Raw genomic sequence first — 72089 nt, forward strand, 5'->3', positions numbered from 1 at the left:
AATAGCTCCTGACTACTGTCCAGGGTGCCTGTGTACGGCTTCATGAGCCACGGCATTAAGGGGTAGGCTGGGTCCCCAAGGATAACTATAGGCATTTCAACATCCCCAACAGTTATTTTCTGGTCTGGGAAGTAAATCCCTTCCTGCAGCCATTTAAACAGACCAGAGTTCCTGAAGACGCGAGCATCATGAACCTTTCCCAGCCATCCCACGTTGATGTTGGTGAAACGTCCCTTGTGATCCACCAGTGCTTGCAGCACCATTGAAAAGTACCCCTTGCGGTTTATGTACTGGCTGCCCCGGTGGTCCAGTCCCAAGATAGGGATATGGGTTTCGTCTATAGCCCCACCACAGTTAGGGAATCCCATTGCAGCAAAGCCATCTAGTATGACCTGCATATTTCCCAGAGTCACTACCTTTGATAGCAGCAGCTCAGTGATTGCGTTGGCTACTTGCATCACAGCAACCCCCACAGTAGATTTGCCCACTCCAAATTGATTACCGACTGACCGGTAGCTGTCTGGCGTTGCAAGCTTCCACAGGGCTATTGCCGCTAGCTTGTGAACTGTGAGGGCTACTCTCATCTTGGTATTCTTGTGCTTCAGGGCAGGGGAAAGCAAGTCACAAAGTTCCATGAAGGTGCCCTTACGCATGCAAAAGTTTCGGAGCCACTGGGAATCATCCCAAACCTGCAACACTATGTGGTCCCACCACTCTGTGCTTGTTTCCCCAGGCACAGAATCGGCGTTCCACGGCATAAGCCTGCCCCATTAACACCATGATCTCCAAATTGTGGGGGAATGTGGTTTTAGAGAAAAGTGTGTTCATGTCCTTATCACTGCGCTGCCGTTGCCTCCTCGCCTGGTTTTTCAGGTGCTGGTTCTGCATACACTGCATGATAATGCATGAGGTGTTTACAATGGTCATAACTGCTGCGGTGAGCTGAACGGGCTCCATGCTTGCTGTGCTATGGTGTCTTCTCCTGCTCGAGCAATCCAGGGAAAAGGGCGCGAAACGATTGTTTGCCGTTGCTCTGACGGAGGGAGGGGCGACTGACAACATGGCTTACAGGGCATTAAAATCAACAAAGGGGTTGGCTTCGCGAGAAACAGAATGGCCCCCTCAAGGATAGAGCTCAAAACCTCAAGGACAGAACTCAAAACTGGGTTTAGCAGGCCGTTGATTTCACGGAGGGAGGGAGGAGAAAATGAATACAAAACAAATCTGGTCTATTTCTTGTTTTGATCCACTTCATCTATCTTTGTACATCTTGCTGGCAGCAGACTGTGCAGTATGACCGCTAGCCATCGTCATCTCCTGGGTGCTCGGCAGAAGACAGTGCAGTATGACTGCTGGCCATCATCTTCTCCTGGCTGCTGATTAAAAGACAGTGCACTGCCAGTAGGACTGAATTGCCATGAGACAAAACTTAAAAGGGAAATGACCTGGCTGAGTCACTCCCATGTTTGCCCAGGCGCCCCTGACCTCATAGAGGTTGGTTAAAAGAGCACCCAGGACTAAGTCAATGACGGCTACCAGTCATACTGCACTATCTGCTGCCAAAAGGCAATAAACTGCTGCTGTGTAGCAATGCAGTACCATGTCTGCCAGCACCCAGGAGACATACGGTGACGGTTAGCTGAGCAGGCTCCATGCTTGCCGTGGTATGGTGTCTGCACATGTAACTCAGGAAAAAAGGTGCAAAACGATTGTCTGCCCTTGCTTTCACAGACGGAGGGAGGGAAGAGGGGCCTGACAATATGTACCCAGAACCACCCGCGACAATGTTTTAGCCCCATCAGGCATTGGGATTTCTACCCAGAATTCAAATGGGCGGCAGAGACTGCGGGAACTGTGGGATAGCTACCCACAGTGCAACGCTCCGGAAGTCGACGGTTGCCTCGGTACTGTGGACACACTCCACCGACTACATGCACTTAGAGCATTTGTGTGGGGACACACACAATCGACTGTATAAAAACGCTTTCTACAAAACCGACTTCTATAAATTTGACCTAATTTCGTAGTGTAGACAAGGCCTGAGGTAGTCTGAATAGTATAATTTCCATTATATCTTGACAGTAGGGCTCAGTGGCCTGTGGTAAATAATTATGTGCTACTCCCATGAACATTCTGTAGATGCTCAATCGCCTTCTCAATGGTTCCTTCCTTATTGGACGTCAGAGGCAAAAATAGTTGCATATCAGGGCCCATGTGATAAAACAAAGGCACATTAGTTTAAAACCTATTAAAGGGCCTTTAATACTGGGCCAGATCCTCAGAAGGTGTAAATTGCACAGCTCCATAAATGAAGCCAATTTACACCAGCTGGATCTGGCCCACTGCCTTGAAAGTACACCTCTGGTTATTAGTCTGCATGGACTTCCTAGAATATTTTTATTTCAAATTGTGCAAAAATAGGTGCTAGTGAAATAGCTACAAATCTATCATAGAGCAGGTGAAAAGTCAAATGCTTACAGGAGGGAATAAGGAGAGTCAGCATGGTCCAATGGCTAGACCACTGACATAGCAGACAGGAGACCTAGGTTGTTTTCCTGACTCTGCTGTGTGACCTGAGACAAGTCATTTCACCACTTTGCCTCTGTTTCCCACTTAGTCCTTGTCTGTCTTGTCTACTTAAACTGTGAGCCCTTCAGGGCAGGGACTGTCACAGACGCTGTGTTTGCACAGCACCCTGTACAATGAGGCCCTGATCTTGGCTGGGGCCTCTGGCTGCTCATGTAGAGTAATAAAAATAATAATAGAGATGAAAGAGGACAATTTTTCAAGTGATTTTTGTTGTTTTAGAATAATTTACAGGCCATGTCAAGACAGCTTTTCCTCTGTCTTTCTGAGTTGCTTTTGTTTTCAAGAATAGTATCCTTGGAAATGATCCATTGGTTAAAAACGTATCATAAATCTCTGTGGAAAACAACAGTTCAAATGGCCAGGGATATTGTTGCCTTCATTTGTCCATTTGAGTGGTGGGGGGCGGGGGGGAGGGAAAGTGGGGGAGGGAGAGCACCAGCAGTAATAAGATTACTGGGTTAAACAGCCCCTTTAAAAGCTATTGTCCTAGATTGTCAAGCCAAAAACCAATAAACCAATAATACTTCAATTTCTCTGTATCACGCACAAGTCTACAGTATGCAAAGAGCATTAGTGCATATGAAAGTTTCTGACTATACCACTCACAGCTATAAGGGTGAGCAAGACAGAGCCATGTCACACAGTGACATAAATACCACAGAAATCACCATTGGAAAAACAGGTCATATTCAAAGAACTAACCCAAAATCTCAATAGCAGTGAGTCCAGCCCTCCGCAGTCTATGTATTTAGTTGAATATTTTCTTTTCTATAAGTTACAACTATGATGTATGTATTTACTATTTGTGATACAGCTGCGTCTGGAGGCCCCAGCCAGGTAGGCTCTGTTGTGCCAGGTGCCATACAGCCATAGAGTAAAGGTCCCTGCCCCAAAGAGCTTACAGCCTAGTTTAAGCAGTATTGCAGACTGCTCCCAAGTCATTCCCAAAAGCCCGAATACATGCATTTTGAGATACTCATGAAACATGGGACTGGATGGCAGGAGATGATGACTCAATAATTGCCCAGTTCTGTTCATTCCCCCTAAAGCATCTGGCACCTCCCACTATTGGAAGACAGGCTACTGTGCTAGATGGATCATTGGTCTGACCCAGTATGGCCATTCTTATATTCATATGCTTTAGGGGCCTTGGCATGGCAGAGAGGGAGAAGCTCCCATGGAAACACACTGCTGCTTATAAAGAAAACGGCTGAGAGATTTAATGATGACTTTTCCCACGAACTGTCAGAGGAGCATGCCAGGTAGGTGTCCAGCCCTATTCACATGGCACAGGAGACACTGCTGCATCTGGGCAGGCAGGGGCTGGGAAGAACGATTTAGAGGCAGCGAAGGTATGTCTGGATAGCCTGCTTGAGATCCATGTGATCTGGCAGATCCCTCAGTTCTGTGCATACGTCAGGACACGCTGAGTGCCTCTTATCAGGGCTGCTCAGGTTGGGGGGCGGGGGAAGGGAAGTTTGCCCTGGACCCCCCATTTGAGAGAGCCCTCAAACTGAGTGGCGTTGCGACCTGGCGCATGGGGTCTCAGGGCCACTCAAATTTGGCCCAGCCACTCCCCCGTCATGATGGAGGGGCAGCTGGGCCACATTTGAGTGAGTAAAGGAGTACTTGTGGCACCTTAGAGACTAACCAGTTTATTTGAGCATGAGCTTTCGTGAGCTACAGCTCACTTCATCGGATGCATAGCATATCGTGGAAACTGCAGAAGACATTATATACACACAGAGACCATGAAACAAAACTTCCTCCCACCCCATTCCCCCGCTGGCAACAGCTTATCTAAAGTGGGCTATAAAGTGGGATGGGCTATTGCCAGCAGGAGAGTGAGTTTGTATGTGTGTGTGGGGGGGGCAAGGGTGAGAAAACCTGGATTTGTGCTGGAAATGGCCCTACTTGATGATCACTTTAGATAAGCTGTTGCCAGCGGGGGAGTGGGGTGGGAGGAAGTTTTGTTTCATGGTCTCTGTGTGTATATAATGTCTTCTGCAGTTTCCACGATATGCTATGCATCCGATGAAGTGAGCTGTAGCTCACGAAAGCTCATGCTCAAATAAACTGGTTAGTCTCTAAGGTGCCACGAGTACTCCTTTTCTTTTTACGAATACAGACTAACACGGCTGTTACTCTGAAATTTGAGTGAGTGGTGTAGCGATCCCGTCCTCCAGATCGCGCAATGCCTGGCGTGGGGAGCCAGGCTTCCGCTGTGGGACAGAAGACACCACTGCGGCAATGCCGGGGCGGGGGTCAAGAAGGGTCACCTGCCCCTCCCCAGACGCGGGGGGCACACTGGCGCAGGGAGCCGCAGTGGCGAAAGGGGCAGACCATGGGGCTGGCACGGTTGCGCTGCCCCCGGCCCTTCCACGCAGCTGCGTCTCCTGGGGTCTGTACAGTCCCACCGGAGGACGGGGCCGCTGGCATGGAGCCGCCCGGCAGCCCCAGGTTCTGCTCCTTTCGCTGAGCGGAACCGCGGGGCTCTCCCGGGAACCCCGGCGGCGAAAGAAGCAGAACGTGGGGCTGCCGCTCCCGGGAGCCAGAGCCCCACACCGGCCGCCCCTCCGGCCCGGCTGTACCGCCAGCGCCCCCAGCCCTGTCCTCCGGCGGGGCTGTACAGACCCCAGGAGGCGCGGCTTCGTGGAAGGGCTGGGGGCAGTACAGCTGCGCCGGAGGAAATGCCGGCATGGGGCCGCCCTCCTTTCACCTGAAAAGTATCGGGTACGGCGGGAGGACATAGGGCCCCCCCCCCACAGGTAATGTGGGATGGGACGGGGAGAGCACTGGGGGCAGGGTGGGGAGGAGACATGTGAGGGGGGGCGGTCACGCGGGGAGGTCACGTGCCTCCCTCTAGCTGGTGCCCCCTTGTGTCTCTCACATGAGTCGCCCATTTCAGATTTTGCCCCAAACCTCCAAAAATCTCTCTGTGGCCCTGCTTCTTGTGTTCCTCTGCCAATCCTCTAGTGCCCGGGGAACAATACAGTGCTACAGTAGCTCTTCAAAGACACTTTGCATTATTTGCTTCCTGCATATTTTTGCATATGGTCCCATCATTTTATTAAAACCCTATTGAAGTACCTCAGAAACCTGCTCTTGACCTAACTCACATAATTTTTTTATTGACATTAAATTTTGCCACTTCACTGTTCACCCTGTCTTCCATGTTATTAATAAAGTATTAAACAATATTGGTCCTAGTTCTGATCTCTAGGGCACCACACCATTAATCTCTTTCCAGGTTTAGAATTGGCCATTTATTCCATGGCCATTTATAACTAGATTTTAATCCATGACAGAACTTTACCTCTCACTCTGTGGTTACCAAGTTTCCTTAATAGCCTCTTGTAAGAGAATTTATCAAAAGGCTTTTGAATGTCTAAATAAATTATATCCTTTGGTTCTCCTTTACCCACTATTTTATTAACTCTTAGAATTGTAAAAGGTTAGACAGGCGAGATTTATTCTTATAGCAGCTACGTTGCTTTGTCCTGATCAGTTACTTTTCTGGGCGTTTTATATTTCTCTCTAGATTGTAAACACCTCACAGCACCAACTGTCTGTATTTTGTGTCTTGGACCCATACCAAGTATACTGTCAATGTTTAACAAATAACAACAGTTCATGTAATATATTAGTGACTTTATCAACTACCTTCTTGTAATGAAGTAAAGTTTATTAATCTATAATTCCCAGGAGGACCTAGGCATTCTTTCTCTGTCTAGGTACTTATATGACCTCTATCCCTGTAATACCTGAGTCCCTCACAAACACTAATGCATTTATCCTCACAACAGCTCTGTGAGATAGGGAAGCATTTACCCCATTTTACAAATGGGGAACCCAGATACAGAGAGTTTTCCCTTAGAACTGTATGGAAATATGGATATGCTGTAAGCCACCATTCACTTAACCCACTCCCCAGATAAGAACTGTGTGCACAGCAACAGAAGAATCATCACAATTCCTAAAGTTAACATGATAAGGGACTGTTCCCTAATCTCTTTCCTCCAAACCCTTCTGATGTAAAATTGAATTTTCTGTTGGAAAAGTCCTGATGGGTACCTCCAGTACAGGCAGAATCCAAGCCTTCCCTTTTTGCAACTTTCTATGCCGGAGGCATTCTGCTGGCTCGGCTAGTGACGAGCACATTTCCAGCCTTTCATGATGCATTTTTTGCTCTAGCCAGAACTAATAAAATTGGCTTCCTCTGAGCTTGTTTCAAATATACATGAGAGCAGGTTTACTGAGAAAGTGGCCAAATGAAATCATGTCTAAAGTGACTGTGTAAGGCACTGTATAATTTACTTCAGACTGTCCCATAGCTTAAAGCCCAGAAAATAGTGCAGAAAGACAGTATAAAATGTGTCTGAATATAACCACCTCAACCTTATGCTTGCTCCCTCCAAATAGCCTGAGAAAAGGAAGAGACGTTGCATGCCTGAAGGCTGTCAAATCTGGGCTCTGGCAAACAAAGGAATGGGAGAGCATTCCAACACTGAGGAACTCTCACAGAGAAGGTTGCAGGCTCTCGGAGCCAGATTTTCGAAAGTGTGCAGCCCCCAAAACTGAGGATGGATTTTCAACTCCCATTCAGACACCGGAATAAGTGTCTAGATATTCAAATGGTACACCTGGAAGTGTCACCTTGGGAGCTGTTGGGTGCTGAGGGCTTTTAAAATCCCGCTCTTACTCAAGTACCTCAGTGGGGGCTGAGCGCTTTTGAAAATCTGTCCCCATTTGTGGGTGCTGATGGGGCTCTTGAAAATCAGGCCCTGAACTTTTTTGAAAATCTGGAATTTGGTCTTCTGGAGCTTCATTTAAAGTCCAATGGCAAAGATTCCTTTGGAGGCTAAATGCCTTTTTGTGAGTGTGTTTGTATGTGCGTGTTAAACTTTGTTAAAAACAGCTAGCTACTGAGAAATGTTAGCTTCGCAAAGGAATTCTTAATTCACTATACAGTCCGTTATGAAGCTTATGTTGTGAACACAGCCCAAAAGTTAGCACAAGTGTAGGACAGAAAATGTTTATGCAGACATTTGGGTCCAGCAGATCAGAAGGCTTCTAAACCTTTATTTCCCATCCCCAGTCACTGGAACACAATTTTTTTTCTTAGGCTCAGCCCTCCAAGACTGTTAGGGTTCCTGGAGCAACGAAGTGATTTCCCCCAGGAGCAGTCAATACATTGCCACAATCTTAATCTTATTTAGCATGGTAGCATGGTTTTAATTTTTCTGTGTTTGATCCCACAGCCTTAGGAATATTGATAGAAATAGGAACTGGTAAGATCAAATAAAGAGCTGCCTTTTGTAAATAAAAAAATTAACTGCAGCTTTTAGCCTTTCTGCAATGTTCAATCTTTCCCAACTGTGCTGTTGAGATAAAAGGCTAGCATGTGAGCAGAACTGTTAGCAAATACCCAAGCCTGTGATGCCTTCTGCATTCACTATTGCAAAAGTTTTGGTTATAGAGAACAGATAAAATCTATTCAGAATTTTCTTGGTGGGGAAAAAAATCTGTCTCAGAACATAAAAAATGTTTTGTCTGCCTAGTTTTAATGCAGATTTATGAATTTCTGTTTCACCTAAATCAAACCCTTCCCCCTTGGCTTATATTGAGCTATGAAGTGTTAAGAAGTATGTTTGCTGTCCCCTGCAGCTCATTGTTGACTTTAGTCAGTAGCTTTGTTTATAAATCCTTGTTGATTTTTCTCCCTGCATAGTTTAATTAGGTAGACTACAGACAGCTGGGCTCACCATACTCTTGATTTCTAGATTGTGTTTTTAACAGCACTCCCAGTTTATGTAGCATAGGTACCAGTGCAATAATCAGTGACAGGCCCAGAATGGGTTGTAATTAGAAACATCGAATAAGTTTTCTGCCTTTTGAAATCTGTCTCTTAACATCAAAGTGTTCCACACAAGTCCTCTTCCAAAGTCTGCTTCCATATCTAAATGAGTGATGTATTTCATGGTGTCTGTCGGGAATGATATAATGAAGAAAACCAGCTTTGAGAGAGGCCTGATTTAAAAAACAGCTGGCCCACTTGAATGAGTTTGGAAGCATCTGTTTGCAGTTGTATTTTTTCCTGTAAACTTCATAAACAAGGCACAAGCTAATGTCAGATATTACACTTAGCATGCATGCTCCAACAACCCAGCGTCAGATCCAAACAAATTATGTGCTTGCAAAGTTGTCTGCAACGATGCACCCAGGAAAGCAAGGCAATAAACTCATTTTGCAGGGGCACTGTTATTAGTGTTTCACTATGCTTACTATTCAAAGGTATTAATGTTTCCTGCTTTAAACAAGTTCTCCCACCATAACTAAACCTTTGAGGCAGAATATGAGCGGTCATGTCCACTTAAATGATTGATCACAAGGTCTGAAACAAACTAGTAATTCACAACGAGGAAAGCAAAAGCACTGCGGGGTGAGAAAATGACTCAGCGGTGGGGTGCTGAGACAAAGTCTAAAATGTGTGTGTGTTTAGGGGGCCAAGAAGGAAGAGAATCTGGATACTCCCCATCCTCCTGTGAAATTGTTTAAATCAGCCTTAATAATGAAAAGCAGTTAAAAGTTCATTTTTGCTCCCAGCAGGAAGCCCTTGCAGAACACCAGGCAGGACCAACCTTTCTCCCATACAGGCAGATTTACATCCCTCCCCCCAAACCACCCACAGGTAAAATTGTAATGCAAAGTACCTGGCTAAACAAGCTTCCCTTCCCTCCCTTTCAATGAGGCAGTGTTTGGCCTATTATCTGATAGAAATCTTCCAGAGGGAGGGGGCTGGATTGTGAGCTCTCAGGGGCTTTCCGTTGCTTGTGTGTGAAGTTCGATAATCCCGCGCTAAATGGTTTGTGCGATTCAAAGGTGAGGATGGTAAATAGCTGTTAGGTGTCTGCAAAGAACGCGAGCGATCAGGGGGAAGCTCTAAATTAGAACCCTGGAGAAGATAGGGCTGATAAGACGCTCCGCGGGTGTCACCCTCGGGGCTGCTGGCTGGTGGAACGGGGAGGCGGAGAACCGTGAAGTAACCTGGCCCACTGATTCCATAGTGCACGTTGAAGAGATTGGCCGATGTGCTGTAATCAAAGCGAACTGCCTGGGAAAGGCATTGGACTGAACAGGCAGGGTCGGTGTTTCTCTCCCTCAGATCACAGCACTTCAATCCATTCCCAAGCATTTGGGGGTGAATTAAGACTGTAGCAGTGATTCTTGACAGGAGCTAAAATAAAAGATCAACTGAAAATCGGTCCCCCGAGTCTGAGAGCATTTCCACCCTAGGGGAAAGTACCACCTCAGTTGTAGCAAGCAATGGGGCTGGATCCTTTCTATACTGAAGTCTAAATAGCTATGCACTTCAGTGGGAGGAAGATCTGCTCCAACAAGTTTGCCTTAGTAGTTCAGTGTTTTCTTCTCTAAAAGAGATTAATCTGTAACGTTAAACCTCCGGGAAAACAAAATAAGAATTTAGCCCTGCCCTCCTAAACCTCACTGTTTTCACCAGACAGAATCTGTCTAGGCCCTTGAATGTTACTGAGCAAATTATAAACCCAAATAAAACTGAGATGGTACAATTACTATATACAGGGTTTCCTTCTGCTCTTCCTTTCTCCCGTTTCATAAACCCTCCAACTTAACTCGTGTACTTACATCTTTGGAATAAATGGGAAACATTGGTTAAAATCAAACAAATCATAAAACCGCGTAAAAATAGATATTTAAAATATTTCTGGAGGGATGGGAGTTATTCCCCCATATAGCTCTGGGAGAGTCTTTTATTTCTGCTGCGGAGTGGGGCAGAGACTTGACATTGTGTTGGAGATCTTTGATTGATGATCGCTTAATGGTTACCTGATCTGGAATGTACATGGGTCCAGGTATACGCACGATTCTCATTTATATTATTCATTGCAATACATTAGCCCCCAGCTCGAGCACTGGAGACAGGTGTGGCTGACAAATCAGAGTGGGAAGGCCCTGCATTAACCCAAGTACAATATACTTAGTTGTATGCGAGTTTCAAAGGCCTAGTATTGTAATGTAATAAAAAGGAGTGGATTCAAAGGTGCTGGTCCCCCGTACATCCCATTGAAATCAACGGGAGCGGCAGGCGTTCAGCGCCTTTGAAAGTAAGGCTAGTCGTTATGATCAGAGTTTATATTGGGAGACATATCACCGGCCAAATTCTGCCCTCACTTACATGACTGGGAGCAGGCTGTGGCCCAGGATAACTGCCGCGGGGTTGCCCTGGTATCAGCGAGGAGAGAATGTTGCCCGTGGTGACAATTAGATAAGAATGGAAAGAATAAAAACTATGAGATGCAGCAGCAGGCACCGTTGGGGTGTTTTACGCATTGTTACTTGCCATCCAACCACGCAAAGCTTCACCCGGTTACTGTGTCCCGCAATAAGCTTGCGGCGGACTGAGCGTGTGCGGCTGATTGAGCATTCAGTTGCAAGGAACAGTAGGTGGCGCTTAGCTGATACAGTATTTACCTGGCTTTTGAATGCGATCTCCTCCAGCCTCCTTACACAGCTCAGTTCTGCTCACATACAAAGGCTGCAATGGCCACAAAGCTAACGGGACAGTATGGCATGAGAACACCGCGAGGCTACTTAATGGCTTGTTAGCCCCACACCTATTTCAGACACGGTCTCTTTACTGGTAATTTATTGTCCTCATTCGGGGGCTCTCATCATGTTTGACCTTAACGCTTCCATTTGCTCTTGGTATTATGTTTCAAGCCTGACTGTACAGCCACTATTAAAATATGTCAAAATTAGGCCTCATTAAAAACCATTTGATCTGCTGGCCGCTTCTCATAAACTTGTAATTCGCCCTCCGGACAGTTTTATTACAAGTGACTGACGGTTCTTAGTTAAACCCGTGATTGAAGAGATTACGTTGTAAAAGTAAACTTAATCTTTTAAACTCTCCCGATTATCTTGACCATATAGGCCTCCTATTAATGTATCTTGTCTCTTGAAAACAGTATTCCTTATGAGTCAGCATGCAGTCATAGAGTATCACGTGTAACATATGCAGCAAAAATGGACAAACAGTAGGCTTTGGATTTTGATTAATTACAAGCCATACAAAGTAGATTGCTTTACTTTCTACTCTCACCGAAAATACATGCTTTCGAGCATCGGTCACACGCGCCTGGGAGGGTAAACGGAATTTTTGTAGCCGATGTGTATTACCTAAATGACTCGTGCTTTAAATGATCCCCTTCCTTTATTGGAAATGCTTCTCTTTTTGCGTCCCGGTGAACTTTAGCTCGCAGTCCCCCCTAGACTCTTTATGGCTTTTCTTTTGTTGATGTGCTTTTCTTTGTGACGTTTCTTGGGCCGATTGTATTTGTTAATTAGTTGCTAACAGCATCGTAATGTGGGCTTGATGGATAACCATGTCATTAGCACTCACCCCTGCAATTCACATCTCCCGCAGGGCAGGGGCTACCCCATGTTGAGACCATGATTTGTAGATCTAGTCTAGAGAGACACAGCCAACCTATCTCCTCCGTGGCTTTCATTTTTCATCTCGAAATCACAGCTCTCGGTTCTTATATTATCAGTAAATTTATGATAAATCACAGTTTAGCCCTGCCAGAGGACACAAGGCCATAACTACTTCCTGGGTAATGTACCAGCTTATTGCGTTGAGAGAGAAAATATATACACCACCTCACGCAGACATAATGAATTAGCTGTTATTTATCTTAGTCGGATTGTTTTATTTGTAAGTTAACCAACTGCAAGACAATATGTGGAAAATTCATCGGCAAAATCTTCCCTTGGCGTGCTTATCCTCACCTCCGTCGGCGTGTGCGTGCTGCTTTCTGAGCCTTGGCTTTTCAGTCGCAAAACGCTTTCCAGCGTGTGACTGGCGTGATGCCCGTGCAACCCGCGCTGTCAAACCGGGAGAATGGGAACGAGTGCGCGTGAACAAATAACTATGGGTGAGATTTTAAACGTCCCGCTCAAACATAAACACACACCGTGGGGGGAGGCGGGGGGCAGAGATAAGCCTTCATCACTAGAGGGGGAGGTTTTTACAAATGAATCCCAAAATGAAGGCGCCTCCAAGCAGCAGCCGGCAGCTCCGGGTCTAGCTCAGAGGCTCCTATGAGAAAAGTGGCTTCACTGATACCAGCCCGACCCCGGCCCCCCGGGGGTATGATCTCGTGTTTAGCGCGGCTGGCCAGCCGGAGCCCGCTCCCCACGCTGCAGAGCACACCGTTATCATTTCGGTCCCGCCTACGGCCCGGCCGCGCCCGGGAGCTGCGGCTGCGCCTGGGAGTTGTAGTCCTGACTTCCCGGCTATCAAACGGCGGCGGGGAGAGTCATTAAAGAGACTACGTTTCCCAGGGCCCCCTGCTGCTCCGCCGGTCCGCGGGCCGGGCCGGGCTGTCAATCAGGGGACGTCAGCGAGCGGAGGGGGCTCAGGGTGATTATCCGCCCCCCCCGCCCCCGCTAGCCTCCGGGTCTGGCTCATAATCCGCGCTCCAGAAGCTCATGAGCAGGGAGGCAAGTGTCACGCTGATGTGCCTGCGCGGGGCCAGGGCCGGCGGGGCCACGTGAAGGGGCTGCGGTCCCGGGGAGCCTTTTTCCGCCCAAACCTGCGTCCTGGGGGGAGAGGGGAGAGGCTGGGGCGCTGCGATGAGGCGCAGGAAGATCGCGGTGGCCGCCGGCTGCTGCCTCTCCTTCTTCCTGGGCACTTTGCTGAACGTGCTGTTCATCCCGGGCTTTGATCCGCACCAGCAGCCGCCGCCGCCGCGGCGCGGGGTCACCCCGGCTCTTGCGGGCTCGCCTTGGTACCGGCGAGGGGAGGACCGCGGGAGCCGGCGCTGGGAGCTAGCCCGGCAGATCAGGGAGCGCTACGAGGAGGTGCTCCGCTACCAGAAGCACCAGGCGCCCGCGGCTGCTGCCCGGCGGCTGGTGAGACCCCTGGAGCGGCGGCTGATGGACCTCGCCCAGCAGCGGACCTCCTCGGAGCAGACACTTCGGCTGGAGAAGGGGAAAGCGCCGCAGGCTGGCAGCCGAGGGGGCTCCTATCCCGAAGCCAAAGTAGACCTGGCTCTGAACCCCCCTCTGCTGGGGTGCCGAGACATCCACAATGTCACCAGCCTGCATTACTTGGGCTCCGGCTACACCAAAGCTGTCTACAAGGTCGTCCTGAACCGCACGCTGGCCGTGGCGCTGAAATCGGTCGATTTTGGGGGGCACGACATCGAGAACTGCGTGAAGCAATACGCGGCGTTAGAAGATTGCTACCGGCTAGCCTCCTACAAAATCGTCAAGGAGATGATCCTCCTGCAACGGCTGCAGCACTCCAACATCCTCCAGGTAAGGCCAGGGGGTGGGGCGCTCTGGCGCTGGTGCCGTGGGGGACGCTTGGGCTCTTTGAAAGGAATTACAGGTAAAGCTTTTGCAGATCGCGACACGGTAGGCAATGGTCATTTCTTTCGGGTTTCTTTAAAAATGCCAGGGCTTGTACCAGACAGCGAGTGAAAACCAGCCGGCGTGTACAAATAGGATGTGGAAAAATGTGTCAAGGGTTTATTTCTCACCACAGGCAACCTGTTGGCGCTCTTCATACCAAGGGAATAAAAGTATGTAGTAACCGCAGAAAGGGGTGTCTATACGGTGGAGTTGATTGCATTTGTGATCTGTATGAAAGAACTAGAAAGCTTTGATCTTGATATACCTATAACATTGCCCTTCCTAGCCTTCCATACCGAGTGATTATAGTACATCGAATAACTAGTATTTGACTATCACTAATGTCAACCCAATGGGTCGAAAAATGCCATCTTGTGATAACAACCCTCCCTCTAAATACAAATGTAACATTCTTTGGACAAGTATAGTTCTAACATCCTTTTAGACTAATGTTTATGGAGTCAAATAAGTTACTTCAGTTAATGTTTTCTAAAGATTTGTAGTTATTAGTTCATCACCATTTACATTTTATATACGCAAAATCTCTTCTGATCTATCATCTATACAGATCTATAGTTCCTGCTCTCTTCTAAGAGCTCTCTACTTATAATACGGAGAAGATAGGAAACCTTTATACACAAAAACGCTCAGTAGACATACATGCACAACTAAAGATATTGACATCCTCTCTGAAGTGATTAATTCTGCCAGATTTACCCTGGCCTGTATACGAAAGCAGTGGGGAAAGATTAGGAATATTATACATTTTCATTCTGCTAATTGGTGCAGAAGTAATGTCATTATGGGAGAAGGCATATAGCTATGCCTGGCCTAGCAGCCTTTTCTGGTTGTTCTTTTACCTAAGAAAAAAATAAAATTGTGATGTTGAAAAGCGAAGGAAGCGTAAGAAGATATAAACTCTCTCAGAATACGTACAATAAAATGTTAACCCTAATCAATACAAACGACAACTCCCCTTCCCTGGTATATTGTGGGAATGGAAATGTGATTGTTCCTCACCTGGCACTGTAGTCGTTATTTAGGTTTATTGTGTATTTTGTCGTGTGAATCTTAATTACACAGAATCCTGGCAAATGGAAGATTAGAAGGAGTACTAATTGTAACAGGGCGCAGTATTATTCTTACTATACACTGACATTACTCCACTTGACAGGAATGTTGCATTGTGCGACTATTACACCTTCACATTAATTTCAACGTGCCCATTTGGATTGAAATTCCTGTTGCATTTCGCACAGTGTGTGGAACGTTGATGAAAAAGAAAACAATATTAGAACGTGCATTCCCCGTAGCTATTTTTAAAAAGAAATCAAATAGGCAGCTTTTGATTTTTTTTCTGTAGCAAAAGCTACCAATTCCCCCATAAGAACTAAAGGTCGAAATGAACAAAACAGTCAATTTTCATACACTGGAAGTCTAGGAAGGGCCAGATGCAAGTTTAATATCTCCTCTTCCCCATGAGTACATTCAAAAATTGGGAATGGGAAGTCAGTTTGCTTGCTTTCTTGGGATAAAACTGGAGAAAACATTTTTTGTAGCTTTAGAATAAAAAATCGACAACTAAATACGGTGTTTGCTAATTATTGCCTATATGCTGCCAGGTATAACTATAAGACATAATGAAAACAACATCTCGCACGCTGCACTACAACCACTGTTAAGAGGTTTTCAGTTATTCTATATGATGTCATATATCCTCATAGGAAGAAATTCCTACTATCACTGTAATGCAAACAAGGATATCGATACTAGCTTGACAGCAGGAAACAAACTCAATTTTTAAATATTGGTTTTCAAGATTTTTCTCTTATTCCGTAGAAAGCAACCCAGTGTCTCTACAAGTTGGCAAAAATGATGATTTAAACATTTTAGAATTGCAGTTTCTCTGGCTTCCTCGGTGGGTTATAGTGATTGTGCTGTATTCCTTTCACTTTATTCAAATAGATACTTTCATCGTATGCAGAGAATAATTTGGAAATAGTCATCTTCACAAAATGGAAACCAACATTCTGTCCTGCATTATCTATGCAACGAGCAACAACAACAAACTTCAGTGTTTACACGTGTGTAGACACTAGGGTTCCTTTAAACTGGGGTGTGCATTATGGAACATCTTATTGAAAAATCTGCTCACGATGAGTGATTATTTTTTGTACCAAAGACTAGAGGAAGCGCTGTCAGTTAATTCCCCTGTTTGCTGAAGGCTGGTGGACCCTATAATAGGTAAATGAAGTCACTCTTCTTCATGTCACATTTGCCTTGTGAGCAGTCACGTCATGTGGAAACTGACTAGAACAAACACATGAATAGACGCCTCTAAAAACGCCAATTAGAAAATACACGCCCAGCCCGCTGCGCTGGGAGAACGTTCTAATGAGCAAAAATCCCTTGTGTTAATTATGTTTTCACCAATTACATGCCATCTACTTACAAAATAGATTAAACTTAAATCAGAAACATGTTTTCCATTTGGCTCAGATTCTTTCTTTATTATTATTTTGGCCGGCCCCGGTCTCCTCAGACACGAGCAGAATTTCCTTTCGACTTGGCTGCTCTGATCAGCTTGCAAATGCGCTGGTAAAGAGAGCTGCGAAGCCACCTACATCGCTGCCTTCTTGTTTACCATGTTCCGTTCGTTGCGTAGAGCGCGGGGCGAGGTGACCGCCGCGGGCGAACACCAATGTTTGATAAGACCTTACCTTGCCAGGCGACTATAAAAACCTGACGGGCCTTATCTGGTCACAGCTGGGCAGACTTATGGTCCAGGAGTAGACCTGTAATGTCATACTGGCCGGGGGGAGGGGGGGGGGGTCATCGGGGCGCGTGCAACGGGGAACAGGGAGCGTCTTCCAAATCAGGCTGCTCCTTTTTGTTGTGTCTATTCTAAAATCCCCCACAGGGCCATGGTCCTGCATCTGCTGACGTCAGTGACAACATTAACGCAGGCGTAGGCCTCTAAGGCGTATTTGGTTTTAGAAATGATACATTTCTGCCGGAGACAGAGGAAAGAAACTCAAAAGCCAACATACTTTCCCCAATCTATTCTGGGTTTTGACATGAGCATCCATTTTAAGTAGAGGGAAAGAGTGTAAAGGACCCAAACCGTTTAGCTGATGTCAAATTCACTACAGCACAACTGTGTATGTCCTCATAAGAAAAAGCTTTTTCTTAGCTCATTTTCATCGGGTTTCTTCATCCAGCGCTGTAGAAACACCATTGAGAGCACTCAGTTTGGCCTCAGACGCTTTTCGCTTTCTGCCTGCATGCAGCGTATCCATCAACCGCCGAGTTACTTCCCTAGCAGAATGGACAGTCCGTTTCTGCGTTAGAGAGGCAAGGTGGGTGCGGCGATATCTTTTAGTGGACCAGCTTTTGTTGGGGAGAGAGAGAGACGCTCTGACACCCACCTTGTCTCTCTCTAATATCCCGGGAGCTACAGGGCTAAAACAACATTGCTGCATACAGTTAATGACTGCGTGGCCAGTGCTACTTTATTGGATCTTAATTTAGCAAAATACAAGACTTCTGCCTACTGCTGGGCTTAGTTTTAAAAAGAATTTCCAGCTTCATCATCACTCTCCCTGAGTCGAAAGAGTTAAGGAGACCAGCTGAAATGACTATCCAGCCACCCCCGCCAGCAGCAGGAGTTTACCGTCCCTCTCAGGTAAGGACCTTCTTAGCGATCTCAGACATGGGAAAAATCAAATGTGCTGGAAAAAAAAATTCAAATACGCCAAGCCACGGCTTAGCCCGGCGATTCTGTTAGCTACCAGGGGTTAGCTGCTCCTGACAGCTCAGATAGTCTCACAGAGTGGGTTTTCAATAGCAATGTGTTTACTACGGAGTTTGACATCACTGTAAACCAGCCATAAAATATTGCACTTTTGTTTCTCAAACTTCCCCTTCCAATTATCTCCCCCCTCCCCAACACACAGTGAACACTTAACACCCCTCAGCCAGCTGCGACCAATTAGCATCACGACGCGGGGCTGGAGCTGCTCAGTGCTGACTCGCTCAGCAGCCCTCTAAAACCGCCTTCCCAAAGAGTTGTACTTGAGCATGAAAACGGGAGCCACCTTCCCGCTAACTGCAGCTGGTGATGGAGGGAAGTGGGGTTTTTAGAAGGAGAAGAGAGATCTCCCCCTCTCCCATAGAGTCAAACACGGACAGATAAATAGCCCCCGCCCCCTACACACACACACACACACAGATCGTACACACAGAGGGGCACAACGCGGTGTGCAGTGTTGTTGCTAAGTGGCTGTCCCCGCACTGTACTCCTAGCGTTCTGGCGCCGCAGCGCATGTCCCCACTCAGGCCTGTTATGAGGGGCTATCTAGGGTGAAATACGTTTGAGTCTTGCTCGGGGGAAATCCAGCCTTTCTTTCCTGGAGGTTCAGTCCCAGGAAAGGGGATTTTCCTGTAAATCTCTGGCAGCTGACAGCCTGAAGTATACTTTGTAAGATAACAAACTTGTTCTTGACTGTCTCTACAGTTCCCATTCTGGCCTGTCTCTTGTCAAAACCAGCTTTGCTGCGACCCCCCCCCCCCCGGCATCCTTTTAGAATACCTGATTAGGGCACAATATAAGTTGAAATTAAAAAAACAACCCTTCTCAGCTCGTAGCCCTGTCCTCGCATCCCATATTGGCACGTTCGTCATGCACGGAGCCTGTTCGGGCCAGGCGCCAGATGTGGTACATCAGGCTATCACACGAAACGCTGAGAACCTGGAAAAGGGAGTGTGGGTTAGTGTTAGATACAGGGGTTAGCTGGTGTTAATGCAAAGAAAACATGAGGTGCCTTTCGCTTTAAAGTGTATTTACCGTCTCTGAGTCAGGCTTGGTTTGTCTGATGGGGCATTGCATCGGGATCTGGGCAGAGGCGTTGATTCAAAGGGCAAGGCTGGGAACTTGTCAATCACACACTGCTCTAGATCGCTTCCTATAAACATTCCTGCCGCACACCAGCCATTGTGATAGGCAGGTGCAGATGAAAATGGAACCGTGTTTGGTTTGGAGGGAGAGAGAGGGGGCTAGTTCATTAAAGTTGATTTAATAATGAGGGGCATTGGGGAAGAGGGGGATTTGGGTCACTGATTTATTGTAACACAGGATTCAGCAGCCCACTAATTGCTTTGCACTTGCTCTCTATCAAGTGCTGTGGCGGGTCTCCTCTTCCTTCCCCTCGCCGCCGTGGTTTCTTTTCTTAGAAAGTTAAAATATTTATTTTTGAATCCAGCTTTTCCGTGCAGTGATTGAGTTTGCTCTAATTCCTCCCTCCAGTCTGTCTTGTATCCAGGGTAGAAAAGAAAATCAACCACCATTTGCTGTTAATTTCAGACAATGAATACGATTGGAAAGACACTGGCAATGTTTGATTTCCTGTAATAATATAATTACAGCCCTGTAGATCTGAATTAAGGGTGCTGCCATTCATGGGTATAAACAATCTTTTGACTGGTTCTCCCATTACACTGCTGAAGACGAATGGAAGGGAGTGCAGGTTTGAAACTGACATACGTTTTGTGAAACCGCAAGATTATCTTTGTAGGTTTTTAGGTATCTTTATAATCACTCATAGCGTAATTCAGTGTGTTTCTCTGAAAAAGAGTCTCCATGTCAACCAAAATAAATCTTTATTTTATTTAAAAAAATAAAAATAAGCGATGAGTTCATGTCAGAACAGTGGCAGTGGGGTGGGGAGGAGCAGCCTTGAACAGCAGCTGATGGCAGACCAGAGGCTTATTGACTAAGACCAACCCCCTTTTTTTGGTTTGTTAAAGCAAATACACTTTAAAAATCACAGTCCAGATTATGATTTTATCCCATTTTAAATCTGGAGTAATTCTGTTGTCTTTAGGGGAATTATTTTGGATTTACATTTGTGTAAGTGGCCTTGATTACACTCTGAAAATGTATCATGTTAAAAAACATGGTATTAAAAGATTTTTGCCTTTGGCGCGGACAAATCCAGTGGTATTTGAAAACGTTTTAGGTGGTCCTGGCATGGGCTGTTACAATCAGCTAACACATTTTGAACATCACTTGTTCCTCTTTTAAATAGGATGTAAAGTCGTGTTAGTTAACATGTTTTCTAACATGGTGCTTTTCCTCAGCATAGACAAATCCAGTTAGTGAGGTCAAAAGCAGGACCCTTATTTTTAGTTTGAGAATTAAAATGTTGAAGTCTTAATATTAAAATCTGGTAATTCTGTATAGAAGAAAATAATTTCTCCAAGGGGTAAATTAATTAAAATGCATTTCTAGCTTAAATGAGTTGACGTGAATCAGGTCATATTATATCATGTTGCTTCATTCAGAGTCCACACTAATCTTTAATCAACAAAACTTGCATACAACATGGGGATGGGGTGAGCTCTAGTTATGGGGGAAGGGTCAGATGGAAATCCTTTGTTGTTTCAAGAAAGTGGGGCCCAGTGGAATCAGGAGCTCAAATCATGAAACACTTTTGTGCTGGTAGTGGTGGAGAATACTTGGTGGTGAACCTGAAGAGCTTTTTGTTTTCATTGAAAATTTGAGCAACCTTCTGAGTAGACTGTGGTGTAGTGTCCTCAACGAAGAGCCCAGGCAAGACGGTAGCTGATCACTTGGGGAAACTGTCATTATGAAATTTGGATTGGGAGAGGAGTGTAGAAATTTCCCTTGGAATTGAACCTTCAAAACAGAGCCCCTAATTAGAGAGAATTAACCTGCTAGAATGAGAGCTTGGGATCTTATTATGTGCTTGATCTGCATCCATAGATAAAGGGCACAATATAGCTCCAAGGGCCTATCTACACTGTGAAATTTTCTAACTGTTGTTAACCTGTTTTTATTGGAGCATTTTTAAGACATTTTTAAACTGCCTGAAGCCAAGTGCACACCAGGACTTTGATGGTTTTAAAATGAGTTTAGCTGAACAAGTTTTTAAACTGCTCAGAAATTTTTCCCAGGGTAGGCAGGTCCTTGGGGTAACATTTTCAAAAGCATCTAAGTGACTTAGGAGCCTAAATCCCCAAAGTGATGCAGGAACATAGAAGCCTAAGTCCCAGTGACTTTCTGTGTAAGGTTGGCTCCTAAGGATTAGTATACAAAGGGACATAGGCATGGCAACACCTAACTTCTAGGCGCCCAGCTGCCTAGTGGAATTCATAGCCCGGAGTCAGGAACCCGGTTCCCCTATGCAAAGGGTGGGATGAGTTAGATGCATGGGAAACTTGGCTTCTGGTTTGCTGGCTTCTGTCTATGCTAGCCAGTAGGAAACACTGAGGAATGGGGTGGGGTCTGAGCCTGTTATCTATTTCTACTCAGGATTGAAAGCTGTGAACCCTCTCCTGGAGTGAGGTTCCTAAGATACCTCAGCTCTTTCTCAAAGAGAGAGACCGATTACATTATAGCCAGGTGGTTAGGGAGTGCTCACCTGGGCTCTGGGAGACCTGTTTCCAAACCCCTACTCTGCCTGATTTGGAGCAGGTCTCCCCTATCACTGCCTTGACCACCAGGCTATTGGGCATGCTGAGGTGGGGCTCTCTCAAGCTGTTCCCTTTTGTATAACAAATGAAATATTTATTGGAGCAGGGACCTACATCACAGGCAAGTGCCCTAACCACTGGGCCATGAAGTCAGTCTCTCTTGAGCCCAGTTAATATTTATTTATCTAATACACAGGGGAACAGCTTCAGCAGGACAGGTTGAGAGCACTCCCACCCTAGAATACCCAGTAGCCTCATGGTTAAGGCATGTATCTGGGAAAGCTGGGTTTAAGTCCCTGCTCCAAATCAGGCAGAGTGGGGATTTGAAAACAGGGTCTCCAATAAGCTGCATGAGAGCTCTACCCACTTGGTTGTCAGATATTCTGAGACAAATATACCCGCGTCAAAAAAGTCTAGATCTGGTTGTCTTTTGTGCAGGTAAGGCATGCTCTGACAATACCTACCAGATTTGTCCCTGCAGGCAAAATAGATGGAGGAATGCCAAGTTGGAGAATCCCACCAGGGGTAAAGCACTGAGCAGCTTGGTGGTGTTAGACTTAGGTGGTTTTACACCTGCTCACCAGCAGAAATTGAGGTGTCTAGGGAATTTAGGCACTGATAGGGTGAGGTGGCATCTGAGTGGGGGTTTTGAAGCTATCATTGGTGCCTATATTTTGTATTTAAGACCCTGAAGTGGGAGTTAGCACTAGATCCACAGGGAGATTTAGTGATGTAAGCACTTTTGAAAATGTTAACCATAGATGTAATGTGGGGTGGCAGCACTGGATTGCTTTGTAGGGTGAGGAGGAAAAAAGCAAACAGTGCCACCTGTTGATGGAGACAGCTTGCTGCAGCTCCAGTATGCCTCCACAGCCCTGAGGAGCTCGGGGTGGGAATGGAGAAGGCCAGGGAGAGCAGACAGATGTGGCTTGGCGAGGAAAGATGAATTACACAAAGTACTTCTTTATTGCAAGAGTGCTTCCCAACAGGCCCAGATGTTATCCTGCACTTTTAAGAGTGAAGAAAGGATCTGTTAACAGGAACTCCAGTGCTGTTGGAAGCACAGAGCTGATACAATTGCAAACCAGCCATAACTATTCATGTCATTATTAGACAAGCCATATGCCTCAACTCTGAAGTGGCCAAATAATATTTTCTCCCATTGAATTGCATGAGATTGTAGATGGGGATTTAACTTACAGAGCTGTTGGCAGGAAGGGATTTCCACGAGGCAAAAACCATAGAATTAGTTAAAGAGCTACACCCTCATTACTCACTTTCAAATAAATCGTTCATAAAACTAATCCCATTAATTTGTCGAATGATTTCTCTGATTGTTCCTCTGTGTTATGTGCCATGTAAATTACCCCAAAAGACTCTGTTTTGAATTTCTGGCTTCTTTATGGGAGCTGATGATTTGCAACCTCATCAGCTTTCCTTGCCTAGGATCCTGGCAGTCTCCTCTCTGTTCAGTGCTGCACAGAGACCAATGGCACCATTTCACCTTTTGCAAAAATCACCTTTGCTACTTGAATTTTTCAGAGACACACTGCACATATAAAGCTGTTCAAGTTGGTGGGTATCCTGCCCAGGACACTATGTTTCAATAAAATATAACATTTTGTATAATGAGGATTCCAAGGGCAAACCTGCTTTATTACTTACCAATTGGACCAATTTGTAAGGTAGGTAAGTACTATTGTCCTACTTCTTTTATTAGATAGCAAAGACTGAGCGAAGTTACATAACTAGTCCAAGGCCACCCATCAAGTCTGCCACAGCTGGGGTTAGACACAGGATTTCCTGGCTTCCAAGGTCCCATGTAGCCATGTTGTCTCTTTAGATCTGCATCCTGCCCTTGATCAATGAGTATGTCTACATTAAGCTGAGGAAAACTTGTCTCGTTCATACTTCCTGTTATGGTTCTGTAAAGGGTTTGGACCTCCTACACTAGCAATTATTAAAATCCTTCTGCACCAGTTCAGAAGGAACACTTCCCGACAGCTGTTGCAAACAATTCAGTTCCCTAGCTTCAATGGCACTTGACTGCACAAAACGGTTTCTAGCATCACCATCCTTGCAATGGTTTAACCCACCCACAAACGCTATTTTGACAGAATTGTTTTGGTGCGTCCACGCACACCATACACACTGTGGTTGTAACAGCTGTAGTTCTAAGATGCCTGTAGGACCTAGCCCATACTACCCACTGCTGCTGAGAGGAGGGGGTGGCTTTAGAATAACTTCTGCATTACTACATTGTGGGAGGGCATGGGGATTAGCCAAACCAGTATGCTGCCACCTATGTGGCAACCTTGTCCACAATGGGGAGCAACTATTGTAGGGTGCACTGATTCACTCAGACTTGAGTTAAAGACCACATTCTCCAGTCTTGTGACATATACATGTAAAGCATTTGAGGAGACAAGGTGGTGTTCATACATCGTATATACCAACCAGTGATATTTTTAATACTTTTTCACTTAGGTCCAGATTGTTAAAGGCATTTTTGTACCTAAAGATGCAAATAGGCCTCTAGCGAAGTGTCTCAGTGCCTAATTCTCATTGGAATTCTCCTCTTCCATGGTGCCTTCAAAAAACAAACAAACATAAAAAACTATACAGGGGTTAGGCTGCTGAGACCACAGCCTCCAGCTGTTCATCTGTATCCATCTGTTGTCTCTTACTTACTTAGATTGTAAGCTTTTGGGGCAAGGACTGTGTACAGTGCCTAGCACAATGGAGTCCTGCTCCATGACTGGCAGTCCCACACACTATGGCAATACAATTTATCAATAATAATAAAGGAGCAAACTGTTTGTTTATGTTTGTTTTTTTTCCCCAGTCTCAGCCTGGCCACTCAAGCTAGGCAAAAAGAACTGCCAGTGGAGTATTTGTGGACCTAGGCCTTGACGGCCGTATATTGTTTCTGGCTAAACTCAGAGTGATCTATGATAGGAAGAGCTACTTATTCTGGGACTTTGCAACTGCAGACCGACTCTGAGTTAAACAAAGCTCACTTGAGGGAAGTAAGCCCAGCAGTGAAGAAGACTGAGACACTTAACTTAATAGAACTATACTGAAGGGGTCAGTTTTAATATGGCCGGATCTCATGAACATTTCAACAGCACTGCTTGCTTGCTGCTTCAGAACAGAAAACAGACAGAGATTAATCATTTAAATAGTTGCATAATTTAGAGCAGGGCCAGATTAACCTTTTGTCGGCCCGGCACCAAACATACTTGTGGGCCCCGATTGGGACAATGGAGCATGGTGTGGTGCGGGGGCTGTTGGTCCCCAGAGTGAGGGGCCGGCCAGAGGCATGACATGGTCCGCCCAACCCAGTGTGAGGGCACTATTTACAAACTGGCAGTTGCCAGACACACAATGGTCCATGCTGCACCACACAGTGCCCTGCACAACACCACCCCTGCCCAGTGCCCCCCTGCCCACAGCCCCACAACTGCCAAGCCCTCCACACAGAACCCCCACTCCCTTGTGCCCCAACACGCTGAGATCTTCTTCACATCCCAGCAGCACCTCCCCACTGCACTCCATGGCCCTGCTGGGAGGCCACTTTGTCTGCCGGGCTGAGCCGCCAGGGCTGGTCCTGGGATGGCGAATCGCTCTGGCCCCTCGGGAGTGGCGAGAACAGCCAGGCCAGGGCCTGCCCCAGCTGTGCTCCCTCGGGACCCACTTGACTGGAGGGGTCCAGCCAAGCCACCCCACCATTTCCCCCTGCAACTGGCTGAAACTGGCCAGGCTTCTGTACCAGTCCCAGGTAGCTCAGCTCCGGGGAGACAGGTGGTGGGAAGCAGAGACTGTCTGGAGCCAGAGGTGCACTGGGGTCTGGCCAGGGGGCAGAGATAAGCCATCGGTTGGCTGAGAGGAGCAAGTGGTGGTGGCGGGATGGGGAGGAGCCAGTGGGCTGGCTGGGTCTCAGGGCACAGTGCAAGCAGAGCAGGCCGGGGCCCCTTCTGAGCATGAGCCCGGCTCCATGGTGCCACTGACTCTAAATCAGTGCTGGGTTTACAATGATGCCAATCTTCCACACAACCCTACCGAAGGGGATGCAGTCATCACTGGTGGAAGTCAGGGTAGATTTTGTTGCCGATTATTTAAGGTCTGGCTTCAAATTCTGCCCTCAGTTATACCTGTCCAGTCCCATTGAAATCATGGTTAAATTAGTAGTCCCATTGACTTTAATTGAGCTATTGGCAAGAGCTTGCAGGAATAAGTGTTTTCTTGGGCTGGACCCAGGGGTTGTGCAATACTGTGTAAATTTACAGTGCTATAAAGAATTTTTTATAATAAAATGAGGAGAGAAAAGGGGAGAGAACTCTTGTAAGCCTCAAGTTTACTGCCAAAATATGTGCCTTACAGGTTTTGTGTGAGTATAATGTATACATATACACGTGAATTTCATTTTTGTTCTGTTTTCTTTTGAAGCTATTAATATGGATGGCAGCTATGATGACATTTGTGTAACCTTTAGCTCTTCTAGCATGCAGCACTATTAATAATAGCAAAGTTATTAATAAAAACCTCCTAAAGATAGTTGTGAGCAGTTAGTTTAATATTTAAATTTTCCACTGCTTGCTTACAATTTCCATCTCTAGCCTCAGGCAACAGGAAGACATTTTGCCTCTTGGCTTTGACATCCAGCTTTGGTCCCAATCCTACAAGATGCTGAATGCATCCTGAATGGTGCTGAGGGACCTCTGCTCCCTGCGACTCCTCTGTATGTTACATTTACCTAGGAAGATTAAAATTAATGAAATAACCCAGTCATTTGCCATGTAAAAGCGCTCACCAGATGCTTTTACAGTTTACAGATGCTTTTGGATTGAGGAGGGATGGCAAAAATATTTATAATATACTCCGTAAAGTTAGAACATGTTTAAAATGCGAGGGGAAAAAACAGCTTTTAGGCCAACATGAAAATCCTAGAGTATTTATTGCTAAGTAACAGCTATACATCATGGCTGTTCTTGTATATTCCTCCTTGGAGGGACTGGCCCATTGCCATGGCAACAGAGGGCATGGCCAAGGTGTCAGATGCATGTAAAAGTTTATCCCCAATTTGTCTTCATTTGGTCTGATGCCATAGGAATGTCAAAGCGCTCTACAATCGATTCCTCTAATTTAGCCACTAGGCGCTTGATCCAGTGTTCAGCGATGTCAATGGGTGTCTTTCTACTGAGTTCAATGAGCGTTGATTCAGGCCCTAGCTTACTAGACTAGACTGGCCTTGCCATGTCCAATTCTGGACTAATTTTCAGTTTGGCTAGGTGTGCACATGTATCTTTGAAAATAAACACCATCCAGTGCGCCCTGTGCCCACGAGCTCCAGTGCGCCCTGTGCCCACGAGCTCCAGTGCACACATGAACAAGAAAATTTTTGTCAGTTCAGGGCCAAACTCTGCTCTTACACTGGACTAAACCTGCAGTAACTCCAGTGAAATCACTGAGGTGTGAGTGAGAAGAGAATCAGAACTAATGCTAGGTTTCAGAGTAACAGCCGTGTTAGTCTGTATTCGCAAAAAGAAAAGAAGTACTTGTGGCACCTTAGAGACTAACCAATTTATTTGAGCATAAGCTTTCGTGAGCTAAGCTGTAGCTCACGAAAGCTTAAGAACTAATGCTGTTACTTTAGCAGTGTTACCAACTCTCACAATTCTATCAAAGGCGATTATTCCTTTTTTCCCTGAAAGCTCGAGTTCTTGGAGTCATGTGATTATATGAACAATGTCAGTTTTCGTTACAAAAACAAGTAAATTTCTAGCCCTCCTGGTTACAGAGGAAAGCTAAAGGGGGGAATCCTCAGGGCTCAAAAACTAGAATGCAAATACATTTTATCATTTTTTTAAACATCTCATGATTTTTAGGCCAATATTCTGTTTTTGGGGGCCAGACTCCTGATCTTTGGATGTTTCAGGCTGGCAATCCTGCTTTAGACTTACACCAGTGTTAGAACATAATCTGGCTTTATTTTGTAAGATTTTCAATTGTACCACTCCTGTTTGAGCAAACTGTATAAATAAAAAGTAAAACTTTTGCTAAGGCTTTCTCTTGACCTTTTTTTTTTTTTTTTTTTTTTTTTAAATCCAGCTTTGGTGACTACACTAATGCATGAGGGCCTGTTGTTTGCATATACTTACCCTCTGATGACAGCTTAATAAGCTCCTTTATTTTGTGTTTTTATTCAGTAAGCTTGTCGGCTTTTGTGTGCGGTCTGACCTCTGCTCCCCACCACCCCCTTTCTTGTCTGAAAGGGGCACCTCTGTCCCTATAATTTGTAATAAAAGGCAGTTCTAAAGGGATGTGGACTGACTGGCAGCACAGACATGAAATCTTACAAAAGAATATAACTTTCTCAGGGGCTGACCCTGTGTTCTTTAGGCATCTAAAACTCCTGCTGAAGTCGGTGGGAGCTTTAGGTGCATAAGGAATACAATCTTTGATTGAGAAAATCTAAACAGTTAGTGAAGAACTCAGTAAATACACCTGCTTTACAGGGATTATTGTGCACAATATGACAACAGTTCAAAATTTTATATCCGTCTTATATTTTCCTAAGGAAAAAGAAAAGTATCCCCAGCTAGTAACTGTTTACAGATTCTATACAAAATTATGTATTTGTAGTATTTCAGTGTAATGGCTTGACATATCCAACTATATTCATTGGATAATATTTCTTTTGATACATTTAACTGAAGCCATGCCATACTGGGGTATGAAATAATAATATATTTGGAAAGTATAATATGTAACTAGATGATAGGAAAAAATGCTGTCCCTACAAAGAGAATTTCATTTGTGGAAGTTCCTGATTCACTCTGCTTGCTCTACTTTTATATCTTTCCCATTTGGATAATCTTTTGACTCCAGTTTCATTCAAATTGTCTGTGTGGTTATTTTTCCAATTGCAGGTGGTTGATCCAAATATGTATGTATACAAATTAGTTACTTTATTATTGGTAGTGAAAATGACATTGTTCTATTTGGAACCTTTACAAACTAGATTGGACAAAAATCAAGAAAGTATACTTTGGGAAACAACCTTGCATTGACAGGAAGAAGGGCTAGATGATCTAATGAGCTAAATTTTTAAAGGAAAATACACGTACCTCTGTATGCTGTGTGGCTGTGCACATATAAATGGCCATTGTGGATACCTAATTATTTGTTTGCATCAGGACGTAGCTACTTTTAAAATTTTCAGTCACCACAATTGTACTTACAAATGTTGCAGTGTATTGCATTTGCAGTTTTGCTTTAGGCCCCAGCCTTCATTTAAAATATATTGAAATGTAGCCCAATATCTCCTTTCCATTTATGACTTCCATGCGTCAATGATTCTATATAACAAAACAGCAATTCTATAGCTAGAAATGTTTTACATAAATAATAGTGATAAAGAAGAGCCAGATCTATTTCTTTAGTTAGAATTACGTGTGATGAAGAAAAATATCAAATAATTTTTAATGTATTTAACTATGGACTTAATTAAATTAAATGGACTTATGCAAGAAAATTTCCCATTGCGATTTGAAGAGAGAGTTTCTTGTGGAAGGAAAATTGGATTGGGCCCTTTAAGCTTTCACAGCAATTCAAAGCAGCAGAATCTGTACTAAACATAAACATCAGTCAGCAATGATTTTTGCAGGAGTGCAATTGGATTCTAAACTGAGATAATTAAATGCAGTGCTACCCAACCCCAGAGAACAAACCTATTATATTATTTTGACAGTTGGAACCCGTACTTTGAGATTTAACACTTACAAAAGTATTCTGAATTTATTCTTATTAAATATATATTTTAATTAAGATAAATTCATAATCTTTTAATATGCATGTACATTTGCTATAAAGATACTTTGTCTTAATTAAAATTACTTTGTTTTTATTGCACTCTTTCAGAGGGCTTGAATGGCTCATGAAAACTGATGTCCTTGTCATTCATTATTGCTCTGAATTGACATTTACTGTAGAATTGACATTTTTCATTAAATTTGCCTTCTAAATCTTACTTCTTCTGTTTTATTAGTTTTTTTCCACCAGACATTACAATTTTATAAATCCCCTCTGATTCTGTAGAACTAGACTTCAGAAGGATATAGAACTTATTAGGCTCTGACACCAGAAATTAACATTTAAATATAATGGGCTCAATCTTACACTGCTAGTCCCCATCCATACAAAGGCTAAACTGTGAGGACTGTGGGATCAGGCATATTTTATATATAACATAAAAAAATTCACAGGCAAGTCCAGTAGCATTCTAGCAAAGATGCATATTCTCTAAAATATTTTAATTCTCTTTATATTTGTGTTCTTTTTGGCTTGTAATGGTGGTAATTGTGCTGATGTGTTCTTCTAAGATAGTTTGTGTCATGCTAAGTTTTGACTACTGTACCTATATCAGAAACATGCTTCCATAAAAAATCGTGTCACAGATATTAAGGGACAATCCCTGTATCTGGTCCAAGAAGTCCTAGGTTAATGTGTATTATTAAAACTATGGTGTATCCCTATTTCAATTCCATGTGTCTCTAGTGTAGAAATACCTGCTACAAGTACATCTCCCATGCCAAAATCTCTGTTGTATGTTTTTAAAATAAACTATTCTAGCTTTCATTTTGTTTGATGTACATGTTTTACCAGTTGTTTTGAAGTACAATGCTATTCTTTCACTGAAAGGAATAATTGCTTACTTCACTTATGTTTTTGGAATATTTTTTTTTTCCTTTAAACATGGACAACGATAGAGCTAAGGGGATGATTCATAACAAATAATTTGCTTACTGAATTTAACCTCTTTTTCTGCTTGTTAAATGTTTGTGAGCGTATTGCACAAATTTGCTTGCTATTCAGAGTAGTGAGTGAATTTGTTTGCAATGGTTTTTTTTTCATTGTTAGTTGATTGAGAACATTTAATTGCTCTGGCTATTCAAATGTTGCTTAGTTGTGATTGATCACGTAACACACAAGGTATTGTTTCTGAACCTACATTGGCTGAGCGTAGTTCTTATAGGATCTGATTCAAAGCACACTGATGTCAATACAGACTCCCATTGACTTCAATGAGCTTTGGATGATGTCCATAATCAGGAGACGAATGGGTTTGAAGAAGCCGTGGTGTTTTTGAGCCTCTTAGGTATGGGGAGGAGATGAGTAGGATCAGGGGATTTTTAACCTTTTAAATCATGGCAGCTCTTCTACCATAAGACTTATTTGGCTGGGAGTAGAGTGTAAAATTGTCCCTGCTGCAAAGTCTGTAATCAGATCTTTGTTCAGCTCATTTAACTGCCTCTCTGCCAAGGCTTTGGCAAGGAGTTTCTAAAAGCCTGTCTCCTGGCTGTGTAAAACAGTCCCTATCCCATCTGAAATAAGTCACTTCAAGCACTGGCTTCAAATGTTGTTAATGTGAAAGTGTCTGTGCAAGTAAAAATTGATCACTCATGTGACTTTTGGAAAGCAAACATAAAAGGACCTAGAGCATGACTGAAGTGCATTCATTTTAAAATATTTTGCAGTATTCACCCCTCTAACATAATTGCACATGTAACTTCAACAAGTACTATTAGAAGCATTTTCTGTGTTGAAAAGGATATGCCTTGACATTTGCAACGGCTTTTTAAAGTTCATTATAAAGATATAGTTGAACCCTCTGTCGCATTTAAATACAAATAGACACTCAGTGCACTAGCAATAGTACTGCAAAAAACCTTGATCTTTACATGAGATTTTCTAATGCCTATTTTTAAGTACAGAATTATTATGATTATGCCAGATAGTGCATATGCTAAAATGAATTCCCATATCTACACATATATATATATATATTTTTCCATATAAGTTTCTTGATAAGGGCCTTGATTATAAAAGCCTAGCCAGAAGGATATGCAAATACTGCATACCCAGCCACCCATGTGTGGCCTGCAGATCCTGCACTGGGCAACTTAAGAGTTTCAATGATGGGCTTCGACAGGACTTCTCCTCAGATGGAAGGATACATGACTGCGACATGGGGCCTTAAGGGCAGCGTCCTAAAACATATAGGATCCAAAGGTCCCAGGAGGATACAGGAGACTGTTTCCCGCATCCATGGAGAAAAGAAGAGCATGCCAAGAAGTATTATACTAATCTCTCTCCCTTTGTGTACTTTTTTCAGCTCTATGGTTACTGTTATCAGGATAGCAATGACATCCCAGACACGCTGACTACCATCACTGAGCTAGGCTCACCACTGGAGATGATTCAGCTTTTACAGACCTCTTGGGAGGACAGATTTCGAGTAAGTGCAACAACCATGGTATCTAAAGGACTTTTAAGTAGGATGTGAACACACAACTCCAAGCATGTGGGGGGGTGGAAAGAGAGGTTACATAATTTACAGCTTTGTTCGCATTTATTAAACAACTGCTTTGCTTGGGAATGTTAAGTCTTGGTTTGTCTATAAGACATAACACTCCCATTTTTCAGTTTTTAAGACACTGCGCTATTATGTCTGTTGATGGTATCTAATTATAGGATGTTCTGTGCTATTCATGTTATATCTTCAAAGGTTTCATACTTGTTAAAAACTCAGAGCTTGGCATTTTTGGCTTGAACATTGTGCTCTGCAACTGGAATTCAGACAATAGAAGGATGTGACATCTCTATCTTGATCATTATCATAAGCTGATTTTATAATTATTTCCTACTGTTTCCTGTTATGTTGCCTTTTACTAGGAGAGAGTAAAGGGTAAAGCAAGTTTATAAATGTACACAGATCCTAAAAGAGAGTTTGCCCAGTGAAGCCCACTTTGGCAATTTAACAGAAACATGGAGGTCACATTTAATTTGTATGGAATGGAGCCCAGATTGTAGAGGTACTTTCATCATGATAGGGTATGCTGATCTGTAGTCTCGGTGGGATGTACCTTACTATTAACGATTAGGGCAGTTACAGGCTTCTTTTAGAGCTCTGTGAACTGCATTTGGCCCATGAGTTAAACTTCCACTATGTTGTTCTAAAAGAAATAAATTCCTAATGATGACTCAATCCGAGTTTTTAGTTTGCAATGGCCAATGAAGTGTACTTCTGTCTCCCTCACACCTCACCCATGCAACTGCAGATTATGGCACAGTGATGTAAATTGCAAACGACGCAGTAGATTACTGGCTTGACCATATCACATAGGATGTGGGTGGAAATTCTCTTTAGAATGGGTATCCCTTACAGGGCAGTTAGAGGGAGATGAAGGAGAAATACCTTGGCAATGCTGGTCTGAATCATAGAGATGTAATTATAAATAGAATATTCTTGGAACTACTGTAATGAAGCCTTAGGCAATGTCATAACTATTACCTTATCTAGTGTGCAGCTGTCATAGAGGAGAGGAAAAAGGATGCAAGTTCTCAGCTGAATACATGAGAATTATTTATGTATCTGCCCCAGTCAAGCAAACATTAACATGGTTGTTTAACTTTATACACTCAAGTAGTACCTTTGTGTTTACAGGACAGGGACCAAATCTCCCCAAACCTATTGAAATCAGTGGAAAGCAATGGTGCAGAACTGAGTCCTAAAATGTGTATTTTAATCTTGTTGTGGGGATATACACACACAGCCCATGTCAACACTGAGGGCAGGTACATAGATAAAGGACTTCAACAGGGCTCAGTACAGGCACAAGGGTCTGTGTCAGTGGATCCATCTGCAGGATCAGGGCCTTGGTAGTGTTTGAGGAAGGAGGAATGATTTCAGATTGCAAACAAAAATCCCTCTTTAGTTTTTGGCAACATTTGTATACTTTTATGCAGAGTTTTCTGTAGTAGTTTAAGAAATCTGTGAAAAGTGATTTTTTTTTTCTATATTTATCTTTGAGCAGTTAGATGTTAATTATAATTTTGTTCAAGCTTCTGGTAACGATTTTAGCACAGTGTTCAGCTCCTATAATGAGGTTCTGTGCAGTGCTCCTGACCCAAGGAAGAAATCACATTGATATTCTGAATGTTAAATGCTTCAATTTGGTCTACTTTCATTTCCTCAGCAATACGATACGCCTTTTATGTATAGCATCCTCTGGGACTCTGTATAGAAGATTTCTGTAAATTTCAAGAGGAACAAAAGAGCAGTCAGTGCAGACATCCCATAACCATGCTTGTATTCATTTATACCTACAAGTATCTCTCCATAAACTTTTGATATTGCTTAAGTGGAACAAAAATGTTTCAGGTTGGTAAGGCAGGGGAAATGATTACAGAAGTATTGGATAGTCCTAATATCTCACAGACGTAAAGTCTGTGAAGTATAATGTAAGCCACATTCAACCTCTATTTTTGTCTGAAGTATGCATTTAAGTATTTCCCTGAGTATATCATTTATGTCCTGAGACTGAATTGTGATTTGACTACTTTAATACATATGGCCTTAACAACAGTTTTAACAAAAAACCAAAGCTAACATGTAAACAATAAAAAGCTTTCTAGCCTGCATAAGACATGTCATTAATTGAATACAGTGAATGAGCATGCAAATATTTAGCTGCGTGCATATTAATATTGTTTTTGATTAGTGTGTTATACAATACATACAAAGAAATATTGTCAAGTCTTCACATAAATGAACTGCCAACAGTAATAAAAACTATAGGGTTGGGTCCAAATTTGAAGGTTCCAAATATTATTCTCTTCTATCTATTTGCAAAGCCCAGATAAGTCTTCACTCTATGGCCCCAATCTGATGCACATGTGTGGAGATCCATTAACTTGAATGGGATTCTGTGTGGACACAAGGGTCTGTCTACATGGATAGGCCCTGTTCCTACAAAGACTTAGCTTTATGCACTGTGAATAGTTCCACTGAAGTCAAACTACTCTCAGTGTGACAAGTGAAGTACGTGTCCATTTTTAGAGGATAAGAGACTTAGATTGCAGGATCAGGGTCTACGTATGATGTTTTATTAAAAAAAATGCTTTTATTTCTATTAAAATAATAAAAACAAAACAAAAAAGCCTCAGCAGCTCAGAACTCATGAGCAACTCTACAATAATAAAATTGCATAGGGGAAAAATTGGTAAAGAAGCACGTTTTAATATCAAGCTTCTAAAGGTTACACTGAAAGAATAATGTTAAATTTTATGAAGAATGCCTGGAATGTACTCACTCTCTGATTCTGATGATAAATTTAATGCCAATCTTGTTCATTATTATGTGTGTAACTTAATTAAAGCAGATGCATTATTATTATTATTTTTTACGTGCTCCATACTAGACAAGTAACCCAGACTGTGCTTTTACCTTTCAGATATGTCTCAGCTTAGTTCGGCTTTTGCATTATTTGGCTCACTCACCTCTTGGCTCCGTGACGCTGTTGGATTTTCGCCCTCGACAGTTTGTGATTGTAGATGGAGAACTGAAAGTGACAGATTTGGATGACGCCAGCATAGAAGAAAGCTCTTGCACCAGTAACCGTGACTGTTTTATAGAGTTTCCAGCCAGAAATTTCACTCTTCCCTGCTCTGTGGAGGGCCGATGTCGAAATATGAATGAGAAGAGGAATCTTTATAATGCGTACAGGTAGATGACCAGTTACCTAAGTAGATAAAGTGAATAAAATTTGACAAGAATTCTGTATAGTCATTTATAGCCATTGAGGTCAATGGAAATGTTGGATCGGGCCTTTATAGACTAATAACTAAAACCATGAATAATTTGTGTTGTAAATATTTGTTTCATTAATAATAATACATAACATTAATATCTTGGAAGTACTTTGCAACCATTGGGTCTGATTCACTACTAAAGTCTATTTTGGTATAACTCTACCGAAGTCAGTTACACAGTAAAGATTTATAGCCATGAAAAACTGGGGTAATCTTAGGATGATTTGGGCACAGTTACTGCATTATTAATGAAATGATTCACACAACGCATCAATGCTGTCGATTAATAAGTGTTATCATCCCCTTTTAAGTATGAGTCAACTGAGGCTGAGAAGTGAAATGACTTCAGAGCTGGGATTCGAATTCAGACGATTCTGTCTTCTAGTTCTGTGCTCTGACCACTAAACCATACACCTCTCTCATTAGACCATGCCTCTTTTCTGCTGATTATAAAACTTGCTGGTTCAATTGTTTGATAGTCAAAAACCTGTAACGTCATTTTACTACGTTAGTGTAGACCAATCTCCCAGGGGTTATAATGAATATAGTGATATAGTTCTCTCCTGACAATTGACCCCATGCTTCCGCACGCCAACAAACCAATTGCTGTTCTTTGAATAGGCAATGATTTTGCTTGCTTCTTGCACTACTGTCCATCCTCCAGTGCCCCCCATTGAGGTCTGCACATGGCAGTTAGGTAATCAGGTGATATTATGTCTGGCCAGTCAGAACTCTGAAGAAAGTGTCAAGCTCAAATGTGTTTCTTAGAATTTTGTTTCTTAAGGTCTCTTCAGATTTACAACTGAGGAATTTTACATGAGGGTTTTATGTTAGTGAAGAGCCAAGACCACAAACGCTGATCACTCAACTCACTCTTTGGGCCAAACGCTGATCCCAATGAAACTTTGCTATTGGCTTTCACAGGATCAAGAATTCATTCTTAATGCACTGCTTCTAATTGTGTTGTGGCTTGATGTGCAAGTGCGCTGGAGAGACAGAGAGGACGGTAGAAGGTCTCAAGGCAATGCCATAATTGGGTGTGCTCCTTTCTTAGGCTTCTCTTTCAAGTATCACACCACTCATTCCCTGCCAGACCACAGCTAGAAGAGACTTCTCCAGGGAGAGTCTTCTGCTTTTGTCCCAATGCATTTACCAGCATATGTGTAACATTATCTGACCACACTGAAATGCATTCCACTACATGACTGTCATGTGCATTTGCGCAGTGCAATTTTTAGTGTATTCTGCAAAATTTTCCATTTGCTTGGGTTAAAGATCCTTCTTAGTGAATTAGTTTTTCATTAGGGCCATTTTGCTGGACTGGCCAGAAAAAAACGTTTAATATTTAAGTGGGCTTTTCAGCCATACACGATCATAAATGGGGATATGCCCATGACACAGTGATTTCATGGCATGGTTGCTGGTCTCACTGAAGAAAGCTGTCTTTTTCTATCACAGTGGTTAACATTTGTGAGAGTGCTATTGAACAATTCCAGAGGTTCTAAAACCCCGTTTTAATGGGGTTGCCAAGGGCTGGCATTTGCCTTGCTGGGGCCTAGGACTGAAGCCTGAGCTCCATTGCCCAGGGCTGAAGCCCAAGGGCTTGAGCCCTGAGCGTGTGTGGGCTCAGGGAACAGGCCCCCCGCCTGGGGCCAAAGCCCTTGGGATTTGGCTTTGCCCTCCCCCCTCCACATCCCAGGAGCAGTGGGGCTCTGGCTTTGGCTCCCCACCCAGGGCGGCAGGGCTCGGACAGGCTCAAAGTTCAGTCCCCCGTCCTGGGGTCGTGTAGCAATTTTTGTTGTCAGAAGAGGATCACGGTGCAATGAAGGTTGAGAACCCCTGAACTATTCCATCTGGTCATCAGTTTCTAAAGATCTGTTTTTACACTTTGAAAATCCTAATGCTTTTAGCACTCCCTATTGCTTATTATTATGCTCACACAATAGGTCTTGGTATGAAAGCAGACCTACACCATGGTAGGCTGCAGCCGCCCTTATGAATGCATCTGCAACAATCTCTATATGCTCACTCGGCAAGGACAAAACTACAATCTACTTGGTAGAGACTAGGTTTTCCAGTTCCCAGATTCCCATGTATTGGGACACTGTGATGGCAGGTGAATGGCAGTACTACTTTCTGAAGCTTGGAAAAAAGGTTTCTTGTCCATATCTGGTGCTACTTGATAGTCCAAAGCTGCAGCACATAAACCAATGGTATAAATTTTCAGTAGTGTCTGAATTTATTAGAGCCACCCACGAGAAACATCACTAGGCCAGTCTCCTGGTTCCTTCTCAGGGTGGATTATTAGAGCTGAGAAAATATTACAAAAAATTGTTGTGCAAGTATTGGCTCGGATGTTTAAATTATTTCCTTCAGTCACATAGGCATCCTTTTGTGCCCTCAAGGTGCACGTTTTTAACAGTGAGGGTAATGAACCATTGGAAGAATTTACCAATAGGTTTGGTGAATTCTTCATAACTGAACATTTTAAAAACAATATGGGATCTTTATGTAGATGAGATGGTCTAGTTCAAAAAGGAATCATATTCCAAGAAGTTATCTGGCCTGTGTAATGCAGGAGGTCAGCCTACTAGAAGCTCACAGTGGTCCCTTCTGGCTTTATAATCTACAAATCATGAATGCAGAGACGTAACGTAACTATCAATAGTGGGGGGAGGGAGGGCACAATGTGAAGGTTCTTCTGGTGGTGGCAGTGGGACTCAGGGCAGGGCATATAAACCCTGGCAGAAATCTTGGGGGTCGGGGGGGTGGGGTCAGCGCACGTGACTCCGCATCTCCTCCCCGCCACAAGGTGCCTCTGCATGAATGTTCCAGTTTGAAAAAACAACGAGGAGTCCTTGTGGCACCTTGGAGACTAACCGATTTATTTGGGCATAAGCTTTCGTGGGCTAAAACCCACTTCATCAGATGCATCAGTGCCAGTTTGAGTTTCACTAACACTGAAGTCGATGCATTTCAAAGTCACACGTGTGAGTGTTCATATCAAAATGTTTGCACGCTCATTCAATTGAGGATCAGAAACAATACTATGTGACTTTTCTGTCCAATTGTAATATCCAACCCAGTCTGAAAAGCAAACTGTGACCTTCAAATACTTTCAGAATGCTTCCGGTGATCAGTCGCAATCCATTTATGGATTTTACAGGTGCAAAACATTTACCAGATGAATTCTTCATTGGTAATGATTTGCTTACCTTTAAAACACTATGTATTTAGAGTGCTGCTTTTTATATAAAACACTAAGAAATCTTTTATAATAATCTAACGTGGGGATTTCGTAAATATCCTTTTTAGAAGGGATGAATTTTACTCTTGTATAAAAAAAGTTAACATCTTCAGAAAATATTAATTGTATAAAGTGGAAGCATGTCAGCTGAATAGGCCACAATACTGGCTCCTGTAGCTGACATTTTCCAATCAATAACTTTAACTTTAAAAAAAATTATGCTTATGTGAAACCTGCTTTATTTTCTCCAGTGAGTATGATTCACTGCAGTTTCTATGGCCGTGTGGGGGATGGGGAAGCTGTACTTTACAGGATAGACAAGGCAACTTTCTCAATAAAATTTCCTATTTGTGTTACCATTCTGCTTATTACCTAATATTTATGTCTGGTACTTTTGTTTATATTACCAGATCCTGAACTGTCCATCTTTATCTAATGTTCCCTCTGAAACAGGGTTTGTAGAGGTTAGTAATACTGGCTTAGCAATAGAAATTTAAAGGGGCACTGTGAAATTACTTCTACCTTTAAATAATAACAGAGAAGTGAAATCAGCATACCTTTAATTCCAAGAAATTATTGCTGTGCCTGCATTTCCAAACGCTAGATGTGTTTTTGTGAAGCCATCACCATTTAACTGGCATTACCAGTTAAATGTTCGCATTTCGGTATCACCAGGCACTGAGCACAGGGCAAGAGCCTTCATAACCAGATGCTTGTTTCAAGCTTGTGAGAAATTAACCCAGAAATTGTAGAACCTGCTTTACTTTTTGTTTCCTAGGAAAAGCAACACAAACTACCAGAATCCCTAGCAGGTTTTGTTGTTGGTTTGGTTTTTTTTTTTTCAGCAGAGAATGTGCATTCAAACATGGATCCATTCGGGAACATCATGAATGCATGTTAATGATGACCGCACCAATATTCTTGGGAATATTTGAAGATGTCCTGAATTTCGGTGGTGTAGAATGATCCCCCCTGCCCCCCCCCCCATTCATCTTAAAGCCTAAAAATAATGCAGAACTGCAAAGGAAATAATTGGTGAAATGAAATAAGCAAAAATCTGACCTGTATTTTTAAGGATTTTTGGGGAAAAAACAAGACTTCAGAGTTTGACAGTGTCTCTTTAATAAAGTTTGTCCAAGTACAGACAGCTTGGCAAATAGTCACAATCCATAGAGCTTCACAGCAAATTTCTGTGTTAATGGAACATTTACAGGTAGTTACAAGGCAGCCTTGTATATCGCAGCTTAGGCTGGGTATGCCAGACAGCTGTGTGACTAGTCTCAGCTGTATATTTATTTGATTATAGAATATGATTATATTTCCTGAATAGGTCAAGGACTTAAGAAATAAAATTCTAATAGTTTATGTTGTTCAGTGGTTACTAGACCCATGCCAACTTTATTTTAAAATATGGGTTACTTTTCCATTGCAGGTTTTTTTTTACATATCTTCTGCCACACAGTGCTCCATCCTCCTTAAGACCATTATTGGATATGATAGTCAATGCTACAGGTAATCCCACTGTAAATATGTGATACTGCCAACTGTCTCTCTTTTTCATGTTACTGTAAACTTGAGTGTTTGTTTGGGGGCGGAGGGTGGGAAGGGCGCTACATTTACATGTATTGCTTTAGGGCCAGATTCTGCTCTCACTTAGGGTACGTCTACACTGCAGCCGGAGGTGTAAGTTCCAGCCTGAGGAAATGTACCCATGCTAGCTTTGAGCGAACATGCTGAAAATTGCAGTGTAACTGTGGTGGATGGGCTAGTCACTGGAGTATCTACCTAGTATCTCCGGTGGGATTGTACTTGGGTGGCTAGCCTGAGTCGCTGCTCATGCCACTTTGGCTACACTGCTATTTTTAGGTGCTAGTTTGGGCAGAGCTAGCACATGAATATCTATCCGACCTGGGAATTACACCTCCAGATGCAGTGTAGATGTGCCTTTAGAATTAAATTCACTCCTGTTCAGAGGAGCCAAGATGTGGCCTATATACCATTTAACTCTCTAGTTTGAGGTCTTAAGTAGTATTTAAGTGGTATGTGCCTTGTCCTGGGCCCCAGCACAGGGATGAATTTCACCATTACATAGGTGCAGATCCCACTGCAAGTCAATGGCAGTTTGACCAGAGCAGTATTTGACTCCAAATTTGGTCTTCTCTGTATGCAGCTCTCAGGAGGAACAAGCCAGGCCACAGAATGAAATTCATCCTGACCAAAGGGCCCATGCACAGCCCTCTGCAAAATGTTAGTCCCATGTTTAGGGATTCATTGGTATGGAGGGCCTTGAATGGGCCATCTCTACTGAGAGGAAGTTGAACCTTGGAGACAATTTATTGCATACATCGCCCGGATGACATTAGAGATGATTTTATGCTTCAGAATCCAGAGTAGACCATAACATTATCTTTACCATAAAATGACATTCAGACAAGAGTAGCTTGAGTATGTCTTAACTCTACTTTTGATTTCATGCCAGAGGTTTTTTTTTCCCTGCCTTGTATTCAATACATTTTATGGGGAGGTATAATGTGCCAGGCTATAAATAATTTCAAAGGGAATTCACTGGAAAGGAGTTTCCATCTCTTGTGGGTAACCCATCCTATCCTGTCCTATTCAGACAGGAAGCTGGCTGTCTCAGTACACTAGCTGCACAGCTTTGGAGACATAGGTTTAGGGCTTGACTCATCGCACATATGAAAATCAATTTGGCAGTCACTTTGTAATGCCTAATGGACTTTAAGTCCACATTACAAAAACATCACGCAGTTTGGCACAGCTGAATCTTGATCCTTTGGACCCTTACTCAGGTATAATCCCTATTAATTCCAAGTTCTTTGTCTAAATCACTGTTTTTCTGTACTATTAAAGGAGAACTCCACTGGGGAATAGATGAAACAGTGGCTCAGCTAGAAAGAGTTTTGCACTTATACAAGAGTGGCACATACCTACAGAACACTACACGGATGCCGAAAGCTGGTAAAGTATTCCTCTGACAAATGTAAAGCTATTGGCTCAATCTAGACTGTGAGATGTAGAGGGGAGCAGAAATAAGGAGAAGAGACCAAAAAGGTCCCTGAAGTCATGGAAATTGAAGTCCACAGCAGGGCTTCCAGATAGTCAGACTTCCACGGGTACCAAGGAAAGTACTAAGGTGGGTTGTTGATGCCATGGAGAGTAGCTATCAACCACGTCAAACCTGTGGGAAATCTTCAGTATAAACTCCTGCTGAAAGGTGCATCATGTCCAAACACTTATCTCCCAACCTGCATTTTGGAACCTCCCTGAGGTGGGAGTTTGGGGCAGGCCAGAGCAGGGAGCCCATGAAGAGAGAGCCAATTTATCTCCATGATAATACCCTAGCTCTGCATGGATATCCTAAGATTCATGGGATTTCCTTGCAGATCTTGCAGCTGCTGCAGGTTAGAAGCATTAAGCCTCCTACCTACTCTGCAGGGGAAAATCCCTGCAGCCTTCAGCTTGCAGCAGTGATAGGGTAACAAAACTGCATAAATTGACAAAGAAATTGCATAAAGTTTACATGCTAAGGTTTTTCTTTTACATCTTAACAAAAATCTCTTGTATAGCACCATAAATGAAAACAGTGCTTTTCAAACATAAGAATAGATCAGTGTTCTACCTTGAAGACCACATTACAGAATGTAACATTTGAAAGCGGGGAATAGGTAAATGTTCTTGTTTAGACAAACCACTTAAATTCTGCACAGCATCTTTTTTTATCTTTTTGTAGATGCAATATCCATGTCATACTTTGAGCTGCTGGAGGGTGATAGGAAAATATGATGGTTTTGCTGCATATGCATAGCAGAGAGAAAGAGATGGATGGTAAATGAAAATGAAGATTTAGGGTAAAGGATTAGAAAAGTTCAGTAAAGCATTTCCCTTGTGACCGACTCATGAGTCAAATTTATTCCTGGTGTAACTCTGCTGACTTTGGTGGACTCTGACCCCAGGGATGAATTTGGCTCACTAATCACAAATAATTCGATATTTATTTAGTTGTAAAATTGGCAAGAAAATTGTTTCAGGTGTTCATTTAACTTTCTAATGTTCAGATTTTCATCACAGTCTTTGCTGAGTGATACTTGTCAACACAGTCAAATCATTCTCAGCAGGACAATCAACAGTACAAACACATCCTTTGTTGAGGAAGTGCCAGGAAGGTTGAGGTTTTTCTGTGATGCTGGCTGATTCCAGATTTAGCTGCCGTGTCAGGACAATATGAGGTTTTGAATTTTAAAGGCTGTCCTGCTTATAAAGAATTGCCAGGAGAAAACCCAAGACAGCAATGCTAGATGTAACAGTGCAAGGCTTCACTGATATGGAGCAGACCTGCACTCAGATTAGGTTTCTGTATTTCATATGTGGTTTAGTTATGTATAATCCTGAATAACTGTGGCTCAGATTCTGCTACCCTTACTCATGTTGGCTAGTGCCTTTGTTTGCAAGTAGTCCCAGGAACTGCTCAGGGAGCAAAGTGCTACTCAACATGAGTAAAGGGTATAGAAATTGCCCTGTGTAACAGCACATAGAGCATGTGAGCACAGTTTTATGCAATTCTAATAAAATTCTGATTTAACACAACATTTAGGTTCTTTAAATTATTTTATGTGAGGATTCAGCCAATGGTAATCAAGAGAAATCAAATATCCTCACAGAAATTACACTGAAACAAGACCTTGTTGACTCATGGGTAAATTTTCATACTTAGATACCATGTCTTCAGAATGCATGGGCCTATTTCTCATTTGCACTAAGGCCATTTTGCACCACTATAGTCATGTAAAAGGACCTTAAAGTGGGTGTGTCTATATAATGTATTCATAATTTATCCCTTTATCCTATGGTGACCAGATAGCAAGCATGAAAATTCGGAATACCTTTTTGGGGGTAGGGGGAGTACAGTTGCGTATACAAGACAAAGCCCCTAATATTGGGACGTTGGGTCACCCTACTTTATCCTCCCAGAGGAGTCTAAAAAGGCCTCAGGGCAAATGTGTAATCAGGCCCCATGTGTCCACTTCCATCCTTCCTTCTCCACACAGGCTCCTCTCTTGCAAGATTTCACTTTTAGCACGGCGACTCACTTTTTTAAAACTCTCAATCCAAAGATGATTTTCCAATGGTGAAATTCTCCTGATGGTGCAGTGGAGCTGCAAGGCAGGGTGTGGTAGTAGGGGAGGATTGGGTGCTCAGGAGAACAGCCGAATGCTGGTCCAGCACACAAGGCAACACTACTCCCAAGCCATGCTGGGACCACAGAATAAGTAGTTTGGGCCACTGGGCCATGTAACAACTGCAAGTGGTGGTGGGGGGGTCATGGATACTGTTCCAACCCATCAGTTCAGCAGCCACAGAGGCAAAAGCAGCCACAAAGGCAGTTACATGCTCAGGTTCTGGCCCTGCCTGGGCGGGGGAGAGGAGGATTTCAGCTCCCTAATCCCTTGCACTTTATGTGGGTGAGACAAATTTCACCTTAAAACACCACTCAAAATATTGTCTGTGGAAAGACAGGGAAACCAGTAGCATGTCACAGGACGCTGTATAACTCTCTCCCAAGGCAAGGGAAAAATATTTTTTTAAGTGGTGGCTTGTTTGTTCTTTTTCTGTCTTGTTCTATAATATAGTGAGAGGGGGAGGAGGCTGTTTGTCAGATGCTGAGCTGATTTAGGGTTGGGCTAGGGATTGTGGTTTGGGTTCGAGGCTGAATTGGAGCCAGGCTTTGGTTTCAGGTTAAAATGAGGCAAAATCTTACAAGATTGTTCTCATTAGATTTTGGTCTAAATGGTGGAAATCTCATCAGGTGACTGGATCTCACAAGATTTCCACCATCTCGAATAATGGAAATCTCAAGAAATTAACAGCTCATGTGAGGTTGCCTCCATTTTGGGCTGAAATCTCACCAAATAACTGTTACCAACAGATTCCTGCTGCATCTGAAAGAGACCTAGAAAATGAGCTCATTCTGGTATAGAATCTATACTGAAACCAAAGCCACAATAGTGGGTTCAGATCCAGGAACTGCAAGTGATATCTCTTTTTAAAAAAGGAACATTAGACGGTTCAACTCATGGTGCTTCATAATTTGATTTAGATCTAGAAACTGAGTTATCCATTGTCTTTAATAGAGAGTTGTAAATCCTTACAAGAAGTAATGGTGATCTCTGAAAAGGGACGTAAGGAAAAAGCTGAAATCTGACCTTTCATGAAACAGATTTCTCTATATGAGCCTATGTTTTTGTAAGGAAACCCTTTTCAAGTGAGAGAGGTGATATTGACCATCAGTAGGAAAGCGACACTAGGAAAGTTCTTGTCAATCTGAGCTTGTCCATAAATTAAATTTAACAACATGAACCACGGTCATGTCACAGAAGGACTTGGGTCTTTAAGCTTTCACTGTGTTTCAGCTGTAAAACATTTTACAGTGTTGTAAATTTATATTATACTCTAGGCTTTGCTTCTAAATTACTGAAGCTAAGTAGAGAAGGGGTTGGGGAAGAAGTCCTTCAATAGCCATGTACGTTTTCTGTAATTAGTCTCTTCTTCTGAAAACATTGAACAATGTGGATCATATATTTATTTCCTTGTAAAAAAAATTTCTAAAATGACAGTAATATTGATATAACTACAAGAATACTATACTGTACAAACCCATTGGATTTTATGGGTGAAATTCCTTTTTCGTTGAAGTCTACAGCAAAACTCTCATTGACTTCAAGAGTGATGCTGATTTAAACCAAATGAAGGTCTGGCTCTGGAGTTTTAGTCTAACCTCCTCAGCCCAACCTGTCATTGAATTCAGGAGTTACACAAAAATGTATGAGGTGCACTACAGCTAGTAAATCGTGTAGATTTGTTATTCATTAAAGAAAATAGGTGACCCATTATTAATTCTTGAGGGGTGGGTTAGCCAAAAGAAAGGCATAATTAGCAGAAATAAAAGAAGTTGTTGAACCAAGTACATTTACAGGACTCTAGACACAGAATGCCAAGGAGTAAGGTAAAAGACATTCCCTGTTTTCCTTTGTCCTTTGACATTTTGGCAGGGTTGTGCTGTATGTAAATATTTACGGTGCAATAATATTTCTTAAAAAATACTGTAGCAACCTGCTCGAGAAATTTTAATGGGGTGTGTGTGTGTGTGAGAGAGAGAGAGAGAGAAACATTGGAGGGTGGGAACAGATTATATTCAGGCAGTTTTTATACCCCATATTAGGTTGAGCTACAAAAGACAATATGCACTTTCTTGAAGATACTTAAAGACATATGTGCTACAGCTGGGACTACATTACAAACAATTCCCTACAAATAGTCTCACGGATTCTAAAATGAATTCGTTTTGGCCAGGATTGTGCCCCTGTGGTGTCCTTTTCCACAACCATATAGGTCCAGATTGAATGAGGCCTCTTACTGAGTCACGTGGGGATAGAGGAGCATGGAGGAAGCCTCCCATTGGTCATGCAAGGGCCTCCACTGCTAGCAGTCTGTGTGCTCTCTCTACTTTAGGGAGCACAAGGATTGGTTTTGCAGCCATATGTGGGGCAGGAGCCTGAAAATGAGAAGGGGAGAGGCATGGTCTGACCCCCACCTTTATTGGCCCATGGAGTGGGGCCAATCCACTGGGAGTGCGTAGTTATGGAACAGAGTGCTCACCTCTACCATCAGCATGCAGCAGCCCCAGAGAGACAATAGCTGTCTTCCATAGGGTGTAGGTCTGACTCACTTTCACAGGCCTGTAGCATAAATATAATGACATAGCCCTGAGAAAATAACTTTCCCCCATGTGTAGACAGTAGGATATACATCTCTACTCTTGTGCAGCCAAGGTACTCCTTTCCTTTCTGCTCTGAAAAGTGACTCTAAAAATGGCATCATGGAGTTTCATATTTATTATCTTTCCATTGCTCTAGGTCAAATTTGATCACACACATTTAGTAGTAAAAATGTTTTTTCTAATTGCTGGGCTGGACCTTCAGACGTGTTAGGGGCCAGACTTTATTTACACTGCTAAAGATGCGGATAGGCACCTAGTGGAATTTTCAAAAGTGCTGAGGTGCCTAACTCCAATGGCAGTTAAGCCCTGTTGAAAATCTCACTACGAGATGCCGAACTCCAGTTGGGAGCTATGCACCTAGGAGCTTCTGAAAATTCCACTAGGTGTCTAGCTGCATCTTTAGCAGCTTAAATATATTTAAAAATCTGATCCTATACATTTTCTGGCTTGTGTGGTATCACGCCCATTTGGTACGTTTTCAGCATAGGAACAGAGAAGTTAGATAAAACAATACAGTGCAACCTTCCAGCAAAAGTATTGTAACAATACTTGATTTTTTTTAGAATTTAGAATAATACAGAAGAACCCAAAAATAGAGAGACAAAGCAGACTGCTCCCTAAGACAAAGAGGCACAGGTCGTCTCACTTTATTTTAGACTGCCTGTCTGCTGCGAGAGTATTGCTCACACACTTCCCTACAAAGCCCACTGCCTGCAAGCAGAACCTGGGAATCCCCTGAGCATTTAATGTGATAGCTCTACAATTTTAATACAGTTTTTCATACACCAATAAAGATTTTGCTGGCCAAATTCTGCCTCAGTCACATCTGTGCAACCCCAGTCTCCGATACAGCTACCTTCAATGAGGTTGCACTGCAGAGGCGTAACTGCAGGTAGAAGCTGCCCCTGTAGTTGGACCCTGGTTAACAGTTCTATTGTCAATGCATGAGCCAGGAAAAAAATCCAACTTTTTCTCCTCTCATGGTGCAATGTTGACAGGAGGACAAAATGTAAATATTTGTACTGCAGCAGCCCTGACAGGCTCCAATCAAGACAAGGGCTTCATTGTGCTTAGGTACTGTACAGGTACATAATAAGAGACAGTCCCCGCTCCAAAGAGCAGACAGTCTAAATAGACAGGACAGACAAAAGATGGAGTGGAAACAGAGAAGAGAAGTGTCTTACTCAAGATCATGAAGCAGGTCAGTGTCCTATCCAGATGCCTTTTTCACTTGACTACAGCACCTCTCCAAATGGCTGCAGTGATTTAGTGGAGGAGGGCAGGTGTGCTTGGAAGTGGAGATAAATGGAATAAACTTGATGAGTAATTTTCCCTGCTATACTACTGTTTTGTTGCTGGCATGGGCATGTAGTGCCCCCGCCCCCTCCCAAACAGCTTTTGTATAATGCAGATTCACATTAACTTTTGCCTAAGAGCCATATTTATGGGGCATTCTTTTGGAACGAATTTAGTATAGTATATGAAAACATGGACAAATGTAAAATGAGATCTGCTGAAAGTCAAGCAAACCAATATAACATCAGGAGGGCAAACGTTGGTAATATCAAAGTTTACACTTTGTTTCTTACTCTGAACGTATGACGTGAAGCAATAAGTATATTCTTCCGTTATTCAGAGTCTGATTCTGCTGTCTGTACTCATTGGGAAATCAGTGGGACTATTTGTATAGCAAGGTATTACTGAGATTGGTAGAATCAGGCCCTTTATGTTTAACTACAAGCAAGGGCGGTTGGGGGGAAAGAAATCCAGAAGCAGGTTTCATTATTTTATCATTACAATGGAAGTGCAGGTGAAATAGGGAGTAACAGGATTACTTTGTCAAGGATGCAGTTGTGTCATTGACCCATGGTGTATTGGCAGGTGATAACTGGAAAAGACGACTGGGCAATTTTCCAACTGGTAGCTGTAGCTGGTAGTAAAAATGCAATCTAGCTGCTGTGGCTGAAATAAATGGTCATTAGGATTGATTAAAGTCAGATTTAGGGTGATTTAAGCAACTTAAAAAGGGGAAACCACAGCCTGTTTATAATGTAGTCCTGGAGTTATTTATATGATTGAGTCTGGTACTGTGAAAATGGGCATGTTTATATATTAGAGTCAGCACTGGGACAACACAGGTGATTTTTTTGCTAAGGTAATTTTGGGATGTTAGAACGTTTTAAGCTTTGCTATTTTGTTTTTAATGATAGTATTTGGTCAGTGATTTGTTAGTTTGCCATGAACTGATTTCAGTTTTTAAATGTATCACTTTATCCTGTGAAATGGTACATTGTCAAGATGTCTTTTCTGCAATATAGGGGTGGGCCAGAGCCTTTAGGACATTTTGGGCCTGATTTAAGTTACACTGCCGTAAATTGACAAGTAACATAAATGAATGGGCTTGAATCTGATCTTGGTTTACATTGACTTTTTCCCAGTGTAACTGCCCCAGTTTTGCTGGAGCTACTTACCTTACATCTAGAGCTGCTTGGGAATTTTTCAGCTAAACATTTTTTGTTGGAAAATGCCAGTTAAACAAAGCAAACTTCATGGGAATGGGTCAGTTTCAACTAATTTCCCATTTAGAAAGAAAGAAAAGGAAAAAAATTTTTTATTTAAAATGACTTTATACTTCAGAATTCAGGTTAATTTATAGATAATTTAAAAAACCTAAATGAAATATGAGTGATTTAAGAAAACATCTTGGAGTTTTGGTTCATGAACAATTTTTAGATTTCAACTTAATCATGATTTGGACTGGGAAAATGTTTTGAAATCTCAAATTTTTGCAGGATGGGAAAATTGTTTCCTGCCCGGCTCTGATTAGATTAGTGTGAATGGAGAATCTGGTCCCAGAGATTAAACTGGTATGAAAAATGGCATAAGTGATAACAGAATCAGGCCTAGTGTAGTAAAAGTTTATTTGCTTCAACCTTTACAAAAATATGTACAAGTGAAAAGGAATATTTTTGGTTAGGGCATTGGTAAGGAGTTATTTATGAACACAGTGTAATTCTTTGATCTATTCCTTGACTTTACGGTGATAGACTTTAAGTATGCTATGTCAAATTGTGTATATGTATGTGAAAGTGTAAATTTATTGCTGCATTTATAGTATTAGGCAAGTATTTATTGGTTTTAAACACCATTAGTCTGGAAATCGACCAGAACTTTGACCTTTTTTATGATGTGATTTATTGCTGTGAGCCTTCAAATTCCAAGAACTCCATTTAAGTAAGTTTGGGAAGACAAAAACCTGAGCTAAAGCTGTCTTTAAATCAGTCGGGTTTTTCTAAATAGAACAAGTACATTGTACCATTGTGACCAGGATGAACATTTAAATTTGTTGTGTGAGAAATGCAACTTAGATTTTTTTAAGCCATTTCACACAGCAGATAAAGAGTCCTGATGTGGCTTTTACAAATCTCATTCAAACCTCTCTTTGATACATACATACAACAAAGTACAAGTGAGCTATGTAACATTTTTATCTTGCTATATACTACATAGTGAACCACAAAGAGGTAGGTGAATGACATGAACATAAAAACAAATGGATAGAAAGTGAGTGACTGGAAAGTTATCACTTAGTGGGTTTATTTTTCATCTTGATGGTTTATCTCAGATTGAGCAAGTTTTGAATAGGAGAGGAATGCTCTCTGAACCATTGCATTAGTACCACGTTTATCAGTATTTTGATTCATTATGTATTTGAATGTTTACATCTGGGCATATCTAAAATACATAGCTTTCCTTTTAATTGGGCATACCAATTAGTGCTGTCAGAACTCCTGTTAATTAAGTAACTGTCCAGTTGCCTTCAAGTAAGGGCTCCTTATCCTGATAACCCTGCTTAAGTGAGTAAAGTGTCTTGGTTTCAAATACTCACAGCACAATGGGATTACTCACACAAGTAAAGGCTATGGATCAGACCCTTGCTTTGAAGTGATATACACGTGAGATTCACATGATATTTTTCTTCTTTGTGCAAATTACAAAGATACTAGATCACCATGTTATGAGACAAGGTGAATCTTTGGAAAAGGATTCACTTTTCAGACCAGTATTCAGTGGTGGTTGTTATGAGTTAGAGTTTTTTCTAGGTTTAGGTACAAGCAATTTGAAGATATTTTCTGTAACCCAAAAAACCACATGGGCCTGACCGCCCTGGAGGGGGCGGGGGGGAAGGATGCCTCCTGGAGCTCCCTAATTGAGGAGGAGGAATAATTTGTGGCACCAGTTTAAAGGGGTACAGCAAACTTGTTCCCCTGCAAGGCTGGAAAGCTCTGCTGGCTGGAGAGAGAGAGAGGAAGGAGCTACATTTCAGCCTACTTGTCATCCTTGCTGCCCTCTTTCAGGTGAGATGCTGCCAGGGGACCAAAGCCTCTTGACAGCAGCCCCTACATTCAGGGCTATGATTTAGGCTTTCCTGTTGTAGGCCACACAAATGGGGGCAAAGCCTCCTTTCCTGTTCCTCCCCTGCAGGGCCACTTATGGCAGAGGCACAGCTGGCCTTTAGGGAGCAGCTCACCCCCTCACATCTATTTTAAAAATAGACATAAAAATGATTAAAGGGAAAATGTAGTAAGAGTTATTACGTTAGTGGTAAGGGGAAAAGAGATGTATGGAGAAGGAAGCTGAAGAGTGTCTTGATGTGGCTGTCAGGGTTGCCATATGGTCCTCACTTTGGCAGTTACTCATATGTTAAGGACCCGAGCGTGCTGTCCCTGAAGCCAATGGGAGATTTTCTGTTGACTTCAGTGGAAGCAGAAGAGGATCCATAATGATCTACGTTTCATGCAAAGTCCAGTTGTAAATATTGGATCAGGCTTTTTGTGGGAAAACTTTAATGCTTTTTAAAAAGTAAACTGTGCATCTCTTCACATTGTGCTTGCTGAAATGCATCATGCTCAGGACATCAGCCTTTCCATAGGAAAACCCACACAATGGAAAGGGAACCCCATGACAATCCCCTCACGTTTCCTCTCCCCCCTACACTCTCCCCATATTGGAAAACATAGGTGCTGGAACTGGGGGTGCTGCTGCACCCCCTGGCTTGAAGTGGTTTCCATTACATCCAGGGTTTACCGTTTTGTTCAATGGCTCTCGGCACCCCGACTATACAAATTGTTCCAGCACCCCTGCTGGAAAACCCCAGAATCTGTGAGTATTCTGCGAAATGTGCCACTCTTGGGGTTCTGCCAGAGCTATCCACAGGGAGGTCCTGTTCCTCCACACTCCCCATTGGCCTCCTATGTTTCTACCTCTTCCTGGACTGTGCAAGGAAACTTAGTAACGTCCCAGCCAGGGAACGTATTAGTCTTCCTCTGTGTATATTTTTGTGGTTTGGATGATCATTTACTAAATACAGTGTGACACTATTTACATTAGTACAGAGCTCAGAGACTTTTGCAGACCATTGTGGCTTCCCTGCTCTAGGAACTGGACAAAGAGGTCACTGCTGCACACCTCAGAGCTACTCCAAGTAGAAAGACTAACTTCACTCTAATGTTTACATGAACACGAATGAGGTACCTTTTTGAATTTGTGCCAGCAGGGTCTACACGGGACGGTTAGATCACAACACATTAGCCCACTCTATAATTCACACCCCTCAATCAAAGCAAGCCGTCGGTCTCTGAAAGTTATTGAGAACTGCTTTTCTTTATAGCTGTATGAAGGAAATAGGGCTTCAGCTGCTCAGGTTGTGCCACCTGAGGCTCTGGCCCGCTATGGTTAAAGAATTATAATGGTAGGTAGGCTTGGGAGTTGAGGAAAACTTGAGAGAAATATTGAATATATAGTAACACATTAGAAATGAAACAATGTAATATGTAGTAGAGAGACTTTTAAAATATATTTGCCTGTAAAAGAGTTTTTTGAAAAGTAAATTGCAGTTTGATAGGTGGGTTACTCGGAGACAGATTTCTGTTTGTATAGTGAAGGTCTATCACATGATGTTGGGGTTGCTATGCTAACTACTCAGACTTCCTGCCGAGGCCTGCTAGAGCTTGGCCTTCGACACTGTTGTCAGGAGCTTGGCAAGCTCTGAGAATTCCCTGTAAGGGCCCAGGGCTTGATCCCTGCCGGCATTCCAGCACTGTAGTAGATGTTACTTTTTAAGTAACAGAGGAGAATTATGTCCAGCTTGCAGGTGTCCGTTTAGGTGTACTGATTCATCTTTGCCTTGCACCTTTTGTAGTCACACCACTGCAAGGTGAGCATTTCATCTCCACTTTGCATTCGGTTGGCACTGATATAATTGACTACATAAGAAGAAGGGCAGCTGTAGACTGGACCCGTTGTTTGTGTTACATGGATAGTCTCATTGACCTTAGCGTGAAGGCACAAATCAACACAAATCAGTCTCTCTGCTGTAGCTCTGGCCAAATAATTCCATTACATGTAATACTGAATGACATATGTCTGACCGGTGACTGTTCTTATTCATGCAGCAGCTTTTTAAGGAGACATTTTTTGGTAATTTTTTCCCCATTTTTTAAAATCCACTTTGGGGTCTGATCCTGCATCTACTGTAGTTAATGGGAGTTTTGCCATTGGCTTAAATGGGACATGACTGGACTCGTGTTGGTGTATGTCTTATTTTTGTTTTGACCAGGCTTATAAGAGCATATTGAATATTTCACACACTTTCCATGTAAATAGTATGGAATGTACCGTAAATGGTGAATAATTGTTTTATGAATCAAACTGTTGGCTGTTAAGTCTATAGTAAACACTGTCTGTTGGACTGGGAGCATCCTTACAAAGCTCTCTGGAAATATTAGCAGGCTGGAACTTTGCAGCTGCAAGCAAAAGATCCTTGAACTAAAGTGACTAAAGGAGTAGGGCACGCAGCTACAATTTCCTTAATGGATGCAATTAGAATAACTATAGAATTATTTTTTTATTTCTGTGTCCTGGGAGCTAAGTAGAAATATTTATAAATGATTAGTTTAATTTTGCTGATGCATTCATCAGAGAAGCCCAAAAGCAGCCGGGAGACTGAGAGGAGCTGTGAACAGAGAACAAGAGGGAGCTCATAAAGGCAAGAGAGAGACTGAACGGCAGCCAAGGGAGCCAAGTAATCCACAGGGCAATGCAGAGGAGCTGGGCAAGAACCAAGCTGACATGCTTCATGGGCTCTTTTTGTCCCTCCTCTCCCCCCCCCCCCCCCACCCCTGAGGCCCATCAAGCAACTCCCCTTTTGTGTTAATCTGAGCAAGGAAAAAAGTTTGCTTAATTAAAAGCCTGTCTTTTCTTCATGTTCTAAAGAAGCTAGAGTAAAATAACATGCTCTCCTGACTGAGAGGGAGGGGCAGGAGTGCCCGTTCAGATCTCACCCTGACAGTCCCATTCAGTGTTAAGAACGAGGACAGGGAATCAGTTCATTCAAGTGGATGCTGTTTATTGAATGGGACATTCTCTCAGTAAAACCCCACATAAAATCTATCGTGCCTGCTCAGGAAGGAGGCAAAAACATCTTGTGTACGGACAGTTTTATGGACAGACCCTTTTCTATAAATTAAATAAATGAGAGCACCAAAGAGGTTTTAGCAAATGGAGGTGATGAAAATCTTATGTGATAGATTATGAGACACGTCCCTTCGTATGCCTTCTCTCCCCACCCCTCACGGCATTTAACAAACTCTTTCAGAAGAGATTCCAACTGATTGCTTAGCTCTGTTTTTTGCAGAGTACCAACCGATACCTGAAGCTGCTATTCCTGATGAGAACTACAGGTGCTGGCCTTCTTACCATCACAAGGGCTGCCTCCTCTCTGTGTTCGATGTTGGTGAAGCCATCGAGGTCTGTGAGAATCACTCCCAGTGCAAAGCTTTTGTCCTGACCAACCAGACTACGTGGACAGGTAACGGGTGCCATTGAACAAATGCAGCTGCTGGTGCTAATAATCCAAAACAAGCTACTGGCCCATATAAATATGTATGGTTTTGAAACCATCTGGTGAATGAGTTACACTGAAGTAGGCTCATGGGAGCATAGTTGCTAGAGATGGGAGGATGTCTCTTAACCCTCAGTTGGAGCTGAGCAGAGGAGGTGGGCTAGGCTGTCCTTTATTTGTGCTCCATAGAGGGGGTCTGTGCACTGACTAAGAACAGCCTGGCATGAGGGGATCAATTGGGGGCAGCTGGACAGGGATCACAGGGACTTGACCTCCCTGGGAGTTTTCACATGAGTAAGATAGGCAAAATTTGGTCCAACATTTGAATTTGAAAGAAACATTCAAGTGCATGTGATCTGGTTTGAAATTAGGCCAAACAAGTTCTCTCATCCCTCCTTCTATCACTCAGCAGTGACCCTCTGGCAGACAGAAGAGCGTCCTGATCTTGACGGGAATGCTGTGCTGTTGTCAGCTGTAATAAATAAGCAGCTGGTGTTCTGGTTTAGATGCAGTTTGTTGGTAAGGAGTGTTGGCACAACTTTCTAGACAAAGGATAGTTCAGTTGCTAGGGCACCGTCCTAGGATTTGGGAGAGCTGGGGTTAAATCTCTGCTCTGCCATAGGGTTCCTGGGTGAGCTTGGGTAAGTCACTTCACGTCCAGAGAAATGTCTACACTGTGTGTGAAAACCTGTTGCAGTGAATTTTAGATTTGTGCCACAGCACTAAAAACAGCTGTGGAGATGTCTGGGCTTGGGCAGGAGCTTGGGCTCTGAAGCTCAGTGTGGGGTGAGTTTTGGAGCCTGAGCTGCACCGGGTACACAGCTGTTTTTGGTGTGAGCCTATCGGTAGCCCTGGTAACTGAAATTTGCTGCTGCAGGTTTAAAAAGCAGTCTAGCTATACCCTCCCTGTCTCCGTTCCCGTCTGAGGGGACGATAGCCCTTCCCTACCTCAGAGGGGTGTTGTGATTTGTGAAGGGCTCAGATACTGTGGTAATAGGAGCCATACAGATACTTGAGACTGTAAAACCCTAGTTTAAAGAAACGATATGACTGCACAAGAAAAATCTCCTTCAGCTTCTCTGCACAGTAGTGTTCTGCTCTGGGAAAGTCCGTTCTAATCTTAAAAGTCATCGTGTACTAAGATCTATATGTAAATGATGCTACAACAGTGACACAAAAAGGGAGTAAAACGGTTAAGGCAGAAATGTAGAAATGACAACACTACCTGGGCATAACATTGGGCTACTTTACCTGCTCGTGCATTGTGCCCCATTGTGGGTAGATAGCAAAGATGCAGGCCTACATATCTAGAAGTGGCCACTTAGTTTGGTAGCTTGGTTTCTGGTGTCCAGCTAGAGACACCCTAAAGCTGATTCTCAGTTAGTGTAAATCAATGGAGCTTTGACTTCAGTGGAGCTATGTTAATTTAGACCAGGCCAGAATCTGGCTCTTTATCTCATTCAGGTACCCCAAAACTGGAGGCACCCACAATAGACACTTTATATATATATAAAAAAAAGTTGTCCATAGGATGATATTCACTGTAAGGTGTGGTATGCAGCTGTGGGTCTTCACAGCCATTGTGTACCCCAAAGACGTGAACAGAGGCCTACCTGGAACCAAGAATATATCACAGGCTTATGCAAGTCTTATCCTGAGGAGCCAACACTTTCTAACTGATCATACCATACTGTCCATTACTTGACAATCAGATTTATCAAAGATGCCACTAAAAACACCTTCTTGAGCTCTGGTGAGATTTGTAGGAAGAAAGGAACAACTCCCTTAATTGCATATCACCATCAAAATAATTCTTTAAAATAGTACTTTAATTGCTGCTACATTATAACTTTATTCTCAGGCATTCTGACGAGTTATTGATTATTTAAAACCATAGTTGTTGGCATACAGATCAGAATGTGATATGATTTTTAGGGAAATGTTGTTATCCATCTTAAGAGGCAGGATTTGTGGGAATAACATTTGGCTGTATTACCTTGAGACAGAAGGTAGGGGAAGGTTGAATAACTGCATAAGGACATAGTAGTGTACATTCCAGTGACTCTCCTTTATCAATTACAGCGGGTGCCTTAGGGATTTCAGTATGCTGGGACCACATCCAGACAGAGGGGATGTAAGAAAGATCCTAGTTTGACAAGCATGATGAGAGCAGAAAGGGCTAGCGAGGCAGCAGCAAATACCAACACCTTACTGAAGGACAGCCTTAAATGAACTCTGGCTTATGAAAGGATTGATTACGTAATGGAAACGGTACAGGCTGCCCATCACTCAGTGGTTTTTGTTGTACTAGTTTGTTGGTAAGAGTGGAAAATCTGCTACAGTTGACTTAAAAATCTGAGCTGCAGAACAACAGGAGATGACTTATTTAGCATCTGTGTTTCAGACTAGGCCAAATTTGGTGCATATATACATTTTTTTGTGTAGGTTCAAGCAGTCCAAGAAGATATTCTTCATTTAAGCTGTTATCCAGAGCCCACTAAAGTCAATGGGATGACTTATAGAAACTCCTTCAACTCCATAAATAAATCAGATTAATACAATTTTAATCTTGAAATGCTTCCCTTAGTTACACCTGGGCAACCCCACAGAGCCAATCTTGACCACACTTATCCTAGCATCTACCTGGAGTAGCTATATTAGGCCAGATTCTGCTCTGAGTGATACTGGTTTGAATCCATAATAAACCTATGGAAATCAATGTAGTGTTGGTGTAACAGAGAGCGCTTTGGCTCTTGTGACTTCAGCAGAAAGACTCTAGATTTATACCAGCTTAAGAGAGAGACGAATTTGACCTCCTGTATAGTTTAAAGAATGCAGAGACAGAATCAGGATATGAGATTTCAATGTTTGGAATAGACCAAAATGTTGGTAATCACTTCTAATTATTTTCTTCTTTCATGTTCTGTTTAGGTCGGCAGCTTGTCTTCTTCAAGATGGGCTCAAATCATATCGTGCCTGATCCTGACAAGATAACATATGTGAAAGTGACAGGCTGACAGCTTAAGTGGCTTAGTCTAACTTGTAAATGACAGGAGCTGTTTGTGTATAAATATAGACAGCTGTTATGTACAAGATGTCTGCGGGAGGGAGAGATAATTGCACTATTACTCATTCTAATCTAGAGTGCTAAGCAAAACTTTAAAGAAATGACCTGCATGACCAGGATGAATGTGCAATACAACAACATTTTCAAAATGTGATTTTTTTAAAACAAAACAAAATACAAAATGTGATACACTGTTGGAATATAAGTTGGGTTATAAAGCAGTAGGTAACCCAAGCCTTTCTAACCAAGGTTAATTAGGTCTGTACATATTTGCACAGACCTGGAAGTTCATAAGTTCCATAGGAAGTCTGGGTCCTCTGCCATGATATTTATTTAGACAAGTACAATCACTACAGAGTTAATGAAGCTTATCAGTTACAAAGCTTTAAATATCAAATGTTATAGAAGACAATCAACATTTATGTCAATGTTATCAGATATGCAAGACCAAAAACATTTATAGAAATACTATGGGCCTGTCATCAATGGATCTTAGCCATATTTATAATTTTAAAAATGTAGCCAATTTTCATTTTGTTTTAAAAGTTTATGAAAACATTTATTTTTAATTTAATAAAGCCATATTTTCAGTTGTTTAGGCCCTGATCCAGCAAAGCACTTAAGCATATGCCAACTTTAAGCATGAGTAGTCCCACTGAAGCCATGGGGATGTAAGCCCATGCTTAAGTGCTTTGCTGAATAGGGATAGCTTTAAGTATATATTTAAGTGTTTTGCTGAATCAAGGCCTTAATCACTGTCCAAAATATTCCCTAAAATATTTCACTGACAGATCAGCAAAGCAATCTAGCAGTTTGAACAACACAATTTTTGATGAAAATCTTGCCATGGAAGACTTTCCATTTGTATTATCCTCAAATCCTTGGTTTTCTAAGGTGCTTCTTACTAATTCTTAGAACAAATGAAATGAAAAATGAAAAAACTAGCCTGAAATTCTATATAAATAGATGCATTTTATAGGCATAGTGTGTCTAGAGGATTTGCTTTCAGTGAAAGCAATAAATTAAATGCTAAAAGTGACCAATGTCATACTATTTTGTAGTTTGTACATTCAGAAATTTTTGTACTTTTGTTCCTTAAATTGTTTATTTTTGTAAAAAAAAAAATAAAATTTTAAATTTGTCATTTTTTTTCTGTGCTGCAGACTAAAGCCTGAACCCTGTGAAGATGTATGTAAGTTCTTAACATAGAATAGTGTGAGTCATGTGCACAAATCTTTGCAGAATTGGGATCTAAGAGAACCCAATTCTGCCTTAGGATATACACGACTCCCTACTGACTTCAGTGGGAATCAGGTGCGCATAGCCAAGAGCGAAGTTTGGCCCTGTATGTGTGTTTGTCTATGCTGAAATAAGTGACCTTTAGGTCGAGAGACCATGTTTCAGTAGCTTCTCTTTCTTTGTGACTTCAGTCATGTAAATATAGCTTGCTGGTGTTCAAACATTTTGAATTAACAGTGGATTAGAATAGAATCTGAAGTAATTAATCATAGGACTAAATTCTGTTTGTCTTCTCTGGGCTCTGCTCAGGGCAGTGGGGGACAGGGAGGAAGGGAGCTGCAGCTGCGAAGCAGAAGTTCTCTCAGCTTTCTGACTATGCCGGAGAGGATGTTCTTGGGGCAGCACATTCAGCAAAAGTCTTTACCTCACTGCATATAAGAACATAAGAGCATAAGAATAGCCATACTGGGTCAGACCAAAGGTCCATCCAGCCCAGGATCCTGTCTACCAACCGTGGCCAATGCCAGGTGTCCCAGAGGGATTGAACCTAACAGGTAATGATCTAGTGATCTCTCTCCTGCCATCCAGCTCCACCCTCTGACAAACAGAGGCTAGGGACACCATTCCTTACCCATCCTGGCTAATAGCCATTAATGGACTTAATCTCCATGAATTTATCCAGTTTTCTTTTAAACACTGTTATAGTCCTAGCCTTCACAACCTCCTCAGGCAAGGAGTTCCACAGGTTGACTGTGCGCTGAGTGAAGAAGAACTTCCTTTTATTTGTTTTTTTTATTTTGATAGCTTCTCTAATCTCCCTTAGCATTTCATCATCACTATCCCTGTCCTGGTCAGGTGGTCGATAATAGATCCCTGCTGTTCTATGCTTATTAGAACATGGAATTACTATCCATAGAGATTCTATGGAACATGTGGATTCATTTAAGATTTTTATTTCATTTGATTCTACATTTTCTTTCATATATAGTGCCACTCCTCCCCCACGACCTGTTCTGTTCTTCCGATATATTTTGTATCCCACAATGATTGTGTCCCATTGATTGTCCTCACTCCACCAGGTTTCTGTGATGCCTATTATATCAATATCCTCCTTTAACACGAGGCACTCTAGTTCACGCATCTTATTATTTAGACTTCTAGCATTTGTGTACAAGCACTTTAAATACTTGTCACTGTTTATTTGTCTGCCCTTTTTCTGATGTGTCAGATTCTTTTTGTGTATGTTTCTCGTCTGATTAGGCCCATACTTTATCCTCTTCCATCCCCTCCTCCTGACTACAACCTCAAGAATCTCTATCAATAGACTCTCCTCTAAGAGAAGTCTGTCTGATCCACGTGCGCTTCTGCAGCAATCGGCTTTCCCCCATCTCTCAGTTTAAAAACTGCTCTGCAACCTTTTTAATGTTAAGTGCCAGCCGTCTGGATCCACTTTGGTTTAGGTGGAGCCCATCCTTCCTGTATAGGCTCCCCCTATCCCAAAAGTTTCCCCAGTTCCTAATAAATAAACCCCTCCTCTCTACACCATTGCCTCATCCACGCATTGAGACTCTGAAGCTCTGCCTGCCTACCAGGCCCTGCACGTGGAACTGGAAGCATTTCTGAGAATGCCACCCTTGAGGTCCTGGATTTCAGTGTCTTTCCTAGCAGCCTAAATTTGGCCTCCAGGACGTCTCTCCTACTCTTCCCTATGTCATTGGTACCTACGTGTACCATGACCACCGGCTCCTCCCCAGCACTACACGTAAGTCTATCTAGATGCCTCGGGAGATCCGCAACCTTCGCACCAGAGAGGCAAGTCACCATACGGTTCTCCTGGTCATCACAAACGCAGCTATCTATGTTTCTAATGATCGAATCTCCCATTACTAACACCTGCCTTTTCCTAATGACTGGAGTTTCCCTGCCCCGGAGAGGTAACCTCAGTGCGAGCGGATACTCCAACATCATCTGGAAGGAGGGTCCCAACTATGGGAAGGTTTCCCTCTGATCCCGTTGACTGCTCTCCTTCTCTGGGCCTTTCATCCTCCTTAACAGCGCAGGGGCTGTCTGACCGGAGGTGGGACAAATCTACAGTGTCCTGGAAAGCCTCATCAACATACCTCTCTGCCTCCCTTAGCTCCTTCAGTTCTGCCACCCTGGCCTCCAAAGCCCGAACACGGTCTCTGAGGGCCAGGAGCTCCTTGCACCGAATGCACACACATGCCACCCGCCCACAGGGCAGGTAATCATACATGCTACACCGAGTTCAATAAACAGGATAGCCCCCACTCTGCTGCTGGGCTTCTGCCTGCATTCTCTTCTACAGCTACCTAGGTTAATGATAGGGTTTTTGTTTAAATCAAGAAGTTTTGATTATAGTTTAGTTTAAAGGTTTTAAAGAATGGCAAGTATACCTCGCCCCCTTTCCAAACTCCCTCTTGAAACTCCCTGTTAGACGTCCCTGGTCGCTTGCTCACTGCTTTATAAAGCCCGGGGCTTCTTGATAGCCCCGCCCCCGACTAAGGCTCAGCCAATGAACAAAGGCTTCTAGATTTCAAACCTTGTTTAGAAGCTCACAGCTTCCAACTGCCGGCCACAGCACACAATCTTTCAGACAAACAAGCTCAGCACACAGCAAGTAACCCACAAACACACACTACAGACAGCCACTTACCCCAAGGGTCCTGTATTTGCTCCTCCTTCACCTGGAGAACTTCCTCTCGAAACTCCCTGTTAGTGATTGCAGTTTCTCAGAGATCACTTATACTGTAATAATGTCTCACAAATCACTAAAATGACAAGCTATAATTCACAGATTAGCATTTTAGCTGCTGCAATAACTGATTGTATAATTAGGAGTCCATCATTCATTTAATGGTGATAAACATACAGTAAGGAGTCCTTTAAAATTCATTACACCAACACATACTGTACTTAGTTGTACAGACCATTGACATGATCCACCTTATTGGCATTGTGGTGTCAGTACGTACTTTGAAAGCCTTTCACCCTGGTTGTGTGCCTTCATATTAAACATTACATAAAATACATTAATTTTTTTTAAAATGCAAAGTATTTTATAAATGGTTGTCTAATTAGTCATTTTTTCTAAATAAAAAGTATCCAACAGGGTTTTTAAATTTCAAGGAAAAAAAGACATCCAAAGGCTAATGATCAGGATAATTTCATTCTATCCTTTCAAGTTTTCCTAAAAAACATCTGAAACCAAAAAACATACTGCCCCATGGAAACTGAAAAACTGTCAAAACAATTCTCACCAAAATTTGCAAAAAGAAAGAAATGTAGCTTTGAGCCAAAAGACTGGATGACAAATTTCAGTAGTGATCAATTTTATATGGACCATTTGATAACCCTTTGAAAAGAGGGGTTTCCTATGGAAATGCTGATAGAATCTTAACAAGAGAAGCACTTTAGTAGTTCTAAGCTGGAATAACCACTGGTAACAGAAGTATATTTACTATCTAGGGCAGTGTGTCTTTGGCAGCTTAATATCTGATTCAGCAAATGCTCGGACTGGTTCTTGTGGCATTTTTTTATTTGGTGTATGCAATACGGTCAAGCCAAGCCACGATGTTCAAGGCACAAAGACCTCCAGGAAGTGGAGTCATTTTGCAGTCCTCAACCCTGTGTCATGGTTTGTGGCTGCCCATATTGACACTGACTGTCTCTAAAATGCCACCAAAATTCTGCTGCAGCACAAATTCATGTCCAGTATAAAACTGGTTCAGAAGACTGCTTTGCTGTAAATCAAACCCAGCTAGACGTTGGGTAGGGTCTGAGACAAGATAATTGTGTTACTTTCTCTGCGGACCATGAAGCTTACCAAGCGTCCCCTACCTTAAATCCCTCACCTGTTAAACTTATCCACAATGGGCAACGTGAGGGCAGACTACCATGTAGTGCATACTTGTGGCATGGAAAACCCTGAGATGATAACCCACAGTATAAGAAGACTCACAAAAGCAATTTGGCAGGTTTGATCCAGTCAGACCCTTCTAGACTTGGAGCAGCAATCATATATAAATTTCTTTCTGCAAAAAGGTATTTTTATCTTTTCTTGAAGGCTTGGACTGTTTCTTACATTTCCTTGGCATCTTCAAACAGCTTCCTGCAGCTCCGAAGTGGGAAAAGGAAAGACGACACCAACTAGGCTCTACGTGGTTGATTCTTGGTATTAAAAAAAGAAATAAATCCTGAGAGCTGAATAGAGATTTACTCAGTGCAAAACCAACAGACTGCATATGAAATGAACTGCCAACAATGTACTGAATGAGCCTGGGGGAAGTGAGATCTATAAAATAGAGCATTTTGTGAACAATGCTCACTATCTGATCATTTGTATAAATCTGACAAGGCGTAAGGAAGGCCTGATGACTCTTGGAAAGGCTTGAAAGTTTAGGGGTCTGTTTAGATCTGCGGTCCCTTTGCTACAGGAGTTAATACAGGAAACTACAGGCTAGGAGTGATTACTTAACAGCTAGTCCTACCCCTGCCAGACACTGATTGATCAGCAGACAGCCATCAGAAGGGATGGAGTAGAAGCCTATTTGAATGAACCTGAATAAGCAGTTGGTGAAATGTGGTAGAATACTGCTACTACCCAGGGAGGAAAAGCAAAGGGGATACACTAGCGGAATCCAGTGACAAAAAGACTAGAGGGAGCCATGAGACAGAGTTTGGTATTGCCAACCTTAAGCATTTGAAAATCGCTAGTCAATCCTACAAAAATCATGAGATTAAAAAAAATTCTAATTTTTCTTTGCTGTCTGGTTTTTGAGGGACCCCTTGGATCATATTTCCAAGCTTTTCTCCACTACCAGAAGGGATAGAAACTTAGCTTTTCTAAAAATGAACACTGAAGTTCTCACATAAAATCCACGGCTCCTTGAGTCAGCTGACTAAGAAAAAACACCAAATATAATGAAAATTGCAGTACAAAGCACAAGAACCGGAAATAGATACAGAGGTACTCAAAATTTAGTCCAGAGAACCCTTCCTTGTGTCTTGTACAATAAAGAAATAAGTAAAGCCAGTCAAAAATTGGGAAAAATCTTCATGAATATTTTCTTAGAAAATGGTCCTAATTTTTTTTGGCTAAAATTTGAAATTCTAATGAAAAAACTGAGGATTTTCTAAAATAAAAGTTTGATAAAATACTTTATCCAGTGTCAAACATCTGTGGAAACAAGCAGAGGGGGGTTGGCAAGGGGAGAGGGATCCATGAAAGGGTCTCTCTCTTACAAAGTGTCCCACAGAATAGAAAAGCCAGAGAACCCTGGATTAATAAAAAAAAAACAGAAAATTATGAAATACTGTTAAAACCAATGTATACTCAAATTTAGTGGACTCTTTTTGGTAATTGGAATTTATCAAGAATGTAATTATTTTTGGATTTCCACATCTTCTAAGGTACAACAATAGTGATTAGTTAGGCATGAGCCAATTTCCTTTTTTGTAATTGTAGCATAAGGTCCAGTGCCACTTACAGCTCTCACTGTGTGGTCACGTGCTCTGCCCTCCCTCAGACAGACCTAGAACTTGAAATCGCTACGTTTTCAGGTCTACCTTTTGTAGATTTTCAAGTCCTGTATTTTTATTTTCATCTAATTGATTTTCAATCTTTTAGGAGATGCATGTGAAAGTTTTGGAAAAAAATCCATTGTCCCTTCATTGTGTTGGCAGTTGCCCTGGGTCAGTAGCTGCACCTTTACCAAAGGGGAAAGTAACTACATTAAAAAGCAGTCACCCTCATTTTGAAATTGCCCTTGATTTAAAGCCACAGGGAAAATAACTTCTTTAATGGAAACTGCATCCTGTAAACAAATAGACTTGTTCAGCAAGTGACTGTGAGGCTACCAGGGAAGAAGAAAATTTCAATTCACCACTTGACATATTAGAGCCTGAATCTGATTTTATCTATCTGGGTTTACTGGTATAACTCCTTTGATTCCTGATTTACACCTGTGTAACAGATCAGAATCATGCTCTTAGAGTTCAGAGTGGCTATATTTTAAGATCCAAATAAAATCTTTTTCTTGGCTGCAAATGTTTTGACCACGTAAGTGAGAAAAAAATGCATTGTCTCACCCCCCCGTCCCCCATTATAGTTCTTGGTGATTCTGTGGGATTCCAACAACTGACTGACAAAAAACATTAATGAAGATAGCTTTTTGTTTTAATTTTAAGTTGGACTTTGCCAAATCTGTTTATGAAAAAAATAGAAGTCTCCCACTTTGCTTTGCTTTACTTAAAGAAAGCAGGGGATAGGTATTTTTTTTCCTCATTGATTTTTTTTAACAAATAAATATCATTCCTATGTGTTATTCATCTGCTGACTAATTTCAAGTACATTCTAATGACAATTGCCAGTTCTCGATATTTAAAGGAACCTACTACACATGTAGATAATAACACAAATTGGTATTTATGAAATACAGATTTTCTGTAAATATACCAAATGGAATGTGTGCCAGCTAATCAGACTGTTGAGTGGCCAGTGCCAATTTTAGAAGTGCGTGTACATAACATTTTGTGCAAGACTTTGGCTTTGAGGGGTTATGACCTGTTAGAAGCCCCTGTCTCTGCCACAGTGACTGATAAGCTCCTCTCACTTTTGGGAACAAACTATGGGTCACACGAACACGAGTGTTACTATTAGTATTAAAAACATGCTGACACTTTGTCCAAAACATGAATAATATCTAAGCCAAAGCTTGTTTGAGACTCAAACAGATTTCAGTTAACTTTTAGCAATTTTGTTTGAGTGTTTCTGATTTCTATTTCTAGATGGGATTGGGAGTGAAAGTTCTGAAATAGAGGCAATATGTATTGACAATTGCTGTGCGGTGGTATCCAAGATTCAAGTAAGGGGGGAGGTATACGTGCGGCCAGATTCTGACCACCTTACTCAGCTTGCGTAAGTCCTCAGTGTGTCACTGATGTGGCCTCAGCTGGAGGACTGTGTCCAGTTCTGGGCGCTGCACTTCAGGAAGGATGTGGACAAATCCGGAAAGAGTCCAGAGGAGAGCAACAAAAATGGTAAAAGGTTTAGATAACCTGACCAGTGAGGAAAGGTTAAAAAAACTGGGCATGTTTAGTCCTGAGACAAGACGACTGAGGGGCTCCCTGATAACAGTCATGGGCTTAAATTGCAGCAAGGGAAATTTAGGTTAGATATTAGGGAAAACTGTCTAACCATAAGGGTGGTTAAGCTCTGGAACAGGCTTCCAAGGGAGGCTGTGGAATGCCCATTATTTGAAGTTTTTAAAAGCAGGTTAGACAGACACTTGTCATGCAGGGGGCTGGATCTGATGATTTCAGGTGTTTTCCAACCCTATATTTCAAGAGTAATACTTACTCTGAGTGTAATCTCATTGCTTTCATGGTGGCTACTTGTGGAGTACAGTACTACCAGTGTGTCAGCTGTGGGAAGACATTATACTTAATGTTGCCGACTCTCATGAGTTTGATGTTCTGATATTGGGTTTTTCTTAAAGTCCCAATTCCTGGAGTCATGTGTGAACAAAAATCTGCTACATGTTCGTAACTACTAACCAGTGTGGATAAAAGAGAGCCATAAGTGATGCAATTCAAGAGCAGCTCCAGTTGTGAGGCATTGTGTACTGATACTATAAAACAGGGATCAGCAACCTTTGGCACGTGGCCCGCCAGGGTAAGCCCCCTGGGGGGCTGGGCCGGTTTGTTTACCTGCCGTGTCTGCGGGTTCGGCCAATCGCAGCTCCCACTGGCCGTGGTTTGCCACTCCAGGCCAATGGGGCCTGTGTGAGGCGGCACAGGCCGAGGGATGTGCTGGCCGCCACTTCCCGCAGCCCCCATTGGCCTGGAGCGGCGAACTGCGGCCAGTAGGATCTGTAATCGGCCGAACCTGCGGACACCGCAGGTAAACAAACCGGCCCGGGGCGCCAGGGGGCTTACCCTGGCATGCCGCGTGCCAAAGGTTGCCGATCCCGGCTATAAAACACTTGTAATCAGTGTACGAACACTGGCTTATTAGAATTAACTTTAGTCACATGAAACTCACTCACAAGGTGGTTGTGGGTGCTGAAATCCCAACTGCTACAAGATGACAAAGCTCCAAAAAGGAGATATAGAAAGAACAGGGGCACAGAAAAGGAGGGCATAAGAAGAAATACATAGGTCAGCCTCAGACCTGAACAGAGAGAGCACTGACATAGCAAATGCTTGTACCATGTGCCAGACTGCATGTGGCTGCACAGTGACAATACTCAATCCACTCTCAGTTTCAGGAAATAATTAACTCTTAATGCCCTGAAGCCAAATCAGAACACAACATGGTGCATAGCCTTCCCTCCCAGCTGTCAGCTTCTCAAGAATTTCCTTTACAGTCTAGATCTAGAGTCTTCCAATTCCTGATTACCAGTGAACCCCAAACTCTAGGCGTTTGATATCTTTTGTGTATACAAATAGCACAATGCTCAGCTAGTGATTCTGACTGACTGCTTAGTCATCTTTCCAGTCCTCTTTCTCAGGTCAGGTTGTGTTTCACCCCAAAATTGCACAGAAAAATGCCTTCCAGTTGCCTGCTTTATGCCTGAATTGTGCTGGAATAAACTTTTAAACAGCTAGAGAGGTAAAGAACTAAACTCCAACTCATATACACCTAACAACCCAAATAAAATAGCCATAAACTATGGTAAAAATTACATATTCTTTAATACAAAGCAAGATTACCTGGCATCACCATCTAATGCCACTGACAGATTCTTATTTAAACCTAGCTTCTGGAGTTTTGAAAGGAACTATTACAGTATGACAGGTTTCAGAGTAACAGCCGTGTTAGTCTGTATTCGCAAAAAGAAAAGGAGTACTTGTGGCACCTTAGAGACTAACCAATTTATTTGAGCATAAGCTTTCGTGAGCTACAGCTCACTTCATCGGATGCATGCTGTGGAAAGTGTAGAAGATCTTTTTATACACACAAAGCATGAAAAAATACCTCCCCCACCCCACTCTCCTGCTGGCAATTGCCCATCTAAAGTGATCACTCTCCTTACAATGTGTATGATGATCAAGGTGGGCCATTTCCAGCACAAATCCAGGGTTTAACAAGAATGTCTGGGGGGGGGGGGGGTAGGAAAAAACAAGGGGAAATAGGTTACCTTGCATAATGACTTAGCCACTCCCAGGCTCTATTCAAGCCTAAGTTAATTGTATCCAATTTGCAAATGAATTCCAATTCAACAGTCTCTCGCTGGAATCTGGATTTGATGTTTTTTTGTTAGGTAATATTGCAACTTTCATGTCTGTAATCGCGTGACCAGAGAGCTTGAAGTGTTCTCCGACTGGTTTATGAATGTTATAATTCTTGACATCTGATTTGTGTCCATTTATTCTCTTACGTAGAGACTGTTCAGTTTGACCAATGTACATGGCAAGGGGGCATTGCTGGCATATGTTGGCATATATCACATTGGTGGATGTGCAGGTGAACGAGCCTCTGATAGTGTGACTGATGTTATTAGGCCCTGTGATGGTGTCCCCCGAATAGATATGTGGGCACAGTTGGCAATGGGCTTTGTTGCAAGGATAGGTTCCTGGGTTAGTGGTTCTGTTGTATGGTATGTGGTTGCTGGTGAGTATTTGCTTCAGGTTGGGGGGCTGTCTGTAGGCAAGGACTGGCCTGTCTCCCAAGATTTGTGAGAGTGTTGGGTCATCCTTCAGGATAGGTTGTAGATCCTTAATAATGCGTTGGAGGGGTTTTAGTTGGGGGCTGAAGGTGACGGCTAGTGGCGTTCTATTATTTTCTTTGTTAGGCCTGTCCTGTAGTAGGTGACTTCTGGGTACTCTTCTGGCTCTATCAATCTGTTTCTTCACTTCTGCAGGTGGGTATTGTAGTTGTAAGAATGCTTGATAGAGATCTTGTAGGTGTTTGTCTCTGTCTGAGGGGTAGGAGCAAATGCGGTTGTATCGCAGAGCTTGGCTGTAGACAATGGATCGTGTGGTGTGGTCAGGGTGAAAGCTGGAGGCATGTAGGTAGGAATAGCGGTCAGTAGGTTTCCGGTATAGGGTGGTGTTGATGTGACCATCGTTTATTAGCACTGTAGTGTCCAGGAAGTGGATCTCTTGTGTGGACTGGACCAGGCTGAGGTTGATGGTGGGATGGATATTGTTGAAATCATGGTGGAATTCCTCAAGGGCTTCTTTTCCATGGGTCCAGATGATGAAGATGTCATCAATATAGCGCAAGTGAGTAGGGGTGTTAGGGGACGAGAGCTGAGGAAGCGTTGTTCTAAATCAGCCGTAAAAATGTTGGCATACTGTGGGGCCATGCGGGTACCCATAGCAGTGCCGCTGATCTGAAGGTATACATTGTCCCCAAATGTAAAATAGTTATGGGTAAGGACAAAGTCACAAAGTTCAGCCACCAGGTTAGCCATGACATTATCGGGGATAGTGTTCTTGACGGCTTGTAGTCCATCTTTGTGTGGAATGTTGGTGTAGAGGGCTTCTACATCCATAGTGGCTAGAATGGTGTTATCAGGAAGATCACCGATGGATAGTAGTTTCCTCAGGAAGTCAGTGGTGTCTTGAAGGTAGCTGGGAGTGCTGGTAGCGTAGGGCCTGAGGAGGGAGTCTACATAGCCAGACAATCCTGCTGTCAGGGTGCCAATGCCTGAGATGATCGGGCGCCCAGGATTTCCAGGTTTATGGATCTTGGGTAGTAGATAGAATATCCCAGGTCGGGGTTCCAGGGGTGTGTCTGTGCGGATTTGATCTTGTGCTTTTTCAGGGAGTTTCTTGAGCAAATGCTGTAGTTTCTTTTGGTAACTCTCAGTGGGATCAGAGGGTAATGGCTTGTAGAAATTGGTGTTGGAGAGCTGCTGAGCAGCCTCTTGTTCATATTCCGACCTATTCATGATGACAACAGCACCTCCTTTGTCAGCCTTTTTGATTATGATGTCAGAGTTGTTTCTGAGGCTGTGGATGGCATTGTGTTCCGCATGGCTGAGGTTATGGGGCAAGTGATGCTGCTTTTCCACAATTAAAGCCCGTACACGTCGGCGGAAGCACTCTACGTAGAAGTCCAGTCTGCTGTCTCGACCTTCAGGAGGAGTCCACCCAGAATCCTTCTTTTTGTAGTGTTGGTAGGGTTGGTAGGGTCCAGCGAGAGACTGCTAAATTGGAATTCATTTGCAAATTGGATACAATTAACTTAGGCTTGAATAGAGCCTGGGAGTGGCTAAGTCATTATGCAAGGTAACCTATTTCCCCTTGTTTTTTCCTACCACCCCCCTCCCCCCCCAGACGTTCTTGTTAAACCCTGGATTTGTGCTGGAAATGGCCCACCTTGATTATCATACACATTGTAAGGAGAGGGTCACTTTAGATAAGCTATTACCAATAGGAGAGTGGGTTTGGGGGCGGGGCGGGGGGGGAGAAAACCTGGATTTGTGCTGGAAATGGCCCAACTTGATTATCATACACATTGTAAGGAGAGCGATCACTTTAGATGGGCAATTGCCAGCGGGAGAGTGGGGTGCGGGGAGGTATTTTTTCATGCTTTGTGTGTATAAAAAGATCTTCTACACTTTCCACAGTATGCATCTGATGAAGTGAGCTGTAGCTCACGAAAAGTTATGCTCAGATAAATTGGTTAGTCTCTAAGGCGCCACCAGTACTCCTTTTCTTATTACAGTATGGGTCCACTGCCTTCTGAGCAAAGCTAACTTTCTTCTGAATAAATCACAGCCTACTAGAGCAATATAAGTCTTTGTCCCCCCTCTGGTGGCTGGTCAATATAAGAGGTCACTTAGTGTGCCACAGTAGCTAGCTAAAAAGCTTAGTGTTTAGCTCAGCAGGTAGAAACTCATGCTTTTTGCACTGTATGTTTCTGGTTCAAACTCCACTGATGGTCAAGACTGGTTACATTAACATTTATGATCATCCTCACAAAGCTTCAGAGACCATGCACTGGCCTAACTGAGTCCTTACTTTTTTTTTTTCTGCTTAATATTTAGTGACATGGACAAAATAGGAACACGTTATAAAAAGTTCTGTTGCCATTACATCTCTGATCTATTCAGACTCAGAGTGACAAGATTTCATATCACTGTAGAGCAGAAAATTTGGGGGATGTAAGATGGGGGGAAGGATGGAGGAGGGAACGCAAATTTGCTTTTTTTTTTACGTATAGGACACCATCTGTATTTTATTCAAATAGGGTTATATATTTTGTGAAAATAAAAAACAGCCTCATGACTCAGTATGTGCATGGCAGTCCCTTGAATATCTATAATGGGAAACATGTTTTAGGTTGGAAGCTGCAAAGGGAAATCAAATGTTTGAAGTGTCAGAGTTGGAGAAATATAAAATATGCCTGACACCAGAGCGATTGAAGCCAAAAGGAATAAATCAGCATCTCAGGAAAGAAAAACCCCACCAAGCTCCTGGCTGTAACATGCGTTTTCCTACACTCAAATAAAATTACCTACAACCTGATAATTTAACCAGACTTGTCAATAAGAACTGATGGATTCAGCAGACACTATCACTTCATGCTCCAGAGTAGACTTCAAAAGCATCTAGTATGTTAGCCAAAAATATTAAATGGAACCTTAAATATTAGGGCTGAAGTAAAATATCTCATTTTGCAGAACATTTGAGTAAAGTAATTAATGCCAATTTAGTAGTTTACTCCCAATGTAATGTCTCTCCTAGGCTATTATATATGTCTCTGTTTAAGTGGGGCAACCAGAGTATCCAAAAAGGAACTTGAGAAGAACTCTGAGGTTGTACTAATAAGAGTTTGAATGCATGCTCATTTTTGTTACGTCCTTTGTCATGATTCTGGTTGAGTTTTAACCCATTTTCTGTTCACATTATGCTCATTGTCAGAAAGATGATTTACTGTAAGTTTTACACCTAATGTTGCATGTTTCGTGAATGGTACTGCTACAGAATGTGTTCTGGTTTGTGCGGTATCTAGCTCTACTTGAAATAATTAGAGTAGTTCAGTGAGGAAATCAAAATACTCCCTTTAAACGGTAAATTCACATGCTATAATTTGGCCAGGCCAGCGATTTCCTTTTGGTGTTTAATAAACATTTTGATATTACTTTTTTTTTCAAAAGGAAACAGCTTCTTGCATGTCAAGCCAAGGTCTAATCTTTATTTGTTTTAAAAGATAAACGTATGCAGTCGTATCCTCCACTGTGTCCAGCGTAGGCTGAGTGCAGCAGCAGAGCTGGAAAGGGAGCTCATGATTCTCTCCTTGACCCTGGCCCACGGTATGGGGTATAGCAGCCCAGGGGAATTCTCTGAAGCGTGTTGGCTTTCTGTGATTCCCTACGTACCATATGCCAGAATGCATCAGGCTCCAGCCACCTCTCCTCACCTTGACTCCCAACCTCTATCCCACCATGACACAGAGCCTGGCAGGCAGCTCTGCCATTGCTGGGCCTCCTGGGCGCTTCCTCATGCTGGGAGCATCCACAGCAAGGCAGTGGAGGGAGCTTCAGGTCCTTTGGTGCCACTCAGGGACCCAAAAAGAAGTGGAGAGAGGTTGAGAATCTGGCCCCATGTATGTTTTATTTTGTCCAATCAAAAATGCATCAACCAGTCAGAAAGCTGAATCACT

At 42.7% G+C, this 72089-nt stretch overlaps 1 protein-coding gene across 1 annotated transcript; it reads left to right on the plus strand.

Moving 5' to 3' along the window:
- Positions 1-13005: 13005 nt before the first annotated feature.
- Positions 13006-58368, plus strand: PKDCC (protein kinase domain containing, cytoplasmic). Its single transcript, XM_007058032.4, has 7 exons — positions 13006-13953; positions 31721-31843; positions 34842-35113; positions 39879-39958; positions 41318-41425; positions 53938-54111; positions 57076-58368. The coding sequence occupies exons 1-7, from the start codon at positions 13267-13269 to the stop codon at positions 57159-57161; spliced, it is 1530 nt and encodes a 509-aa protein (XP_007058094.3). The 5' UTR covers positions 13006-13266; the 3' UTR covers positions 57162-58368.
- The last annotated feature ends 13721 nt before the right edge of the window (positions 58369-72089 follow it).

This window comes from Chelonia mydas, chromosome 3 (genome assembly GCF_015237465.2).
Source record: "Chelonia mydas isolate rCheMyd1 chromosome 3, rCheMyd1.pri.v2, whole genome shotgun sequence".
Taxonomy (NCBI): domain Eukaryota; kingdom Metazoa; phylum Chordata; order Testudines; family Cheloniidae; genus Chelonia; species Chelonia mydas.

What these genes read in the sequence shown, in the direction of transcription:
- PKDCC (XM_007058032.4), top strand. Translation starts at nt 13,267, where the DNA reads ATGAGGCGCAGGAAGATCGCGGTGGCCGCCGGCTGCTGCCTCTCCTTC. An exon ending in AGCACTCCAACATCCTCCAG is followed by an intron (nt 13,954 to 31,720) that starts GTAAGGCCAGGG and finishes TACTTTTTTCAG; the next exon opens with CTCTATGGTTACTGTTATCA. An exon ending in CAACCAGACTACGTGGACAG is followed by an intron (nt 54,112 to 57,075) that starts GTAACGGGTGCC and finishes TGTTCTGTTTAG; the next exon opens with GTCGGCAGCTTGTCTTCTTC.